Source organism: Lethenteron reissneri, unplaced genomic scaffold, assembly GCF_015708825.2.
Source record: "Lethenteron reissneri isolate LAM-NWPU_2019-01 unplaced genomic scaffold, ASM1570882v1 scaffold_1482, whole genome shotgun sequence".
NCBI classification, from domain to species: Eukaryota; Metazoa; Chordata; class Hyperoartia; order Petromyzontiformes; family Petromyzontidae; genus Lethenteron; species Lethenteron reissneri.
The window spans coordinates 1-61,882 of record NW_026891204.1 but is presented as its reverse complement, the minus strand read 5'-3'; the positions used below and the strand labels follow the sequence as shown (position 1 = coordinate 61,882).

The 61,882-nt window shown below is 55.0% G+C and overlaps 4 protein-coding genes across 6 annotated transcripts; 1 reads left to right on the top strand and 3 right to left on the bottom strand.

Annotated features, from left to right (window-relative positions):
* Positions 1-460: 460 nt before the first annotated feature.
* LOC133362444 (E1A-binding protein p400-like) lies at positions 461-3,870 on the bottom strand (the record flags this gene model as incomplete). The annotated part of the gene is made up of 4 exons (XM_061581392.1): positions 3,707-3,870; positions 2,868-2,987; positions 1,405-1,470; positions 461-601 (listed from the first exon to the last, which is right to left on the bottom strand). Coding segments are annotated over exons 1-4 (462 nt in total), but the record flags the coding sequence as incomplete, so codon positions are not given.
* Positions 3,871-6,728: 2,858 nt separating this feature from the next.
* On the bottom strand, positions 6,729-22,516 carry LOC133362441 (transcription factor SPT20 homolog). Of its 3 annotated transcripts, none has more exons than XM_061581389.1 (5): positions 18,161-22,516; positions 17,180-18,091; positions 10,662-11,640; positions 10,453-10,539; positions 6,729-6,866 (listed from the first exon to the last, which is right to left on the bottom strand). In XM_061581389.1, exons 1-4 carry the CDS (start codon positions 18,449-18,451, stop codon positions 10,460-10,462), a joined length of 2,262 nt encoding a protein of 753 aa, XP_061437373.1. In that variant the 5' UTR covers positions 18,452-22,516; the 3' UTR covers positions 6,729-6,866; positions 10,453-10,459. The 3 variants fall into 3 exon arrangements, with proteins under 3 accessions (XP_061437373.1, XP_061437370.1, XP_061437372.1); XM_061581386.1 differs by having other exon boundaries at positions 17,180-18,458; positions 19,859-22,516; XM_061581388.1 differs by having other exon boundaries at positions 6,742-6,863; positions 17,180-22,516.
* A 10,673-nt stretch (positions 22,517-33,189) lies between these two features.
* LOC133362443 (uncharacterized) lies at positions 33,190-38,103 on the top strand. The gene is made up of 6 exons (XM_061581391.1): positions 33,190-33,212; positions 33,862-33,968; positions 34,920-35,210; positions 36,065-36,259; positions 37,086-37,143; positions 37,997-38,103. The coding sequence occupies exons 1-6, from the start codon at positions 33,190-33,192 to the stop codon at positions 38,058-38,060; spliced, it is 738 nt and encodes a 245-aa protein (XP_061437375.1). The 3' UTR covers positions 38,061-38,103.
* A 6,811-nt stretch (positions 38,104-44,914) lies between these two features.
* LOC133362442 (protein Wnt-5a-like) lies at positions 44,915-59,837 on the bottom strand. Its single transcript, XM_061581390.1, has 7 exons — positions 59,741-59,837; positions 49,232-49,328; positions 48,620-48,852; positions 47,538-47,812; positions 46,609-46,737; positions 46,182-46,449; positions 44,915-45,012 (listed from the first exon to the last, which is right to left on the bottom strand). The coding sequence occupies exons 1-7, from the start codon at positions 59,835-59,837 to the stop codon at positions 44,915-44,917; spliced, it is 1,197 nt and encodes a 398-aa protein (XP_061437374.1).
* Positions 59,838-61,882: the final 2,045 nt, after the last annotated feature.

The window sequence follows — 61,882 nt, the reverse complement described above, 5'->3', positions numbered from 1 at the left end:
TGTCACTGTGTGGTGTGTCACTGTGTGTGTGTGGTCACTGTGTGTGTGTGTCACTGTGTGTGTGTGTGTCACTGTGTGTGTCACTGTGTGTGTGTCACTGTGTGTGTGTGTCACTGTGTGTGTGTGTGTCACTGTGTGTATGTGTGTGTGTCACTGTGTGTGTCACTGTGTGTGTGTGTCCTGTGTGTGTCACTGTGTGTGTCTTACTGTCTGTGTGTGTGTCTCTGTGTGTGTGTGTGTGTCTGTGTGTGTGTGTGTCTGTGTGTGTCACTGTGTGTGTGTGTGTCTGTGTGTCACTGTGTGTGTGTCACTGTGTGTCACTGTGTGTGTGTGTCACTGTGTGTCACTGTGTGTGCATCACTGTGTGTCACTGTGTGTGTCACTGTGTGTGTCACTGTGTGCATCACTGTGTGTGTCACTGTGTGATATAAAGCTGACCCAGGTAACCCCCCCCCCTTACCCGCCACATGTTTCCCCAGAACTGCGTCACGGCGCTGGCTGCGTGTCGAGCGAGTCTCCGCAGCGCCGCACCGCGCCGCGACTCCTCGCGCAGCCTCCTGGCCGCCTCGCGCTGCACGTGGCGAGACACCGACACGCACAGCTGCGTGGGGGGAGACACGGGGAGATGCGGGGAGACACGCGGAGGTGAGAGAGACACGGGGAGACGAGAGAGACACGAGACACGGGGAGGTGAGGGAGACACGGGGGAGACACCGACACGCACAGCTGCGTGGAGAGAGACACGGGGAGGTGAGAGAGACACGGGGGAGACACCGACACGCACAGCTGCGTGGGGAGAGACACGGGGAGGTGAGAGAGACACGGGGAGATGCGGGGAGGTGAGAGAGACACGGGGGAGACACCGACACGCACAGCTGCGTGGGGAGAGACACGGGGAGGTGAGAGAGACACGGGGAGATGCGGGGAGGTGAGAGAGACACGGGGGAGACACCGACACGCACAGCTGCGTGGGGAGAGACACGGGGAGGTGAGAGAGACACGGGGAGATGCGGGGAGGTGAGAGAGACACGGGGGAGACACCGACACGCACAGCTGCGTGGGGAGAGACACGGGGAGGTGAGAGAGACACGGGGACGTGTGTTGTGGTTGTTGTTGTGGTTGTTGTTGTGGTTGTGGTTGTTGTTGTGGTTGTGGTTGTTGTTGTTGTGGTTGTTGTTGTTGTGGTTGTTGTTGTTGTTGTGGTTGTTGTTGTGTTTGTTGTTGTTGTGTTTGTTGTTGTGTTTGTTGTTGTGGTTGTTGTTGTGGTTGTTGTGGTTGTTGTTGTGGTTGTTGTTGTGGTTGTTGTTGTGGTTGTTGTTGTTGTTGTGGTTGTTGTGGTTGTTGTTGTGGTTGTTGTTGTGGTTGTTGTTGTGGTTGTGTTTGTTGTTGTGTTTGTGGCCGCACCGTCTTGGCCGCAGCGATCTTCCATCGTCGCTCCTGGGCAAAGTCCTCAGCCATCCACTCCATCTCCTACACACAGACACACAGACACACAGACACACACAGTGACACACACACAGTGACACACACAGTGACACACACACAGTGACACACACACACACAGTGACACACACACACAGTGACACACACACAGACACACAGATACACACACAGTGACACACACACAGTGACACACACAGTGACACACACACAGTGACACATACAGTGACACACACACACACAGACACACAGTGACACACACAGTGACACACACAGTGACACACACACAGTGACACACATACAGTGACACACACACACACACAGACACACAGTGACACACACAGTGACACACACAGACACACGTACACACAGTGACACACACACACACAGTGACACACACACAGTGACACACACGACACACACACAGTGGCACACACACACACAGACACATACACACACACGTACACACACACACAGTGACACACACACACAATGACACACACACAGTGACACACACACAGTGACACACACACACAGACACACACACAGTGACACATACACACAGTGACACACACACAGTGACACACACGTACACACACACACAGTGACACACACGTACACACACACACACGTACACACAGTGACACACACACACACTCACCTGCAGCAGGCAGTCCCAGTGTGCGCGTGGACGTGGAGGGTCGGCCACACGCACACACACAGTGACACGTACACACACACACAGTCACACGTACACACACACACACAGTGACACACACACACACACTCACCTGCAGCAGGCAGTCCCAGTGTGCGCGTGGACGTGGAGGCTCTGCCACACGCACACACACAGTGACACGTACACACACACACACGTACACACACACACACACAGACACACACACACACACTCACCTGCAGCAGGCAGTCCCAGTGTGCGCGTGGACGTGGAGGCTCGGCCACACGCACACACACAGTGACACGTACACACACACACGTACACACACACACGTACACACAGTGACACACACACACACTCACCTGCAGCAGGCAGTCCCAGTGTGCGCGTGGACGTGGAGGGTCGGCCACACGCACACACACAGTGACACGTACACACACACACACGTACACACACACACGTACACACAGTGACACACACGTACACACACACACACGTACACACAGTGACACACACACACACTCACCTGCAGCAGGCAGTCCCAGTGTGCGCGTGGACGTGGAGGCTCGGCCACACGCACACACACAGTGACACGTACACACACACACACGTACACACAGTGACACACACACACACTCACCTGCAGCAGGCAGTCCCAGTGTGCGCGTGGACGTGGAGGGTCGGCCACACGCACACACAGTGACACGTACACACACACGTACACACAGTGACACACACACACACTCACCTGCAGCAGGCAGTCCCAGTGTGCGCGTGGACGTGGAGGGTCGGCCACGCGGGGCAGACGCTGCGGTGCCCACAACCCGGCCTTGCGCAGGCTCCACACTCGCTCCATCACGCTCGCCTCCTACACACACACACAGTGACACACACAGTGACACACACACACACACAGTGACACACACAGTGACACACACAGTGACACACAGTGACACACACAGTGACACACACACACAGTGACACACACACACACACACAGTGACACACACACACAGTGACACACACACACACACACAGTGACACACACAGTGACACACACACACAGTGACACACACAGTGACACACATAGTGACACACACACACAGTGACACACACAGTGACACACACAGTGACACACACACACAGTGACACACACACACGCACCGCACGCAGACACACACAGACTCACACCACACACACACATGCACACACAGACACGCACACACCACACACACACCACACATACACCGCACACACACACACGCACAGACACACGCACACACGCGCGCACACACGCAGACACACACACAAACCGCACACACACACACGCAGACACCTTAATAGACTGTAGGGTCAAGTGCTGTTAGTAACATTGAGTAGCACCACCTATGTACTCCCCCGTGTCTCCCCCGTGTCTCCCCCGTGTCTCTCCCCCGTGTCTCTCCCCCGTGTCTCCCCCGTGTCTCCCCCGTGTCTCCCCCGTGTCTCTCCCCCGTGTCTCCCCCGTGCCTCCCCCATGTCTCCCCGTGTCTCCCCGTGTCTCTCCGCGTCTCCCCGTGTCTCCCCAGTCCCCGTGTCTCCCCGCACCATCTGTGCCTGTCTTGCAGGGTCATCCTCCATCTTCACGTCTCCCCCGCGTCTCCCCGCGTCTCCCCGTGTCTCCCCGCGTCTCTCCGTGTCTCTCCGCACCATCTGTGCCTGTCTTGCAGGGTCATCCTCCATCTTCACGTCTCCCCCGTGTCTCTCCGTGTCCCCCCCATCTCTCCCCGTGTCTCCCCGCGTCTCCCCGTGTCTCCCAGTGTCTCCCCATCTCTCCCCGTGTCTCCCAGTGTCTCCCAGTGTCTCTCCGTGTCTCCCCATCTCTCCCCGTGTCTCCCAGTGTCCCCCCGTGTCTCTCCGTGTCCCCCCATCTCTCCCCGTGTCTCCGTGTCTCCCCGCGTCTCCCAGTGTCTCCCAGTGTCTCTCCGTGTCTCCCCATCTCTCCCCGTCTCTCCCCGTGTCTCTGTGTCTCCCCGTGTCTCCCAATGTCTCCCCACATCTCCCCGTATCTCCCCGTGTCTCCGTGTCTCCCCGCGTCTCTCCGTGTCTCCCCGCACCATCTGTGCCTGTCTTGCAGGGTCATCCTCCGTCTTCACTTCCTCATCCCCGGACAGCCGAGGAGGCGTTGTCACCGGCGTTGTCACCGTCACCGGCGTTGTCACCGGCGTCGTCACCGGGGTTGTCAACGGGGTTGTCACCGTCAGCGGTCGTGGTGGTGCCGGTAGCAGCGGAGCCGTCAGCTGGGCAGCGTCAGCAGCAGCAGCAGCAGCAGCAGCAGGAGCAGCAGCAGCAGGAGCAGCAGCAGCAGCAGGAGCAGCAGCACCAGGAGCAGCATCAGCAGCAGGAGCAGCAGCAGCAGCAGCTGTAGCAGCAGCAGCAGCAGCTGTAGCAGCAGCAGGAGCAGCAGTAGCAGCAGCTGTAGCAGCAGCAGGAGCAGCAGCAGCAGCAGCTGTAGCAGCAGCTGTAGCAGCAGCAGCAGCAGCTGTAGCAGCAGCAGGAGCAGCAGCAGCAGCAGGAGCAGCAGCAGCTGTAGCAGTAGCAGCAGCAGCAGGAGCAGCAGCAGCAGCTGTAGCAGCAGCAGGAGCAGCAGCAGCAGCTGTAGCAGCAGCAGGAGCAGCAGCAGCAGCAGGAGCAGCAGCAGCTGTAGCAGGAGCAGCAGCAGCAGGAGCAGCAGCAGCAGCAGGAGCAGCAGCAGCTGCAGCAGCAGCAGCAGCAGCAGGAGCAGCAGCAGGAGCAGCAGCAGCAGCAGCTGTAGCAGCAGCAGGAGCAGCAGCAGCAGGAGCAGCAGCAGCAGCAGGAGCAGCAGCAGCAGCAGGAACAGGAGCAGCAGCAGCAGCAGCAGCTGTAGCAGCAGCAGGAGCAGCAGCAGCAGGAACAGCAGCAGCAGCAGCAGGAGCAGCAGCAGCAGCAGGAACAGGAGCAGCAGCAGCAGCAGCTGTAGCAGCAGCAGGAGCAGCAGCAGCAGGAGCAGCAGCAGCTGTAGCAGCAGCAGCAGCAGGAGCAGCAGCAGCAGGAGCAGCAGCAGCAGCTGTAGCAGCAGCAGGAGCAGCAGCAGCAGCAGCAGCAGCAGCAGCAGGAGCAGCAGCAGCTGTAGCAGCAGCGTGGAGGAGGAGGAGGAGCGCTCGGGACGCCACGGCCGCCGCTGCAGGAAGTGCGGGTGGGGGCGGTGGGGTCGGAGGTCGTGGGAGACGGGGGGGGAGTGGTGGGGGGGGCGGTAGTGGGGGAGGAGAGGGGGGGGTCATGGGTTATGGCATCGTAGTGATCATCGTCCTGACCACAGCCTTCATCACCATCATCACCATCACCACCGTCACCACCGTCACCGTCACCACCGTCACCACCGTCACCACCATCATCGTCACCACCACCACCGTCACCACCACCACCACCGTCACCACCACCACCGTCACCACCGTCACCACCGTCACCACCACCACCGTCACCACCACCACCGTCACCACCACCACCGTCACCACCACCACCGTCACCACCGTCACCACCGTCACCACCACCACCGTCACCACCACCACCGTCACCACCACCACCGTCACCACCGTCACCACCGTCACCACCGTCACCACCACCACCGTCACCACCACCACCGTCATCGTCACCACCACCACCGTCATCGTCACCACCGTCACCACCACCACCACCACCACCACCGTCACCACCACCACCGTCATCGTCACCACCGTCACCACCACCACCACCGTCATCGTCACCACCACCACCGTCATCGTCACCACCGTCACCACCACCACCACCACCACCACCGTCACCACCGTCACCACCGTCACCACCACCACCACCACCACCACCGTCACCACCGTCACCACCGTCACCACCGTCACCACCGTCACCACCGTCACCACCACCACCGTCACCACCACCACCGTCACCACCACCACCGTCACCACCGTCACCACCGTCACCACCGTCACCACCGTCATCGTCACCACCGTCACCACCGTCACCACCACCACCGTCACCACCACCACCGTCACCACCACTCACGTTGGCCGCTGCCACCACCAGCGGCAGGCGATGCGGTCGTCACGGCGACCGCCGACGCCGTTGCCATGGGAGACGGCAGCTGGGGCGACGCCGATGACGTCACCGACGACGACGCCATCGCCACTGCTGATGACAGCGACGCTGATGATGATGGTGGTGGTGGTGCTGATGATGGTGGTGGTGGTGGTGCTGATGGTGGTGGTGCTGCTGATGATGGTGCTGGTAGTGTTGCTGATGATGGTGGTGCTGCTGATGCTGGTGGTGCTGATGATGCTGGTGCTGATGGTGGTGGTGCTGATGATGATGGTGGTGGTGCTGCTGCTGCTGATGCTGATGGTGGTGCTGATGATGCTGATGCTGATGGTGGTGCTGATGATGCTGATGGTGGTGCTGCTGCTGCTGCTGCTGATGGTGGTGGTGCTGCTGCTGATGCTGGTGGTGCTGATGATGCTGGTGCTGATGGTGGTGGTGCTGATGATGATGGTGGTGGTGCTGCTGCTGATGCTGGTGCTGATGATGCTGATGATGATGGTGGTGCTGATGATGCTGATGATGATGGTGGTGCTGCTGCTGCTGCTGATGATGGTGGTGGTGCTGCTGCTGATGATGGTGGCGCTGATGATGGTGCTGATGAGGAGGGAGCAGTTGTGGGAGCGGTGCATGGGCAGATCCTCAGCACGGCACCCTCCTGCTACGGGGGAAGGGGGGGGGCAGAGGTCACTCACCGATGACCCACACAGAGGTCACATCCGGCCATCACGGTTGGTTACGTACGGACCCAGAGACACCCAGAGACACCCAGAGACACCCATAGAGACACCCAGAGACACCCAGACCCAGAGACCCACAGAGACACCCAGACCCATAGAGACCCATAGAGACCCACAGAGACACCCAGAGACACCCATAGAGACACCCAGAGACACCCAGACCCATAGAGACCCATAGAGACCCATAGAGACCCATAGAGACCCACAGAGACACCCAGACCCATAGAGACCCACAGAAACACTCAGACCCATAGAGACCCACAGAGACACCCAGACCCATAGAGACCCACAGAGACACCCACAGAGACCCACAGAGACACCCAGACCCATAGAGACCCACAGAGACACCCACAGAGACCCACAAAGACACCCAGACCCATAGAGACCCATAGAGACACCCAGACCCATAGAGACACCCACAGAGACACCCAGACCCATAGAGACCCATAGAGACCCATAGAGACCCACAGAGACACCCAGACCCATAGAGACCCATAGAGACCCACAGAGACACCCAGACCCATAGAGACCCATAGAGACCCACAAAGACACCCAGACCCAGAGAGACCCACAGAGACACCCATCCCATAGAGACCCACAGAGTCCCACAGACCCATAGAGACCCACAGAGACACCCAGACCCATAGAGACCCATAGAGACCCATAGAGACACCCAGACCCATAGAGACACATAGAGACCCATAGAGACACCCACAGACACCCAGACCCACAGAGACCCACAGACCCAGAGACCCATAGAGACCCATAGAGACACCCACAGACACCCAGACCCACAGAGACCCACAGACCCAGAGACCTACAGAGACACCCACAGAGACCCACAGAGACACCCAGACCCATAGAGACCCACAGAGACCCATAGAGACACCCAGACCCATAGAGACCCACAGAGACACCCAGACCCATAGAGACCCATAGAGACACCCACAGACACCCAGACCCACAGACCCATAGAGACCCATAGAGACACCCAGACCCATAGAGACCCATAGAGACACCCAGACCCATAGAGACCCATAGAGACACCCAGACCCATAGAGACCCATAGAGACACCCAGACCCATAGAGACCCATAGAGACACCCAGACCCATAGAGACCCATAGAGAAACCCAGACCCATAGAGACCCACAGAGACACCCAGACCCATAGAGCCCATAGAGACCCAGACCCATAGAGACCCATAGAGACACCCAGATCCAGAGATCCACAGACACCCAGATAGCCACAGAAACCCACAGAGACCCACAGACCCACAGAGACCCACAAAAACCCAGACCCACAGAAACCCACAAGACACCCAGACCCACAGAAACCCACAGACACCCAGACCCACACAGACACCCAGACCCACAGAGACCCACAGACACCCAGACCCACAGAGACCCACAGACACCCAGACCCATAGAGACCCACAGACACCCAGATCCACAGAGACCCACAGACACCCAGACCCACAGAAACCACTCACTCACCACTCACTCACCCTCACCACTCACTCACTCACCACTCACTCACTCACTCACCACTCACTCACCACTCACTCACCACTCACTCACTCACCACTCACCACTCACTCACCACTCACCACCTTCACCTGTCGGGGGAGGTCACCACTCACTCACCACTCACTCACCACTCACTCACTCACCACTCACTCACTCACCACTCACTCACTCACCACTCACCACCTTCAACTGTTGGGGGAGGTCACCACTCACTCACCACTCACTCACTCACCACTCACTCACCACTCACTCACTCACCACTCACCCACCACTCACCACCTTCACCTGTTGGGGGAGGTCACCACTCACTCACCACTTACTCACTCACCACTCACTCACTCACCACTCACTCACCACTCACTCACTCACCACTCACTCACTCACCACTCACTCACCACTCACTCACCACTCACCAACCACTCACCACCTTCACCTGTCGGGGGAGGTCACCACTCACTCACCACTCACTCACTCACTCACCACTCACCCACCACTCACTCACCACTCACTCACCACTCACTCACCACTCACCAACCACTCACCACCTTCACCTGTCGGGGGAGGTCACCACTCACTCACCACTCACTCACTCACCACTCACCCACCACTCACTCACTACTCACCCACCACTCACTCACCACTCACTCACTCACTCACCACTCACTCACTCACCACTCACTCACTCACCACTCACTCACTCACGACTCACCACCTTCACCTGTCGGGGGAAGTCACCACTCACTCACCACTCACTCACCACTCACCCACCACTCACTCACTCACCACTCACTCACCACCACCACTCACTCACCACTCACTCACTCACTCACCACTCACTCACCACTCACTCACTCAACACTCACTCACCACTCACTCACCACTCACTCACTCACCACTCACTCACCCACCACTCACCACTCACCCACCACTCACTCACTCACTCACCACTCACCCACCACTCACTCACTCACCACTCACTCACCACTCACTCACTCACCACTCACGACTCACCCACCACTCACTCACCACTCACTCACTCACTCACCACTCACTCACTCACCACTTACTCACCACTCACTCACTCACCACTCACTCACCACTCACTCACCACTCACTCACGACTCACCACCTTCACCTGTCGGGGGAGGTCACCACTCACTCACCACTCACTCACTCACCACTCACTCACTCACTCACCCACTCACCACTCTCCCACAACTCACTCACTCACCACTCACTCACCCACTCACCACTCACCCACCACTCACCACCTTCACCTGTCGGGGGAGGTCACCACTCACTCACTCACTCACCACTCACTCACTCACTCACCACTCACTCACCCTCACCACTCACTCACCACTCACTCACCACTCACTCACTCACTCACCCACTCACTCTCCCACAACTCACTCACTCACCACTCACTCACCCTCACCACTCACTCCCCCCCAGAGGTCGCAACCGGGTACCCGATACCCGTACCCTACCCGATACCCGTACCCTACCCGATACCCGTACCCTACCTGATACCCGTACCCTACCCGATACCCGGCTATCCGTACCCGGCCGGGTACGGGTACGGGTACCTGTTTGCGACCCTGGTGCGGCCGGGTACGGGTAAGGAATCAAAACCCGTTTGCGACCTCTGCCTCCCCCCTCACACACCATCACCACTCACCCACCCCCCCACTCACCCTCACCACTCACCCCCCCCCTCACCACTCACCCACCCCACTCACCCTCACTCACCCCCCCTCACTCACCCCCCACTCACCCTCACAACACTCACCCATCTCCCCCCCTCACCACCACTCGCTCACCGCTCTCACCCACCCCCCCATCACCACCCACCCCCCACTCACCTTCACCACTCGCTCACCGCTAGCTCACCACACTCACCCATCCCCCCACCACCGCTCACCCCCCACTCACCTTCACCACACTCACCCCCCCTCCCCCCTCCCTCACCGCTCTCACCTCGTCGTTAATCACGCGGCACCTCGACTCGTCCACCAGGACTCCACCACCACCACCACCTCCACCCTGCTGCTGCTGCTGTTGCTTCTCCACCACCACCACCACCGCACCACCACCACCACCACCACCACCACCACCGCCACCACCGCCACCACCGCCACCACCGCCACCACCGCCACCACCGCCGCCACCGCCGCCACCGCCGCCACCACCGCCACCGCCACCACCACCGCCACCGCTCTCCAACTCGTTCTGCTGCAGCGTGGCGACGGCCGAGTGTCCGGGCCTCCGACAGAAGGCCGGGAAGTCCACCATGTTGCCGCCCCCCTTGAGGAAGAGCGCCTCCCGCAGCAGGCGGCGGTGTCGTCCTCCAAGTCCTTCTAGCTGCGCACGCCGCACCTCCGCCACGCTGCAGCGCAGACGCAGCTGCTGCAGCAGCAGCAGGGCACCACCACCACCGCCACCACCACCGCCGCCACCACCACCACCACCACCACCGCCGACATGCTGCGGCAGCAGCTGCCCCCGAGTCAGGCTGCTGAGCTGCGGAGAGACGCCAGCGATACTAACGCCGCTGCCGGGGCGAGCGCCGCCAGCGCCGGGCCCCAAGTGGCGCACCGTCCCTCCGGGGAGAGCCGCGGGCAAACGGCGCTCACGCGGCGCTCCCGGCAAACTCCCGGTAGTGGCTAGCGACGCCCCACCGGGAGAAGCGCTTCCCGCGGTGATCCCAGCGGTGCTTCCGACGCTTCCGATGCTTCCCGCGGTGATCCCAGCGGCGCTTCCGATGCTTCCAGCGGCGCTTCCGATGCTTCCAGCGGCGCTGCCGAGAACCGGAGCCGGCGCTTCTTGCTGCAGCGTGACGGTGCTTGGCAATACAAACTGTTGCTGCTGCTGTTGCTGTTGCTGCTGCTCCTGCTGCTGCTGTTGCTGCTGCTGCTGCTGCAGCTGCTGCTGCTGTTGCTGCTGCAGCTGCTGTTGCTGCTGCTGCAGCTGCTGCTGCTGCAGCTGCTGCTGAACGCCGGGGCTAACGCCGCTGGTGGTGGTGGTGGTGGTGGCGATGGAAGGGGTCGGGTTGGTGGTGGCTGCTGCTGTTGATCGGGAAGCTGCCAACGTGGTGGTGGTGGTGGTGGTGGCGGCAGCCGTGGCGGATGACAGGACCCTCTGGAGGCTGACCGGAGCAGCGGAGAGCTGTGGGGGTACGGAGCACGGCTGTCATGGTTACTGTCGCCAGCGGCGGGATTGATCACCGTAGCGGCCGCAACACTCTGTGTCATCATCGTCGTCGTCATCGTCGACATCGTCATCGTCGTCATCATCGTCATCGTCATTGTCGTCGTCGTCACCATCATCATCACCATCATCATCACCATCATCACCATCATCACCACCATTACCATCATCATCGTCGTCATCACCATCACCATTCACCAACACCATCGCCATTGTCATCATCATCACCGTCATCATCAACACCATCATCATCACCATCGTCATCACCATCGTCGTCATCACCATCGTCGTCATCACCATCACCATTGTCATCATCATCACCATTGTCATCATCACCATCATCATCACCATCATCATCACCATCGTCGTCATCATCATCACCATCATCACCATCATCATCACCATCATCATCACCATCATCATCACCATCATCATCACCATCATCAACACCATCGCCATTGTCATCATCGTCGACGTCATCATCATCGTCATAACCGTCATCGTCATAACCGTCATCATCACCATCATCATCAACACCATCGTCATCACCATCGTCATCATCACCATCAGCAGCAGCATTGATCACCAAGGTAAAAAGATCACGCCGCTCGACTGATTCGGAGTAAGACCTCTGCTGTCAAACCGGAGCCGACTCTGGGTCCAACACACCATCAAGACAAAGATCCCCCGTGTAGCCTTAACAGACTGTAGGGGCAAGTGCTGTTAGCGAGTAGCACCTATGAAGGCCGGCACGGCACACGAGGGGGTGGGTGGCCAGCACCACGCCCGGCCGCCTTTGTCTCCCCAGTGGCGATGTTTACACACCGCACCAGGTACTCATTTGAGGCCGAGTCGACCTAGGGGAGGCCCGGGACCAGTTCAGATAATCGTCACTGTTGGTGTTGGCCGTGAGCGGGAATCGAACCCGGGTTGCCGGGTTCATAACGCAGCGCGCTAACCGCTGCACCACCGCTCCACAGTCATACACACACAGACACACACCTGTACACACACACACCTGTACACACACAGACACACACCTGTACACACACACACCTGTACACACACAGACACACAGACACACACCTGTACACACACAACAACAACAACAACCGCCATTCGCCACTAAGTGGCGGTGACGTCACCACGATGCTTGTGCCAGGCCAAGTGCACCTTGAGGCCACGTGAAGTGTCGAAAGCCCGCTGGCAGGAGGTCACGGGGCAGACCCAGGTGCCACTGGTCGACTGACCGAGATGACCGAGATGACTGGCTGATGCACCACCTGTGCCCCCTACTGTGCCAACTTGCTGTGCTTTAGCCACCCGGCGCTCCGCTCGTTGTTGTGAGCGTCGCTCCTCCGCCCTCCGTTGTTGTTGGAGGGCGACTGCCTCCAACTGCCCAGTAGCGTCCTTCACGAGCCTCCTCCACTGAGGCCGATCTTGACACCGCTGGTACCAGTCATCGGCAAGTCCACTCAGCTCCACGTCCTCCTGTACCACATCACTCCATCTCTTCTCCAGCCCGTGCCGCGCCCGTCTAGCCCCCTCGATCCGGCCGAACAAAAGCTGTTTAGGCATGCGGTGGCTGGGCATGCGGGCTACATGACCCAGCCAACGCAGCCTTGCCTGCCGGAGGAGCTCACTGATGGGACTTTGCCCAGATCTTTCAAGGATTTGTGAGCTCCTCACACAATCCAGCCTGGTTAAACCCAGGATGGATCGTAGGCAGGCCAGCCTAAATGTTTCCAACCGGCGAAGATGCTCCACCAGGGGGGTCCACGTCTCGCAAGCGTAGAGAAGGGAGGGAATGACCGTGGCCGAGAAGACCTGAAGCTTCGTGCGGAGCGACAGACCAGGTAGCTTCCACACAGCGTTACGCAACCGATGAAAAGATATTGCCGCTCGACTGATTCGGAGTGAGACCTCTGCTGATAGACTGGAGCCGGTCATAAGCACACTGCCCAGGTATGGGAAACTCTCCACTCTCTCCACAACTGCCCCATCACCAATTGGGAGTTGTGGGGGTGGAGTGTCCGATGGTACAAAATACCCAGGCAGGTGCTTGGTTTTGGTGGGGCTGATGGTAAGGCCCCACCTCTTAGTGGCACGCTCCAGTCTCAGCAGCAGCGCCTCCAACTCCTCTTCTGAATGAGCAGCTATTACCAAATCATCGGCATACATAACGTGGTTGACCAATAGGGAGCCATCCCTTGATCGCACCCGGGCGTCGATCAGCCTCCCATTATATCTGTACCAAACGGAAATTCCCCCGGTACAGCTATTGAAGGCTTCACGAACTACGCGGTCAAAATAGATGTTAAATAATGTGGGAGCCAGAGGACATCCCTGTCGCACCCCAAGGTGTACAGGGAAAGGCTCCGACTCCCGGCCACGTAGTTTTACCCGGGCCCGCTCACCATCATGAAGGTCCTTAATGATCGTGAGCAGAGGGTCAGGGACTCCGAAAGCACGAAGAACAACCCAGAGTCCAGTCCTACTGATGGTATCATAGGCCTTGACCAGGTCAATAAAGCAGAGATGTAGGTCTTTTTGGAATTCCCTACACCTCTGCTGTAGCAGACGGACAGAAAATATGGCATCTGTGCAGGACCGCCCTTTCCTGAAACCGCATTGGGGCTCCGCAAGCCCCTCCTCAGCGTGCCTAGCAAGGCGATGTTGAATAATCCTTGCCAGGACCTTACCCGGCACACTGAGGAGTGAGATGCCCCTGTAGTTGTTACAGTCTGTGCGGTCCCCCTTCTTAAAGAGGGGGACCACCAGGGCATCCTTCCAGTCCTGCGGAACCCGTCCAGTGGTCCAGACTGTTGTTATGATGTCATATAGGGCAGTCTGTGCACAAACGCCACCCTCCCTCAGCATTTCGCTTGGGAGATCATCTCTGCCCGGTGCCTTCCCTGGTCTCAGACTCCGGATCGCCCTCAGTACTTCCTCAACAGCTGGAACCTCAGCCAGCCACTCACAGGGGGTGACCTCTTCCAATATTTGAGGCACCGCAGCCTCAGCAGGGTTATCCCCACTTTGTGCCATGATGTTTTCCTGGCTGAGAGAATTTCCCTCCCCCAGGACCTCACAGAAATGCTCAGCAAATCTGCAAACCTGTTCCTGGGGGTCGGAGATTGGATCACCGTTTTTTCCTCTAATGATGGTAATAGGTGTGGCGCTGCAGGTTACTTTTTTGATGGAGTTAAATAGTGATTTGTGATCACGGGCCACTGAGGCAGACTCCATCTCCTCAGCAACCCGCGACCACCACCCATCCTTACAACGCCTTACGGCTCTCCGAACTTCCGAGCGAAGGCTGCGGTAAACCTCCTCATTCTCTGACGTGGGATGCTGTAGGCGATGAGAGTGGGCCTGTCGCTTTTTCTCAATTAACCTGAACACCTCCTCTGTCAGCCAGGGTTTCTGGGGAGGTCTGGACCGCGTACCCAAAGCAGCCATTGCAGCTGCATGAGTCACAGTCCTAAACCTCGCCCATTTACCCTCGACATCAGGTGGAGTGGGGGACGATGCCAACCCCAGCTGCAAGCGATGATGAAATTCTCGCTTGCAACTTTCATCAGCTAACTGAGACCAGGCCACTTTTGGTTGGAATGGGATCCTGGGTGTACACCCACCACCGGAGTGGAAGAAAGGCAGGCGCATCTTACAGATGACTAGTCGATGGTCAGAGGACAGATCAGCTCCACGGTAGGTCCTGGTGTCAAGGACATGGGTTCGCATCCGCTGGTCCGTCACTATGTAGTCCAGCAGATGTTCTTGCTTGGACCCGGCATGTATCCATGATGTTGTGTGGATGCGCCGATGCCGGAAGAGCGTGTTGGTAATTACAAGCCCATGGGCTGCACAAAAATCTAGCAGCCTCCTACCGTTATTATTGAGCTGATCTGGCCCATGCCTTCCAATCACTCCAGACCAGGTGTCAGCATCATGACCAACTCGGGCATTGAAGTCACCCAACAAGATGACTCTGTCCCGAGTGGCCACTTTAGCCAGCACCTGTGACAGGAGGTCATAGAAAGCGTCTGACTCATCGGCTTTGCTTGCATCCCTCCACGGATGTTCGTCTTCGGTGGGGGCATAAGTAACCACGACCACCACTCCTCGCCTCTGGTTGATGGGAAGGCGAGCCCAAAGTATCCTGGGGCTTACAGCTTCCCACACCTCACCGCCACGCTCCCACGCCCCCTTCATTCTTTTGTTCAGAAGAAGAGCCACACCCTGTTGTTTGGCAGTCTCCTGCCCCGAGTAGAGGACTGTCCACCCCTCATGGTGGCAGGAGCCAGAACCGGTCCACCGGACCTCCTGAATGCCACAGAGATCCAGGCGGTACCGGTCCAGCTCCCGACAGAGGAGTGGCAGCCTCTCCTCCGCAGTGAGCGTTCGAACATTCCACGTGGCCATCCGCAATGGTTTTTTGTTGTTTCTGGAGGAGCCCCGAGGGTGAAAATTCAATCTCCTGGCTCCGCCAAATGGGGTTTGGCCAGGAGACGTCATAAAAGCCTGACCCCCCGGGGCCTCCGGCACAAGCTTATTTGTTACAGATTTATGTTTAATTCGTGGTTTAGTGGTAATGAATTGAAGGTGGAGGGGTTACCAGCCCCTCACACCCGTCCAGAGCCCCCGTTTAGCCACTGTGGTGGTCACAGACGCCATGAGGGGAGAGGCCAATGGGCATTGGCCCTCCCCCCACAGCACTGCCCACGACAGTGTTGCCCGTCCGGCACCGCGAGGAGGTAGGAGGTTGTTTTGCCGGACAGGTGTGTGTGTACACACACACACACCTGTACACACACACACCTGTACACACAGACACACACCTGTACACACACAGACACACACCTGTACACACACAGACACACACCTGTACACACACAGACACACACCTGTACACACACACACACCTGTACACACACACATGCACACTCGCACACACTCACGCACACTCACGCACACACACACACTCACGCACACACTCACGCACACTCACACACTCACACGCACACTCACACACTCACACGCACACACTCACACTCACGCGCACACACTCACGCGCACACACTCACACTCACGCGCACACTCACGCGCACACACTCACGCACACTCACACACTCACGCGCACACACTCACGCGCACACACTCACGCACACACACTCACACACTCACGCACACACACTCACGCACGCACACACTCACACGCACACACTCACACGCACACACTCACACTCACGCGCACACACTCACGCGCACACACTCACGCACACTCACTCACACACACGCACTCACACACACTCACGCACACTCACACACACTCACACACGCACGCACACACACACTCACTCACGCACACTCACGCGCACACACACAGGCACACACTCACGCACACACACACACTCTCACACACTCACGCACACACACGCACACACGTAACAGCCCTCCACGTAGCGCCAACGTCCGTGCGACGTTGCAGCCGTACCTGTATGAACGACGTGCAGGGCACCTGTTTGAACCTTTGGTGAACAGCGCACGGTGCGGAGACTTGCTGCTGCTGCTGCTGTTGCTGCTGCTGCGGCTGTAAAAGAACTTGCTGCTGCTGCTGCTGCAACATAAACTGCTGCTGCTGCAGCAGCACCTGCTGTTGCATGAGCTGCTGCTGCTGCTGCTGCTTGTGCTGTACCAACTGCTGCTGCGTGCCCTGTTGCGCCACCTGTTTCAATATCTTCTGCGGAAGCTGCTGCTGCCGCTGCTGCGCTACGTGTTGGAGTACCACCTTCTGCTGCTGCTGAGTCATTACCTGCTGCTGCTGCTGCAGGCTCTGCTTCAACACCGCATGCGGCGACAGCAGCTGCTGCTGTTGCTGCTGCTGCATCAGTTTCTGAAGGGCGGGCTTGGCGAGCTGTTGCTGGAGACCCTGTTGTGGCCCCACAACATACTGCTGCACCGTGAAGCTGGTAGGTTGCTGTGGCCGTTGCTGCAGCAGTTGGGGCTGCTGCTGCGGCTGCTGCTGCTGCAATGGAGACTTGCGGGCTGTCTGCTGCTGCTGTATCTGCTGCTGCAGCTGTTGTTGCTGCAGCTGCTGTTGTTGTTGCTGCTGCTGTTGCAGCTGCTGTTGCAACAGCTGCGCAGGCTGCACGACCGCCTGCTGCGGCTGCTGCTGCTGCTTCTGTTGTTGTGCCCCTGCTTGTGTTAGTTCCTTGCTCATGATGGCTTGCTGCTGCTGCTGTTTCACCAGCTGTTGTAGCTGCTGCTGCTGCCTAGCTTGCGGCTGCAGCAGCAGTTGCTGTGGCTGCTGTATTTGCTTAACCTGCTGCAGCTGCTGCTGTTGCTTTGGCTGCTGTTGCAGCGGTGCCTGCTGCTGTATTTCCTTCCCCTGCTGCTGTTGAACTTGCTGCTGCTGCTGCTGTTGCTGCTGCAGCTGTGCCTGCAGCTGTATTTCCTTCACCTGCTGCTGCTTAACTTCCTGCTGTTGCTGCTGTGCCTGCTGTCCTACTTGCAGCTGCTGCTGTTGCTGCTTGACCTGCAGTTGCTGCTGTTGCTGCTGTTGCTCCTGTAACTGCTGCTGCTGCTGTTGCTCCTGTAACTGCTGCTGCTGCTGTTGCTCCTGTAACTGCTGCTGCTGCTGTTGCTCCTGTAACTGCTGCTGCTGTTGTTGTTGTTGTTCCACCGTTCTCTCCTCCTCCTCCACTTCCTCGTCCCCCTTCTCGTCTGCGGCCGGAGCAACGCTGTCACCCCCTCCTCCCGCGCTCATCGTAGCCCTGCACCTCAGAGTTCAAAGTTGCACGCGTTAGGTACGTAGCCCTGTGAGCCATTCGGCTCTTGAATCGGGTGCAACCGCAACAAACAAAAAACAAAGACTCAACACTACCCATAGACTCAACACTGCGCCATAGACTCAACACTACCCATAGACTCAACACTGCCCCATAGACTCAACACTGCCCATAGACTCAGCACTGCACCATAGACTCAGCACTGCACCATAGACTCAGCACTGCACCATAGACTCAGCACTGCACCATAGACTCAGCACTGCCCATAGACTCAGCACTGCACCATAGACTCAACACTGCACCATAGACTCAACACTGCACCATATACTCAACACTGCACCATAGACTCAACACTGCCCGTAGACTCAACACTACCCGTAGACTCAACACTGCACCATAGACTCAACACTGCACCATAGACTCAACACTGCCCATAGACTCAACACTGCCCATAGACTCAACACTACCCGTAGACTCAACACTGCACCATAGACTCAACACTGCACCATAGACTCAACACTGCACCATAGACTCAACACTGCACCATAGACTCAACACTGCACCATAGACTCAACACTGCACCATAGACTCAACACTGCCCCATAGACTCAACACTACCCATAGACTCAACAATACCCATAGACTCAGCACTACCCATAGACTCAACACTACCCATAGACTCAACACTGCCCATAGACTCAACACTGCCCATAGACTCAACACTGCACCATAGACTCAACACTGCACCATAGACTCAACACTGCACCATAGACTCAACACTGCACCATAGACTCAACACTGCACCATAGACTCAACACTGCCCCATAGACTCAACACTACCCATAGACTCAACAATACCCATAGACTCAACACTACCCATAGACTCAACACTACCCATAGACTCAACACTGCCCCATAGACTCAACACTACCCATATACTCAACACTACCCATAGACTCAACACTGCACCATAGACTCAACAATACCCATAGACTCAACACTACCCATAGACTCAACACTACCCATAGACTCAACAATACCCATAGACTCAACACTACCCATAGACTCAACACTGCACCATAGACTCAACACAGCATCAGACTCAACACTTACCACACTCAAAACACTGCACCACAGACAAACAAACACCAGACTCACGCTGCCCGTAGGACACGCGTCACCAAAGCGACCTTTAACAATTTAACTAAAACCGTTCAAGCACTAAACCCGTTCAAAAAGGAAATCCGTTCAAAAATAAAACTGTTAAGAAATAGAAAACTAAACTCGCCGCACACAACCGAGGCCTTGCCGCCGCAGGCTCCGCTAGGAAACTAGTCGAGGCCGCGCGAGGCCTACCCTCTGCACCGTCGTTTAAAGTCGCTCACCTCTCAGTCGGTCTCGAGCCTCATTAAGCTCGCGTCTAATGCTGGTCCCGCACCTCCGCTTACGTGAAGAACGCGGCGAGGATTGGAATCATCTCTTTATTTAAAAATCCCAAAAAATTTCTCTCCGCCCGTTTAAAATCTTCGGCGGGCTCCAAGCTTGTGGACGGGTGAGCTGATCCTGGCGCTGATTGGTCGGCGGCGGGGCACGTGACGAGGATCCCCCGCGCGGATTGGCTGTGTATTCGCTAGTCTGCTTTAGCCGGCGGTGGTGAGAAGAGGCGTTTGTAAATCGTGGAGCGGATAAGGGACTCCCCCCCTCTCCCCCCCCCACCCCCTCCCCCACTCTCCCTAATGTAAACTTTAATGTTATTGATATAATATTATTAAAGTAATTATTACGATTATAATTATGATAATTAAATGGTGTATATTATTACTATAGTAATATTATAGTAAGATGATTCTAATGATTATCATTTAATGTTATATATTAGTTAAATTCGATACCTTATCATAATGACCATATTACGTTATTAATATTATAATGATAATGATGATTATTTAATGCTATATGTTTGTTTCATTCATGCTAATATAACCCGACAACGCTGCCGACTAATTACACTATGTAACACAATTTTTGTTTGCTGGGTAAAAAGTGTTATTTATAAATTGCTTAAAGCCACAACAGAAAAGCAATATTTATCACCTGAAGATGGCCGCTTTTTTTGGGTCCGAAACGTCGTTTTTATTACCAAGATTTTATTTAACTCACTTCGTCTGTCTTCTTGGTTCTTTCGGTAAAGTCACGTAGAAGGGAAATAATAAAATAAGGAAAAAAAACATAATAAAATAAAATTTTATTATACAATACGTAGAAGGGAAATCATAAAATAAAAAAATAAAAATATTATAAAATACGTAGAAGGGAAATAATAAAATAATAAAAATTTAATATTATAAAATACTATTTTATTATAAAATACGTTAGAAGGGAAATAATAAATAAAAAAATTTAAATATTATAAAATACTATTTTATTATAAAATACGTAGAAGGGAAATAATAAAATAATAAAAATAAAACATCAGAAAATACAATTCTCACGACGTTTCGGCCACAACGCAAGCAGCCGTCCTCAGGTGAAGAACAGGTCTGTCGGAAAGACAGCGTCTGAAACTTCGTGAGAATTATTTTATGATGTTTTATTTTTATTGTTTTATTATTTCCCTTAAAAATAAAACATAATAAAATAATATAATATATTAAGATATTTTATTATTATATTATATTTTTACATTATATTATTTCATGATGTTTTATTTTTATTACTTTATTATTTCCCTTCTACGTAATGGCTTTACCGAAAGAACCAAGAAGATGAATCCCTGCAGTCACAAAAGCTTTAAATCAAAATTCCTCAAAAAAGACATCTTGTAGCTCAAATTTTACACACTTCCCAATATGATATCGACTGCAAACTTGGTATCGCTATCTCATACCGATGACCAGACTATATTCTATCATAAAAAAATTCAAAAACTTATATTTTAAAACTATCTACACGCTCCTTTTTAAATCCTTTATATTAAGTTCGCTTGCGTGCTTGCTTGCGTGCTTGCTTGCTTACGACCGTGCAAATCTTTCGGTCGTTTTTAACCCACATCCCGTGATCCAAGCGAGCTGACATTTTCCACACAGACTTGTTGTGCGTGACAATTAATTTTCGTGAAAAATAATTTCCAAAATTTTACACTGTTTAGGGAAAACAAATTAAATATTTAATTACCAATTGCTTAATACTGGCAGACAATCATCTGACCCATAGGTGGCAGCCATCTCAAGCCAGAGGACGAGAGGACTCTAGCCGCCACGCATATAAAGGATTTATAGTGAAAAACTTTGTTTTTACGGGTTTACTTGTTTAAGATCGACTGGAAGACGGTTTACTTTGACGATGTCTGAATGAAGGAGTCGTCTCGTTGGGCCAAAGCGTGCCACCGCGTGCGCTGCCTCCACGCTGTCGTTCTACGAAAACGCGGTAGTGGCATTCCTGACGAACAACGCGTTAGAGAAACATCGCGCGAGAAGAACTGATCTATGATACAGGGTAAAGGCAGAGTCCGCGATCACACGCGAGATGCGTCCGCAGGCTGGACAAAGACTGAGGGCGCGTGGGTAGCGGATCTAGAAGCATCCAGCAGCATCCCAACGCTTCGTGCGACGCTACGTGGTTCTGTTCACTCGATCTCGTTATATCCACTTTGCATCTGCGTTCTATCCAATTCGCATCCGCTTTATATGTAAGTTCCCCAATACATGAATCTCGTTGTATTGAATTCCCGTCACGAAAACAACACGCGTTACAGCAGAACAGAGTGTAACAACGTTCAACACAATTCTCACCCCCCTCCCTTAAAAAGACCACGTTACCCGAACCGTTGTCCCCAGTACGTCAGTAGAGCAGTCAGCCCACCCACCTGCCCCCCCCCCCCCTCTCTCTCTTGCCCGGGCCTTTGTATTATCGTCCGTGGAACACCTGTACCCCCTCCCTCTCTCTCGCCCTCCCTCGTGCTCTGTGACGGGCTCTTGTTGAATTTTTATTTTTTATATAAAAACTATTCAAGACAATACCGATAACCAGATCTCGGTGGTTCAAATCAATTTCAGCAACGCTTTCAAAGACAGGTGACAAATTCCCAGACCGTTCGGATCGAACCCAGACAGCAAACCCCAGGGTGAGGTCAGTAGCAGACTGAGACCCATCTGGACTCGAAGAAACAATGTTTTGTTTTTTTTCGATTTAAAGCTTTCGTGACTGCAGGGATCCATCTTCTTGGTTCTTTCGGTAAAGTCACGTAGAAAGGAAATAATAAAAATAAAACATAATAAAATAAAATAATATTATTTTATTTTGTTTTATTTTTATTATTTTATTGCTTAAAATAATATTATTTTATTTTATTATGTATTATTTTATTGCTTAAAATAATACTATTCTATTTTATTATGTTTTATTTTTATTATTTTATTGCTTCCCTTCTACGTGACTTTACCGAAAGAACCAAAAAAATGTTGTTTTGGGCCAGGCTCAAAATGTACCAGTCGTCCATGCGACCAAGTGTCACATGAGGGCAATGGCAGTGACACAGAGAACCCGCGTGTGGGTGAGGAGCAGGGAGCGTGCCTGTGCCTGTAGGACGCACTCGCATTACTGGCGTCTATAGTTCATCTACTGCATGACACAGAATCATAATTGTTTATTTACCCTTCTATCTGGCAACAAAACTGACACCATTTTACAAGGAGTCATGTTTGCATAGACCACAATACCTGCAGTCGTAATACAAACAAAACACACAACTCTGATCATGTTGTGCACTGTCCTTGAAAACGCCACCGCACCCCCCGTCAAGAGCTTACGTAGTGACGTCACCACGTATCAACTTGAGCTCTTAACGGAGTGACGTCACCAAACACACTCCCTACGCATTTTCTTGGTTCTTTCGGTAAAGTCACGGAGAATGGAAATGAAAAAATAATAAATATAAAACATAATGTTATTATTTTATTATGTGATATTTGTATTTATTTATGGGATTAATAAAATAATAATATTTTAACATAATACAATTATGTTTTATTTTTGTTATTTTAGTAATAAATAATAACAAATTTACATAATACAATTATGTTTTTTTTTATTTCCATTCTACGCGACTTTACCGAAAGAACCAAGATGAATCCCTGCAGTCACGAAAGTTTTAAATCGAAATCCCCCCCCCCCCCCGCATTCTCAAGAGATTCCGTAGTGACGTCACTTCATCACCCCGTCACCCCCCCCCTCAAGCCAATGAGCGAGTCACGTGACGTCACTTCATCACCCGTCACCCCCCCCTCAAGCCAATGAGCGAGTCGCGTGACGTCACTTCATCACCCGTCACCCCCCCCCCTCAAGCCAATGAGCGAGCCGCGTGACGTCACTTCATCACCCCGTCACCCCCCCCTCAAGCCAATGAGCGAGTCACGTGACGTCACTTCATCACCCGTCACCCCCCCCCCTCAAGCCAATGAGCGAGTCACGTGACGTCACTTCATCACCCGTCACCCCCCCCCCTTCAAGCCAATGAGCGAGCCGCGTGACGTCACTTCATCACCCGTCCACCCCCCCCCCCTCAAGCCAATGAGCGAGTCCACGTGACGTCACTTCATCACCGTCACCCCCCCCTCAAGCCAATGAGCGAGCCGCGTGACGTCACTTCATCACCCCGTCACCACCCCCCCCTCAAGCCAATGAGCGAGTCACGTGACGTCACTTCATCACCCGTCACCCCCCCCCCTCAAGCCAATGAGCGAGCCGCGTGACGTCACTTCATCACCCGTCACCCCCCCCCTCAAGCCAATGAGCGAGCCGCGTGACGTCACTTCATCACCCGTCACCCCCCCCCCCCTCAAGCCAATGAGCGAGCCGCGTGACGTCACTTCATCACCGTCACCCCCCCCCTCAAGCCAATGAGCGAGCCGCGTGACGTCACTTCATCACCCGTCACCCCCCCCCTCAAGCCAATGAGCGAGTCACGTGACGTCACTTCATCACCGTCACCCCCCCTCAAGCCAATGAGCGAGCCGCGTGACGTCACTTCATCACCCGTCACCCCCCCCCTCAAGCCAATGAGCGAGCCGCGTGACGTCACTTCATCACCCCGTCACCCCCCCCCCTCAAGCCAATGAGCGAGCCGCGTGACGTCACTTCATCACCCCGTCACCCCCCCCCCTCAAGCCAATGAGCGAGCCGCGTGACGTCACTTCATCACCCGTCACCCCCCCCCCTCAAGCCAATGAGCGAGCCGCGTGACGTCACTTCATCACCCGTCACCCCCCCCCCTCAAGCCAATGAGCGAGCCGCGTGACGTCACTTCATCACCCGTCACCCCCCCCCCCTCAAGCCAATGAGCGAGCCGCGTGACGTCACTTCATCACCCGTCACCCCCCCCCCCTCAAGCCAATGAGCGAGCCGCGTGACGTCACTTCATCACCCGTCACCCCCCCCCCCTCAAGCCAATGAGCGAGTCCGCTTGACGTCACTTCATCACCCGTCACCCCCCCCCCCTCAAGCCAATGAGCGAGCCGCGTGACGTCACTTCATCACCCGTCACCCCCCCCCCCTCAAGCCAATGAGCGAGCCGCGTGACGTCACTTCATCACCCCGTCACCCCCCCCCCCTCAAGCCAATGAGCGAGCCGCGTGACGTCACTTCATCACCCCGTCACCCCCCCCCCTCAAGCCAATGAGCGAGCCGCGTGACGTCACTTCATCACCCGTCACCCCCCCCCCCTCAAGCCAATGAGCGAGCCGCGTGACGTCACTTCATCACCCCGTCACCCCCCCCCCCCCTCAAGCCAATGAGCGAGCCGCGTGACGTCACTTCATCACCCCGTCACCCCCCCCCCCTCAGCCAATGAGCGAGCCGCGTGACGTCACTTCATCACCCGTCACCCCCCCCCCCCTCAAGCCAATGAGCGAGCCGCGTGACGTCACTTCCATCACCCGTCACCCCCCCCCTCAAGCCAATGAGCGAGCCGCGTGACGTCACTTCATCACCCGTCACCCCCCCCCCCCCCCCCCCCTCAAGCCAATGAGCGAGCCGCGTGACGTCACTTCATCACCCGTCACCCCCCCCCCCCTCAAGCCAATGAGCGAGCCGCGTGACGTCACTTCATCACCCGTCACCCCCCCCCCCCTCAAGCCAATGAGCGAGCCGCGTGACGTCACTTCATCACCCGTCACCCCCCCCCCCTCAAGCCAATGAGCGAGCCGCGTGACGTCACTTCATCACCCGTCACCCCCCCCCCCCTCAAGCCAATGAGCGAGCCGCGTGACGTCACTTCATCACCCGTCACCCCCCCCCCCCCTCAAGCCAATGAGCGAGCCGCGTGACGTCACTTCATCACCCGTCACCCCCCCCCCCTCAAGCCAATGAGCGAGCCGCGTGACGTCACTTCATCACCCGTCACCCCCCCCCCCTCAAGCCAATGAGCGAGCCGCGTGACGTCACTTCATCACCCGTCACCCCCCCCCCCCTCAAGCCAATGAGCGAGCCGCGTGACGTCACTTCATCACCCGTCACCCCCCCCCCCCTCAAGCCAATGAGCGAGCCGCGTGACGTCACTTCATCACCCGTCACCCCCCCCCCCCTCAAGCCAATGAGCGAGCCGCGTGACGTCACTTCATCACCCGTCACCCCCCCCCCCCTCAAGCCAATGAGCGAGCCGCGTGACGTCACTTCATCACCCGTCACCCCCCCCCCCCTCAAGCCAATGAGCGAGCCGCGTGACGTCACTTCATCACCCGTCACCCCCCCCCCCCTCAAGCCAATGAGCGAGCCGCGTGACGTCACTTCATCACCCGTCACCCCCCCCCCCCCTCAAGCCAATGAGCGAGCCGCGTGACGTCACTTCATCACCCGTCACCCCCCCCCCCTCAAGCCAATGAGCGAGCCGCGTGACGTCACTTCATCACCCGTCACCCCCCCCCCCTCAAGCCAATGAGCGAGCCGCGTGACGTCACTTCATCACCCGTCACCCCCCCCCCCTCAAGCCAATGAGCGAGCCGCGTGACGTCACTTCATCACCCGTCACCCCCCCCCTCAAGCCAATGAGCGAGCCGCGTGACGTCACTTCATCACCCCGTCACCCCCCCCCCCTCAAGCCAATGAGCGAGCCGCGTGACGTCACTTCATCACCCCGTCACCCCCCCCCCCCTCAAGCCAATGAGCGAGCCGCGTGACGTCACTTCATCACCCGTCACCCCCCCCCCCTCAAGCCAATGAGCGAGCCGCGTGACGTCACTTCATCACCCGTCACCCCCCCCCCCTCAAGCCAATGAGCGAGCCGCGTGACGTCACTTCATCACCCGTCACCCCCCCCCCCTCAAGCCAATGAGCGAGCCGCGTGACGTCACTTCATCACCCGTCACCCCCCCCCCCCTCAAGCCAATGAGCGAGCCGCGTGACGTCACTTCATCACCCGTCACCCCCCCCCCCTCAAGCCAATGAGCGAGCCGCGTGACGTCACTTCATCACCCGTCACCCCCCCCCCCCCTCAAGCCAATGAGCGAGCCGCGTGACGTCACTTCATCACCCGTCACCCCCCCCCCCCCTCAAGCCAATGAGCGAGCCGCGTGACGTCACTTCATCACCCGTCACCCCCCCCCCCTCAAGCAATGAGCGAGCCGCGTGACGTCACTTCATCACCCGTTCACCCCCCCCCCCTCAAGCCAATGAGCGAGCCGCGTGACGTCACTTCATCACCCGTCACCCCCCCCCCCCTCAAGCCAATGAGCGAGCCGCGTGACGTCACTCATCACCCGTCACCCCCCCCCCTCAAGCCAATGAGCGAGCCGCGTGACGTCACTTCATCACCCGTCACCCCCCCCCCCCTCAAGCCAATGAGCGAGCCGCGTGACGTCACTTCATCACCCGTCACCCCCCCCCCCTCAAGCCAATGAGCGAGCCGCGTGACGTCACTTCATCACCCGTCACCCCCCCCCCTCAAGCCAATGAGCGAGCCGCGTGACGTCACTTCATCACCCGTCACCCCCCCCCCCTCAAGCCAATGAGCGAGCCGCGTGACGTCACTTCATCACCCGTCACCCCCCCCCCCCTCAAGCCAATGAGCGAGCCGCGTGACGTCACTTCATCACCCGTCACCCCCCCCCCCTCAAGCCAATGAGCGAGCCGCGTGACGTCACTTCATCACCCGTCAACCCCCCCCCCCCTCAAGCCAATGAGCGAGCCGCGTGACGTCACTTCATCACCCGTCACCCCCCCCCCCTCAAGCCAATGAGCGAGCCGCGTGACGTCACTTCAATCACCCGTCACCCCCCCCCCCTCAAGCCAATGAGCGAGCCGCGTGACGTCACTTCATCACCCGTCACCCCCCCCCCCCTCAAGCCAATGAGCGAGCCACGTGACGTCACTTCATCACCACGTCACCCCCCCCCCTCAAGCCAATGAGCGAGCCGCGTGACGTCACTTCATCACCGTCACCCCCCCTCAAGCCAATGAGCGAGTCACGTGACGTCACTTCATCACCCGTCACCCCCCCCTCAAGCCAATGAGCGAGCCGCGTGACGTCACTTCATCACACCGTCACCCCCCCCCCCTCAAGCCAATGAGCGAGCCGCGTGACGTCACTTCATCACCCGTCACCCCCCCCCCTCAAGCCAATGAGCGAGCCGCGTGACGTCACTTCATCACCCGTCACCCCCCCCCCTCAAGCCAATGAGCGAGCCGCGTGACGTCACTTCATCACCCGTCACCCCCCCCCTCAAGCCAATGAGCGAGCCACGTGACGTCACTTCATCACCCGTCACCCCCCCCTTCAAGCCAATGAGCGAGCCGCGTGACGTCACTTCATCACCCGTCACCCCCCCCCCTCAAGCCAATGAGCGAGCCACGTGACGTCACTTCATCACCCGTCACCCCCCCCCCTCAAGCCAATGAGCGAGCCACGTGACGTCACTTCATCACCCGTCACCCCCCCCCTCAAGCCAATGAGCGAGTCACGTGACGTCACTTCATCACCCGTCACCCCCCCCCCCCCCTCAAGCCAATGAGCGAGTCACGTGACGTCACTTCATCACCCCGTCACCCCCCCCCTCAAGCCAATGAGCGAGTCACGTGACGTCACTTCATCACCCGTCCCCCCCCCCCTCAAGCCAATGAGCGAGTCACGTGACGTCACTTCATCACCCCGTCACCCCCCCCCCCCTCAAGCCAATGAGCGAGCCGCGTGACGTCACTTCATCACCCGTCACCCCCCCCCCTCAAGCCAATGAGCGAGTCACGTGACGTCACTTCATCACCCGTCACCCCCCCCCCCCCCTCAAGCCAATGAGCGAGTCACGTGACGTCACTTCATCACCCGTCACCCCCTCCCCCTTCAAGCCAATGAGCGAGCCGCGTGACGTCACTTCATCACCCGTCACCCCCCTCCCCCCTCAAGCCAATGAGCGAGCCGCGTGACGTCACTTCATCACCCGTCACCCCCCCCCCTCAAGCCAATGAGCGAGCCGCGTGACGTCACTTCATCACCCGTCACCCCCCCCCCTCAAGCCAATGAGCGAGCCGCGTGACGTCACTTCATCACCCGTCACCCCCCCCCTCAAGCCAATGAGCGAGCCACGTGACGTCACTTCATCACCCGTCACCCCCCCCCTCAAGCCAATGAGCGAGCCACGTGACGTCACTTCATCACCCGTCACCCCCCCCTCAAGCCAATGAGCGAGTCACGTGACGTCACTTCATCACCCGTCACCCCCCCCCCCCCTCAAGCCAATGAGCGAGTCACGTGACGTCACTTCATCACCCCGTCACCCCCCCCCCTCAAGCCAATGAGCGAGTCACGTGACGTCACTTCATCACCCGTCACCCCCCCCCCTCAAGCCAATGAGCGAGTCACGTGACGTCACTTCATCACCCGTCACCCCCCCCCTCAAGCCAATGAGCGAGTCACGTGACGTCACTTCATCACCCGTCCCCCCCCCCCCCTCAAGCCAATGAGCGAGTCACGTGACGTCACTTCATCACCCGTCACCCCCCCCCTCAAGCCAATGAGCGAGTCACGTGACGTCACTTCATCACCCGTCACCCCCCCCCCCTCAAGCCAATGAGCGAGCCACGTGACGTCACTTCATCACCCCGTCACCCCCCCCCCTCAAGCCAATGAGCGAGCCGCGTGACGTCACTTCATCACCCGTCACCCCCCCCCCCCTCAAGCCAATGAGCGAGCCACGTGACGTCACTTCATCACCCGTCACCCCCCCCCCCCTCAAGCCAATGAGCGAGCCACGTGACGTCACTTCATCACCCCGTCACCCCCCCCCTCAAGCCAATGAGCGAGTCACGTGACGTCACTTCATCACCCGTCACCCCCCCCCTCAAGCCAATGAGCGAGCCGCGTGACGTCACTTCATCACCCGTCACCCCCCCCCTCAAGCCAATGAGCGAGTCACGTGACGTCACTTCATCACCCGTCACCCCCCCCCTCAAGCCAATGAGCGAGCCGCGTGACGTCACTTCATCACCCGTCACCCCCCCCCTCAAGCCAATGAGCGAGCCGCGTGACGTCACTTCATCACCCGTCACCCCCCCCCTCAAGCCAATGAGCGAGCCACGTGACGTCACTTCATCACCCGTCACCCCCCCCCTCAAGCCAATGAGCGAGTCACGTGACGTCACTTCATCACCCGTCCCCCCCCCCCCTCAAGCCAATGAGCGAGTCACGTGACGTCACTTCATCACCGTCACCCCCCCTCAAGCCAATGAGCGAGCCGCGTGACGTCACTTCATCACCCCGTCACCCCCCCCTCAAGCCAATGAGCGAGTCACGTGACGTCACTTCATCACCCGTCACCCCCCCCCCCCTCAAGCCAATGAGCGAGCCGCGTGACGTCACTTCATCACCCGTCACCCCCCCCCCCCTCAAGCCAATGAGCGAGTCACGTGACGTCACTTCATCACCCGTCACCCCCCCCCCCCTCAAGCCAATGAGCGAGCCGCGTGACGTCACTTCATCACCCCGTCACCCCCCCCCCCTCAAGCCAATGAGCGAGCCGCGTGACGTCACTTCATCACCCGTCACCCCCCCCCCTCAAGCCAATGAGCGAGCCGCGTGACGTCACTTCATCACCCCGTCACCCCCCCCCTCAAGCCAATGAGCGAGTCACGTGACGTCACTTCATCACCCGTCACCCCCCCCCCTCAAGCCAATGAGCGAGTCACGTGACGTCACTTCATCACCCGTCACCCCCCCCCTCAAGCCAATGAGCGAGCCGCGTGACGTCACTTCATCCCCGTCACCCCCCCTCAAGCCAATGAGCGAGCCGCGTGACGTCACTTCATCACCCGTCACCCCCCCCCTCAAGCCAATGAGCGAGCCGCGTGACGTCATTTCATCACCCGTCACCCCCCCCCTCAAGCCAATGAGCGAGCCGCGTGACGTCACTTCATCACCCGTCACCCCCCCCCTCAAGCCAATGAGCGAGCCGCGTGACGTCACTTCATCACCCCGTCACCCCCCCCCCCTCAAGCCAATGAGCGAGTCACGTGACGTCACTTCATCACCCCGTCACCCCCCCCCTCAAGCCAATGAGCGAGCCGCGTGACGTCACTTCATCACCCGTCACCCCCCCCCCCTCAAGCCAATGAGCGAGTCACGTGACGTCACTTCATCACCGTCACCCCCCCTCAAGCCAATGAGCGAGCCGCGTGACGTCATTTCATCACCCGTCACCCCCCCCCCTCAAGCCAATGAGCGAGCCGCGTGACGTCACTTCATCACCCGTCACCCCCCCCCCTCAAGCCAATGAGCGAGCCGCGTGACGTCACTTCATCACCCCGTCACCCCCCCCCCCCTCAAGCCAATGAGCGAGTCACGTGACGTCACTTCATCACCCCGTCACCCCCCCCCTCAAGCCAATGAGCGAGCCGCGTGACGTCACTTCATCACCCGTCACCCCCCCCCTCAAGCCAATGAGCGAGCCGCGTGACGTCACTTCATCACCCGTCACCCCCCCCCCTCAAGCCAATGAGCGAGTCACGTGACGTCACTTCATCACCCGTCACCCCCCCCCCCCCTCAAGCCAATGAGCGAGCCGCGTGACGTCACTTCATCACCCGTCACCCCCCCCCTCAAGCCAATGAGCGAGCCGCGTGACGTCACTTCATCACCCGTCACCCCCCCCCCCTCAAGCCAATGAGCGAGCCGCGTGACGTCACTTCATCACCCGTCACCCCCCCCCTCAAGCCAATGAGCGAGTCACGTGACGTCACTTCATCACCCGTCACCCCCCCCCCTCAAGCCAATGAGCGAGTCACGTGACGTCACTTCATCACCCGTCACCCCCCCCCCCTCAAGCCAATGAGCGAGCCGCGTGACGTCACTTCATCACCCGTCACCCCCCCCTCAAGCCAATGAGCGAGCCGCGTGACGTCACTTCATCACCCGTCACCCCCCCCCTCAAGCCAATGAGCGAGCCGCGTGACGTCACTTCATCACCCGTCACCCCCCCCTCAAGCCAATGAGCGAGCCGCGTGACGTCACTTCATCACCCGTCACCCCCCCCCTCAAGCCAATGAGCGAGTCACGTGACGTCACTTCATCACCCGTCACCCCCCCCCCCTCAAGCCAATGAGCGAGCCACGTGACGTCACTTCATCACCCGTCACCCCCCCCCTCAAGCCAATGAGCGAGTCACGTGACGTCACTTCATCACCCGTCACCCCCCCCTCAAGCCAATGAGCGAGTCACGTGACGTCACTTCATCACCCGTCACCCCCCCCCCCCTCAAGCCAATGAGCGAGCCGCGTGACGTCACTTCATCACCCCGTCACCCCCCCCCTCAAGCCAATGAGCGAGTCACGTGACGTCACTTCATCACCCGTCACCCCCCCCCTCAAGCCAATGAGCGAGCCGCGTGACGTCACTTCATCACCCCGTCACCCCCCCCCCTCAAGCCAATGAGCGAGCCGCGTGACGTCACTTCATCACCCGTCACCCCCCCCCCTCAAGCCAATGAGCGAGCCGCGTGACGTCACTTCATCACCCGTCACCCCCCCCCTCAAGCCAATGAGCGAGTCACGTGACAGCGATAAAGAGCGAGGCGGGGCGATGGGCGCACAGCGGGAGGGAGGAGAGTTGGATGATGAAGAAGAAGATGACGACAATGAAGATGACGACGACGATGCTGATGATGATGACGTTGATGACGATGATGATGGTGGTGGTGGTGGTGGCGTTGTTTATGTTGTTGCCTGGCGGCCTCTGCTTACTCGGTCTCGCCGCCTGTGCAGAGAACGGCGCAACGGGTCCAGCAGCAGCAGGAGCAGGAGGCGAGTGATGTTGGAGTCTAACCACTCACCCTCACCACTCACCCTCACCACTCGCCCTCACCACTCACGCTCCCACTCACCCTGGTGGGGAGGGTGGGGAGGGTGGGATGGGTGGGTGGGGAGGGTGGGTGGGGAGGGGCTGGGTGGGGAGGGGCTGATCACCCCGTGGTGCCCTTATAAAACTCAACGTTTCACCTACTCACGCCGGCTTGTGCCCGCCCTCACAGTCGGGCATATTTGCGGAATACACCACGTAACCGTTGACCCTGCAGGCCATTGACCGAGCAACCCGACGTTCCTACCAGCTCCCTCCGCAGGACAATGTGTTCCCTGGTGGGCAGTGTGGAGCCTGTTGTTCCTACCTGTAATATTCCGATCGACTCGTGTGGGGGGGGGTGGGGGGTGGGGGTGGGGATTCATTGTAATTGTTACAGGACCAATGATTGTGGAGCGCTTTGTCCTGTTGCTTGTTAATTTTGTGTGTGTAGCTACCCGGGGCACGCTTTATTTACCCGACTGCTAGAGAGAGATGTGGATGTCAGGGCGGTGCACTACCCTGCCGCTGAATGTATTTGTGCTGTTCGTACTATTATTTCACAGCTAACTGGAAGGTTTTCATGATGATGGCATTTTGCTTGTAATTTCATTCATCTTTCAAGAAGCTTTTTTCACCACTTATTTATTAACGTCCCTAAACAGAGGGTTGTTGTTGTTGTTGTTTTCACCACGCCTACGGTGGTTTAAATGTTTTTGTTTTCACATCGTTGGAATTGTAAGGCTCCCGCTTTTGCTTTTTGTTAGGACCCAGCGCGGTCGTGGGAGTCCAATCTTCGTGCTAATTGAACGTTCACAGTCACTAATTGAAGGCGTCTCCTTAACAAAACAAGTTGAGCCCCCCCCCCACACAACTGCAGCAAGAGTCATTGACTAACTTGTATTTTTCACCCCCTGGATTATTCTCATCGTTTTCATGTTGCAGTGGTTTCTGACTTTTCGCCCAATTACCACGACTCATGGTGACCCCCCCCCCCCCGCCCGTCACCTCCACAATCCCAACCCGACCCACAGCCCCCTCCGCACCCCCACAAAACATCGTGTGCGTGGCCCTCAGCTCCAGCAGCCTGCTGGTCAGCTGGGAGCCGCCACCCGCACACGACGGCGGCAGCAGCAGCAGCATCACGGGGTACACGGTCGCATACAGGGAGCTGCCCAGCCAAGGCGCAGACGCAGCAGACGACCAACAAGGGGACGAACTAGCTGACGAACTATGGGACGCACCAGCTGACGCACTAGCTGACGCACTATGGGACGTACTATCTGACGCACTAGCTGACGAACCAGCTGACGCACTAGCTGACGAACCAGCTGACGCACTTGCTGATGAACCAGCTGACACACTAGCTGACGAACCAGCTGACGCACTTGCTGACGAACCAGCTGACGCACTAGCTGACGAACCAGCTGACGCACTTGCTGATGAACCAGCTGACACACTAGCTGACGAACCAGCTGACGCACTTGCTGATGAACCAGCTGACACACTAGCTGACGCACTTGCTGACGAACCAGCTGACACACCAGCTGACGCACTAGGGGACGCACTAGCGGACGAACCAGCTGACAAACTAGCTGACGCACTATGGGACGCACTAGCTGACGCACTAGCTGACAAACCAGCTGACACACTAGCTGACGCACTCGTGGACACACTAGCTGATGCACTAGGGGACGCACTAGCTGACAAACCAGTTGACGCACTATGGGACGCACCAGCCGACGCACTAGCTGACAAACTAGCTGACGCACTATGGGACGCACTAGCTGACGCACTAGCTGACAAACCAGCTGACACACTAGCTGACGCACTCGTGGACACACTAGCTGACGCACTAGGGGACGCACTAGCTGACAAACCAGTTGACGCACTATGGGACGCACCAGCCGACGCACTAGCTGACAAACTAGCTGACGCACTATGGGACGCACTAGCTGACGCACTAGCTGACAAACCAGCTGACACACTAGCTGACGCACTCGTGGACACACTAGCTGACGCACTAGGGGACGCACTAGCTGACAAACCAGCTGACGCACTATGGGACGCACCAGCCGACGCACTAGCTGACAAACCAGCTGACGCACTATGGGACGCACCAGCTGACGCACCAGCTGACGCACTAGCTGACAAACCAGCCGACGCACCAGCCGACGCACCAGCCGACGCACCAGCTCACGCACCAGCTGACGCACCAGGGGACGAAGCGAACGTCACGGGCGGGCGGCCGAGCGGGGGAAGGGGTGGCTGGTGCCGGACGCCGCGGCAGCCCGCGGACGTGAGGAGCGTGACGCTGAGCGGGCTGCTGCCCGAGGGGGCCCTGTACGAGGTGACGGTGCGGGCCCACACGGCGGTTGGCCCGGGGCTCTCGTCACTGCCCGTCCAGGCGCGCGCACACCACCACGGTACGTCAAGGGGGGGGGGGGGCGCCGCTGTGTTCCACGCCGTGGCCGTGCCGGCCGGACCGACACCCTGACGTGGCTCTTGAGTGTTTCCCCTCCTGGTGGTGGTGCCTCTGCAGCTACTGCTGACGGCTGTGTCTGGCCAGAGGCCTCCTCCTCCTCCTCTCTCGGCTGTCTGCGCTGCGGCTCTCGCGCGCCAGTTCTCCGCGGCGCTGCTCCACGCCGCTGCGCTGAGCCGCTTTGCGGGTTCCGTTTGTGTGTCTGTGTCTGTCTGTGTGGTTGTCTGTCTGTGTGGTTGTCTGTGTGTGTGTGTGGTTGTCTGTGTGTGTGTCTGTGTGTGTGTGTGTGGTTGTCTGTGTGTGTGTCTGTGTGTCTGTGTGTGTGTGGTTGTCTGTGTGTGTGTGTGGTTGTCTGTGTGTGTGTGTGGTTGTCTGTGTGTGGTTGTCTGTGTGGTGTGTGTGTGTGTGTGGTTGTCTGTGTGTGTGGTTGTCTGTGTGTGTGGTTGTCTGTGTGTGTGTGGTTGTCTGTGTGTGTGTGGTTGTCTGTGTGTGTGTGGTTGTCTGTGTGTGTGTGGTTGTCTGTGTGTGTGTGGTTGTCTGTGTGTGTGTGTATGTGGTTGTGTGTGGTTGTATGTGGTTGTGTGTGGTTGTATGTGGTTGTGTGTGGTTGTCTGTGTGTGGTTGTCTGTCTGTGTGTGTGTGTGTGTGGTTGTCTGTGTGTGTGTGTGTGTACCGTTCCGGCCTTCATAGGTGCTCGCTAACAGCACTTGCCCCTACAGTCTGTTAAGGCTATATGGGGGATCTTTGTAACGGGGAGTGGTGGTGTCGCGGTTTCCCCGTGTCTCCCCAATCCCGTAGCTGCTACCACGCTGCCCACCTCTCGTGGCTCCTCCCCACACTCGTCCGTGATGTCTACGGGAGACGAGCCGACGTTCCGCGCCAGCGGCATCAGCGCCTCCTCCATCGGCTTGCTGTGCGTGGTGGTGGTGATTGCGCTGCCTTCCGTGGTGGGGTGCCTCGTGTGGGGCCGACAGAGCGCCTCCAAGCGTCCCGGTGAGTGGCGGTGGCATTGCGGTGCCTACGCAACGTTGACTCCCTCGCCCGGTCCGCGGGAGGTCAAGGGTTCTATCCCGACCCTTGCGCTGCCCGCTGCTGTTTGCGTCTCTCTCCCCGTGGATTTCTCTCGGGGCCCTGCGGTCCCCCCCACCCCCCCTCCACGTTCGGAATCGACGTCTCCACGCGTTCAGAGTCATTTGGTTGCTGCTGCTGATGCTGTTGCTGCTGATGCTGCTATACATTTGCCACCCAACGACAATGACGACAATAAGCCACCGAGTGAAGCTGTCACTTGTGATAGCCGGTGAAGCTTCTACAAAACAAGTTGTGACACAGCCACTTAGTCAGGCTTAGTGTCACGTAGACAGAACGTGCCAACGACTTACTAGTTGATAGTGTATATAGTAGTGTAGTGTATACTAGTGTGTTGTGTAGTGTATACTAGTGTAGTGTGTAGTGTATATAGTAGTGTAGTGTATATAGTAGAGTAGTGTGTAGTGTATATAGTAGTGTAGTGTATACTAGTGTAGTGTGTAGTGTATACTAGTGTAGTGTATGTAGTAGTGTAGTGTATATAGTAGTGTAGTGTATGTAGTGTGTAGTGTATATAGTAGTGTAGTGTGTAGTGTTGGAGAGTAAACCCACCACAACATTCGTCAATTCGAGTACCTGGTGACACTTCACCGGCAATTACAACGACGATGACAACAACCACAACCGGCATCATCATCAATGCTGCTGCTGGTTGTTGTTGTTGCATTTCGGGAAGCGTCGCAGAGTTCTGTGCGTCTGTGAGGTTTTTCTCGGCGTGGTCTTTCCCCAGCGGACGGGCGAGGAGGGAACGCCCAGAGCGTGGTCCCCAAGAGCGATGCCGAGTGCAGGTAGCCAACACAACTACCACCAACACCAATACCACCGCCACCAATACCAACACCACCACCAATACCAACACCACCAACACTTACACCACCACCAACACCACCGCCACTAACACCACCACCACCAATACCAACACCGCCACCAACACTACCACCACCGCCACCAACACCGCCACCAACACCGCCACCGCCACCAACACCAATACCGCCACCACCACCAATACCGCCACCAACACCGCCACCGCCACCAACACCACCAACACCACCTACACCTACGCCGCCACCACCACAGCCACCAACACCGCCAACAACGCCGCCGCTACCAACACCGCCACCTCCACCACCACCACGGTGGAGCAGAAACAATCAGAATTTTAGGACCTTGCCCCCCCCCCCCCCCCCCCGGTTGACGGTTGACACCGCCGGATGAAAGCCGCTCCCCAAATCACCGCCGCCACACCACGTGGGGCGTGGCGGCGACGCCATCCGTCTGGCTCCTGCACCATCACTCCGCGGTGGCTCGGAGATGTTGACTACCTCGCCTGGCACGCAGGAGGTCGTGGGTTCGACCCCTGACGATGCCTGCCGCTTGATATTTGGAGTTTGCGGCGCCTTCAGAAGCGGCTCCTGTCGATGCGCTTCGTGCGTTCAGTTTGTCAACCTTCACCCGAACCTCCGAATTAGAAACGGTTTGTCTACGAGCGGTGCGGAATAACGAGTTCAACGTACGCGCACGCTCGTGCACTGGGTGCGTGCGTATCGCACTCGCGCGAGGTACGTGCGTCTCACCATCGCCTACTTTCTCCGCTCCCTCCAATGGCTACGGGCGCGGTGTGCTGGCCGGGGGTCGCCACAGCGGCGGCGTGGAGATGACGAAGCTGCAGCACGTGGTGGTGGTGGTGGTGGAGGAGGAGACGTGAGGGGAGGAGGCGATGGTGGTGTAATAAAAGACGGCGTCATTTACTGCTGGTCTCCGCTTGTCTTTTATTCAGGTTCTTCTCCGCACCCCACTGGTCTCCTCCGCGGACCAGCGTCGTCTCCTCCCGCGCGCCCCACACGCACTCCCTCCTCAACTCCGCCACTCGTCCTCACACCCTGCTGGTCCTGACAAGGGACCAGTGTCTCCTCTCGCGCGCCCCGCACGCGCTCTCCCGTCAGTCGCTCCGCTCCTCCCCGCTCCGCACACCGCTGGCCGACGGTGTGCCGAAGCCCCGTCAGCCACGTGGCTGATGGGGCGGCGGCCACCCCACGTGGTCCCGCTTCTTCACTCCATCGACTGGCCCCGATCTCTCCCGGGCTCCCCTCTATAACCTCTCTCCCACGTGACCCCGACTCCTCCGCTTCCTGATCGTTACATCCGGCCTTCCCATCCTGCCCTGCTGGCTCCACCCCCGTTCACCTCGCTTCCCATTGGAGCTGCCGAGGTGACGGCGGCCCCTCCCACACGCCCCCCGTACCGGGCTCCGCCCCCAACACCCCGGGCCGCGTGATTGGGCCAGAGTCCAGCAGCAACCCCATTGACGCCGCATTACACATGTAACGTCAACTTTTGAAAGTTCACATTTATCACGAATATCACATTCTTGTTTATCTGTCTGCTTGAGAATGTCTTCAAAGTGTTTCGGTCGGAAATATTCCTCCCAGGCCAAGCCCCAGGGACGTCGTCTCCCAGCAAACACGCAGAGACAATACAACTCACGTCACCCCAAGCTTAGTGAGCACGCAACATCAGGGAAGAACAGCACCAACAACAGAGATCTGAGCTGGTCCTGGGCATCCCCTTCACCAACCCGCACTGACCAGCGTGGTGAAGTATGGTCACAACAACCTCCACGACCGACATGGCGAGGCGAGGCCATCACCGTGCAACGTGTCGACAACGGGCTGTGGGGAATGCTGAAAGTAATGCAGTTGCTGCTGCAGTAAGGTGGTGTTTCTGCCGTACTTCCCCCCAGCATGTATACAAACACATTCCTCCTGCGGAGGGAGCTGGTAGGAACGTCGGGTTGTTCGGACAATGGCCAGGGTCAACGGCCAGGGCGTGGTGTATTCCGCAAATATGCCGACTGTGAGGGCGGGCACAAGCCGGCGTGAGTAGGTGAAACGTTGAGTTTTATAAGGGCACCACGGGGTGACCAGCCCCTCCCCACCCAGCCCCACCCCACCCAGCCCCTCCCCTCCCTGCACGACGGACGGAAACAATAATCCCCTGTGGGCTGGTGTAACCAGTGGGTTCCTACCAGTACAAATACTATGACCCTGGCGCTGCGTCTCTCTCCACGCCTCTGCCCAATGGCGGCGCTTTTGCTCAAACTTCCAAAATCCCTTTGGGTGTTAAGCCTTATTCTTCATTTAATAATAATAATAGTACAATTTGTAACGCGCGCAAATTTGCAGACGTAGTGGCCGCACCTCCTTCAAGTTGCCAAGTCGTGTCTTCAATTGTTTTTGCCTCGTGTCTTTTCCCCCCAACATCTCGTCCTCGCTAAACCTCACGGCAGCTCATTCATATTCCATCAGCCATTGTCCCCTTGACACGAGTTTGACATCGAACGAGAAGCGGGGCTGTGTGCAGTGAACCCTACACTTGTCTCCGTCTGTACGACGATGTGATCTTTCACCGTGACGACGACCTTTGTAAATGTCATCGCAACAAATGGATTTTATAAGATAACATGTACCCATGTTTATTGTGAAATGAGTCGACACAATAAAAAAACATGGAAACACGATGATAATATGTTTGTTTAGGGATTGACTTGAATTGTTTTCTGACTATCAAATGTGTTACCTCTTTAATCTGGAGCTTGTATCACTCTCCATTGAGCTGTAGCAGGGATGAAACAAATAATACATCTTCCCTGCCCATCCTCAGCCTGCCGTGTCGATTACAGGAGCACAGCTGTCGGATTGTTTACATTGTTGCGATTTTATTCATAAATAAATAAAAAATTAACCCGTAAAAACAAAGTTTTTCACTATAAATCCTTTATATGCGTGGCATCGGGGCGGCTAGAGTCATCTCGTCCTCTGGCTTGAGATGGCTGCCACCTATGGGTCAGATGATTGTCTGGCAGCATTAAACAATTGGTAATTAAATATGTATTTTCCCCTAAACAGTGTAAAATTTTGCAGTCTCGAAGTCATCTTCTGCACGTGTCACTACTCTCACCTGTCTCCATGCTGCACGCACTTCTTCTGCCTCACGAGCTTCTCATCGTTCAACAGAAAGTGTGACAACGCGTACGATACTGAAGATAAAAACTCACATTGTGGAAGGTCAAATCCAGACGTGACTGAGCCAATGTCTATGGCAGCTGTGTCTCGCGATGAATCACTTCCAGTAGCTGATCGAGCTGCCCTGACTTGTGCACACAAAGGACTGCTCTTGTCAAGGACTCTCATCACTTAATTTGGAGCTTTCGTGACTGCAGGAATTATTCTTTGGTTCTTTCGGTAAAGTGACGTATAAAGATAAAATAATAAATTTAATTAAATACTAGCATACGACGTTTCGATTGCAACACAAGCAATCATCATCAGGTATACATTAAATAGAAACACAAATCTAGTATACTTAGAAATGTAATGGAATACAACAGAGAGTCGGATAACATAACAGTCAACACCCTACCTGGTTGATTACGTTCTTCCTGAGAATGCTAAATTTGAGAGAGAGATTATGGTTCTGGTTCTGTGTTTGATCTCTCTCTCAAATTTGGCATTCTCAGGAAGAACGTAATCAACCAGATAGGGTGTTGACTGTTATGTTATCCGCCTCTCTGTTGTATTACATTACATTTCTAAGTATAATAGATTTGTGTTTCTATTTAATGTATACCTGATGATGATTGCTTGTGTTGCATTCGAAACGTCGTATGCTGGTATTTAATTTATTATTTTATCTTCATACGTGACTTTACCGAAAGAACCAAAGAGTACTCTCATGACGTGTAATGCCTGCGAGCTCATAGACATTGTGACAGCAGCAGAAGGTCGCTGTTCCTCTCGTGTCCTTGGGCAGCGATGTCGCAATGCCGGGATACGTTGCTGGCGAGCGTCTATTGCGCACACGGTGACACAGGCACCAGGTACCCAAAGCCAACGTGGACTTCTTCACATTTGAAGTCCCAAACAGCACGGAACACTCATTCATATGAGGCTGAGATGACCTTGAGAAGGAGCATGCCAGATACCAGAAGCCAAGAACGGCATCTGTTTTTTAATCCTTTATATTAAGTTCGCTTGCTTGCTTGCTGGCGTGCTTGCTTGCTTACGACCGTGCAAATCTTTCGGTCATTTTTTAACCCACTTCCCGTGATCCAATCGAGCTGACATTTTGCACACAGACTCGTTGTGCGTGACAATTAATTTTCGTGAAACAAATTTTCCCAAATTTTACACTGTTTAGGGATTTTTTTTAAATATTTAATGATCAATTGCTTAATAGTGGCAGACAATCATCTGACCCATAGGTGGTAGCCATCTCAAGCCAGAGTACGAGAGGACTCTAGCCGCCACGCATATAAAGGATTTATAGTGAAAAACTTTGTTTTCACGGGTTAATTTTTGCAAGGTTTGAATTACAATACTCTGTCCAACACACACTCGTACACCCTTACACTCGCTCACCCACATTAGCATTACACATTTTCAAAAGAACCCCTGTGCGGCCTATGCTGACTGTGCTGACTGTTGGGGCAATGCGATTTGCTGGTAGTCGTGAAGGCTGCAATGGTGGTGGGGTGGCCAGCACCACGTCTGTCTCCCCAACGCTGAAGCTGACGTCACACGCCGGCTACTTACTCACTTAAGGCTCAAAGCCAAGGGCATGCCCAGGAACGGTTCCTATATTTGCAACCGAGTTAGAAGTGGCTGCTGGACATTTGTATTCAGATCACCACGTTTGTAGCGCATTTCACTAACCAGCACGCCACATGTCTGCCCGCCCCACATACACAGAGGCACACTATCAGTATGCAACCGAGGAGGCAAAAGATGAGCCGGGCCAACTTGTATTGGCACACAGCGGGGTTAATCGAAAGAGCATCATCATCACGGTGCCTAGGAGATGTTAACTACCTCGCCTGGTATACAAGAGGTCGTGGGTTCGATCCCGACTAACGCCTGCTGCTGTATATTTGAAATCTGCGTGTCTCTCTCTCATCATCATCACGGTGGCTAGATGTTGACTACCTCGCCTGGTATACAGGAGGTCGTGGGTTCTATCCAGACCCTGATGCCTGCTGCTGTATATTTGGAGTTTGCGTGTCTCTCTCACCATCATCATCACGGTGGCTAGGAGATGTTGACTACCTCGCCTGGTATACAGGAGGTCGTGGGTTCGATCCCGATCCTAACGCCTGCTGCTGTATATTTGCAGCCTGCGTGTCTCTCTCCCCGTGGCCACGTGGATTTCTCTCCGGGTTTTCCCTCCACATTTAGAATCACAAGGCCCTCAAGAGTGTGTGCATGCTTTAATTTCACCGGTGGGGTAAAATGTGGGTGGTGGTGGTCAACATTTCCGACTGGATATCTGTGATGAAGAGCTTCACAGCTCATCGGATTCCTCCAAGATACATCATCACCGAGTCTGTGTAGTCCCACCTCTCCTAAAACAAAGTATCGGCCAGCGTGGAAGAGTAGGCCAAGTTACATCCCACGGAGGCTCTCTCTCCAGAGCTCCCTCGAGAAAACCTTCCGTCACAGCGGTGACGCGAGCACTTGCAGGACTGCACCTTTACCCATCGGCATTAGCCGCTTGAAGTCTGCTCCTGTGACCGGGTTACACGTCAACATCGCTACGAGTGTATTTGGGTGAAGTTATTTTTACAACGGCCGAACGTACACACGCGCAATGCGCATGCATCGTGTGCATGCGTGATCAACATACGTTGTGTGTCGATATAACCCAGTCAATGACAGACACCCGCTGTCATTCACGACGACATTCACTCCCCACCCCCCTTCTGGTCTGCACAACTGATTGCCGAGTTTGTGTTTCGCAATCAGAAGAGGCGTTTGGTTCGTTACTGGAGAAATCTGCCGAGCCACGCGGCTTATTTGTGTTAATTTTAACAGATTTCCGGCAAGTTGCAACAAAGAAAGTGACACAAACAACAACTTCTGCTCTGTGTGTTGCACTTCTTTCACACCGTACGTAGCCCAGCCGCGCTGATCCACTCGCTGTTCACTACTCACGATGTTTGTCGTTTGCCTTTGCTGCTGTTAAGTTATTTGAGCGGCGCCTCAACGCTGAAGGTCACAGGCAGTCTCAGTCCAGGGCCGTTCAAATAAGTGACTTTCATGTTCTTGGTTCTTTCGGTAAAGTCACGTAGAAGGGGAATAATAAAATAATGTAAATATAAAACAAAATTTCTCACGTTTCGACTGCAACACAAGAAATCATCATCAGGTGTGAAATCCACAGCAAGAAAATTTGAAAAAAAAATTCTGTGGATTTCACACCTGATGATGATTGCTTGTGTTGCAGTCGAAACGTGAGAATTTTTATTGTTTTATATTTTTATTATTTTATTACTTCCCTTCTACGTGACTTTACCGAAAGAACCAAGAATACGAATCCCTGCAGTCACGAAAGCTTTAAAATCGAAATTTAAGTGACTTTCATTTGACCGACGTCGCACGTACAAACACTGGGCTCGCAACGTGACGCCAATCATTGACTCAGAAGGTCAAACAATCCAGAAGTCACCGGTCCGTCACCCGCCGTCGCTACGGCAGCTGAACCAATGGACACGTTTCTCAAACGCACCCAGCCACCACCCGGTCCAGTCGGTGGGGTAGAGTGTGGGCTACCCCCACTCTGGTGTGTTCTCCCACGGCGTCTGTAGACGTCAGCGTGGAAGAGTAGGCCAAGTAGCCCATCGAGGAGCTCTGTCCAGAGCTCCTCAGAGTGGGAAGGCCGTTCTGCCAACAAGAGCCTGAGTAGGGGAATTGCAGGGACCGCGCCTTTATCTTCTTTTATCAGCTGATGCTTTGAAGTGAATTGTCAGTGGCGGATCTACAATTCCTTACTGGCTGTCGTGTGTGGCGTAGTGTGTGTGGCGTGGCGTGTGTGTGGTATGTGTGTGTGTGTATCTGTGGTGTGTGTGGGTACTTTAAACGTACACCCTGTGGTTCGTGAGCCAAATCCTTAGCAAGTTTCATCCAGACACACAGATAAAGAGACAAAAATGACTTTTATAGGTGAGACACTGCATACAAGTGCAGTGCGAAGTCGTGTGAAGTAGTGGATTCAGTGTGACGCGGCTCGCAGGGAAGGGTGCGACGGACCTCGCTGTGAATCCCAACAAGCGCCGAGTGAACGTTGCCTAGATTTGGCAAACGCGGCGTTAACGAGAACAAAGGAATAAACGGAACAACGGCACTTGGTCGCTAAGCGCATTCAAGTGGCGACGTCACAAAACAACGGCGCTTCCACATCGTGAAGATGAAGCGCATGCAGAGTGTGTTGTAGGGTAGTGCATAGTGCAGTGTAGCATCGCACGCGAGTGAAGTGTGTATAGTAGAACGCAGCTCGTAGTGAGGGGTACACGCTGGATGTCGATGCCATAAACAGCTTTATATTATTATATTATATTATTATATTATTTTATTATGTTTTATTTTTATTATTTTATTACTTCCCTTCTACGTGACTTTACAGAAAGAACCAAGAAGATGAATCCCTGCAGTCACGAAAGCTTAAAATCGAAAAGCTTTGTGGGGGTCGCGATTTCAGTCGAGGCCCCCCCTAGACTGGGGCTGGAGGCTACTTGCAAGCGAATTGATCGACGGTCCACGGGCAAAGCTTGCACTTGACGTTCTCCTTGAGCTGTTCCTTGCACCCGCACTGCATCTCCACCGTGACTGGGGAGGGAACAGCAGAGGGGAGAGAGCTAATGAGATCATCGCAATTGTGCAACCGCCATTAACGTCGAGGTGAACAACATCTACGCGCACTTCTCCTCCCGACGTTGTCAAACGACCAGAGGTCGCAACCGGGTACCCGATACCCGGCTACCCGTACCCGGCCGTACCCGGCCGGGTACGGGTAGCCGTTTGCGATCCTGGTGCGGCCGGGTACGGGTAGACCGTGAGTCACTGGTGAGTCACCGTTTGTCACTCATTTCCCAACGTCTTGTCTCTTCTCACAATTCAAGTTCCTAGAATCAACCCACCCGCGCCTGCAACATGGCTTCGTCCCAGAGGTCGCAAGCGGGTACCCGAAACCCGTACCCTACCCGTACCCGGCCGGGTACGGGTAGGGTACGGGTACGGCCGGGTACCCGCTAGCGACCCTGGTGCGGCCGGATACGGGTACGAGGGGTAAGGAATCAAAACCCGTTTGCGACCTCTGCGAATGACCCGCGGGGAAGCGGCTGTCGCAGAGCCACTGCCGACGATATCCCTTCGAGCAACCTAAGGATCACGGAAAGCAGTTCTACAGAAATGCATTTTCGGTGTGATTGCGTGGTGTACGGTACTGTATAGTAGTGAAGACTAGTGCGTAGTGGTATAGGGACGGTGTGAATAGAGAGAGACGGTGGTGTGTGGCCAGGTGGTCATTACAGTAGTGTAGAGTCGTGGTGTAGAGTAGTGTATAGGATGTGATGTATAGTGTAGTGTGTAGTGTAGTGTATAGTTTGTACGTTGAACTTCTTGACACCGTACATAGCCAACCATGCGCTCAGGTGGTGCGGGCAGGGGAAAGACAAACTAAATACTAAAAGCAGTTCTAAAGAAAACAGTGTTCAATCTAGACTAATATCGCGCTTTATATTATCGGAAGAGCATTCCAGACGGCCGCAGACGCTCATCCGAGAGCGCTGCGCGCAATGATGCAGTGACCAGCGTCTGTCCGATGGCAGAGCTAGAAAGCCGCCGCTGCTGCTACCAAGATGACCGGGAGTTTGTGGAACGATTGACGCTCCTGGACGAGATCATGTTTACACGCTTTCATTGAACTCACTCCGTCTGTTGTCGTATCCTCAAATCTTGTAACTCAATTTCAACCGGGGGTGGGGGGGGGGGCCCACCTTGGGAGATGTCGTATCCTCTGTCGCAGCATGTGACGGTGCATTCCTCGGCTGCCTCGGTGTCGTTGCAGCGCTGCCTCCCCACCGCTCCGCTGGTGCTGCCACGGACGCAGTACTCCGGGCTGGCGCTCACGTGGACCAGGTCATACTCCGAGGGCGCCGTCAACCACTCGTTCACCGGCTCCAGACGCCAGCGGGCGGCGCCGCCACTTCCACCGCTCCTGTTGTCCCTCACCAGCCGCATGGCGGAACTTCTGTCGTACTTTCCCTGCAGCCATCATTGACATTATCGTCATCATCATCAGGGGGGGGGAGGATCCGCCATGTTTTCTTTTGAAGTGGTGGTGGTTGAGTGAATGCTGTTAGGGACCCCTCCCCCCGTTTGTAACCCGACTGTGGATTAATCCTCCGGGTGCAGTCTCATCACCGGCAGCCGTGAGCTCACGTTCAGAAAGTCGCCAACGTCGCGAAAGTCTTCGCGCAGCGGCAGGCAGACTCTGTCGCATTCACCGGTTCTGTTGTCGCAACCGCAGTAGTACAACAGTTCTTCCATCACCTGCAGCACCACCACCACGGTCATTGTTACTACCACAATCAGTTACCACCAACACCATCATCATTTGTCACTACCAACCGCCATTCGCCACTAAGTGGCGGTGACGTCACGAGGGAGATTGTGCCAGGCCGTGTGCACGTTGAGGCCACGTGAAGTGTCCAACGCCCGCTGGCAGGAGGTCACGGGGCAGACCCAGGTGCCACGGGTCGACTGACTGAGATGACTGGCTGATGCACCACCTGTGCCCCCTACTATGCCAACATGCTGTGCTTTAGCCACCCGGCGCTCCGCTCGTTGTTGTGAGCGTCGCTCCTCCACCCTCCTGTTGTTGTTGGAGGGCGACTGCCTCCAACTGCCCAGTAGCGTCCTTCACGAGCCTCCTCCACAGAGGCCGATCTTGACACCGCTGGTACCAGTCATCGGCAAGTCCACTCAGCTCCACGTCCTCCTGTACCACATCACTGCATCCCTTCTCCAGCCTGTGCCGCACCCAAGGGTAGTGGCGCAAAGCCAGGCTGCTACTCACAGGAGCAGCAGCGCAACGGCTAATGACGAACCATGAGCGTGCTGACTTGGGGGGTTAGATCGGTAAAGTCACGTAGATAGAAAAATAATAAATCACATTTCAACCTGCAACACAAGCAATCGGGTGGCTACAGCAGTAGAACTGCTGAACAAGACAACCCCTAGACAACGATGCCGATCCAAGTATATAAATGTGCAGCATTTCATAAACTGATACTTTTTTCCATAAAAAAACATTTCATACGACAATACCTACAACCCACCCGCCCACTCACCACGCGACCAACTTCGTAGTTGTGCAAATCCATCTGCACGAGTTTCGCCAAAGACTTGCGTTGTCCCCCTCGCCTCCAGCGGTCGTGGACACTCGCGTCCACAAACACCTTGGCGAAATGGGCTCCGTACTCGATGTTACCTCTGGGGTGCAGCAAGGGGTCATAGGTCCAGGTGCAGCTGTCGCGGATCACCTGCGGGGTGTAGCAGGCGCGCGCCACCGCGTGCACCACTCCCGCGGCGGCGAGGGCGGAGAAGAAGGCGGTCTCGCGAGAGCCTGGGCCCCCCCCCCCCACAAAACAATTTCATCATTTGTCTATAATGGAGGTTGTTGTTTTTCTATCTAGCGTAGGTCGCCGAAATAGAAACGTCACGTCGTTAAAACAGCCGCCGCGTCCGACCGGCAAGGCTTCGGCACGTAGACAGAACGTGGCGAATTCTTGACTAGTGCAATGACAGGGCTCATGGAACCTGCTGGAAGGTTCTAGAAGGGGGCGTGTCTGGGCTAGAGGTAGAAGGTGGGTCAGTGGGGAAGCTCATGGAACCTGCTGGAAGGTTCTAGAAGGGGGCGTGTCTGGGCTAGAGGTAGAAGGTGGGTCAGTGGGGAAGCTCATGGAACCTGCTGGAAGGTTCTAGAAGGGGGCGTGTCTGGGCTAGAGGTAGAAGGTGGGTCAGTGGGGAAGCTCATGGAACCTGCTGGAAGGTTCTAGAAGGGGGCGTGTCTGGGCTAGAGGTAGAAGGTGGGTCAGTGGGGAAGCTCATGGAACCTGCTGGAAGGTTCTAGAAGGGGGCGTGTCTGGGCTAGAGGTAGAAGGTGGGTCAGTGGGGAAGCTCATGGAACCTGCTGGAAGGTTCTAGAAGGGGGCGTGGCCTAGCTACGCTCGCCGTGTTCCGGCCGCATGTCCGATCCTCTGCACGGCTCCCATCGTCGTCATCGCTGCATTAGTCAGCCAGCTGTGCAGTTAGAAGCCGACGATGGGGCCGTGTAGAAAGGTCGTCCGTGTGTAGCTGAACTTCGAGGGGAAACCCGCTTTGCCGGGAGAGGCTCGACACTGGCTCTGACCCGGGGAGACGATCTCCTTACCCGACCGAGGAATAGGGACGAGCCCATTCTCCGTGGTCCAGTTCGACCGCTTGGCCTGGAACTGGTGCCGATACTCGGCAATCGCCAGCTGGACACCCTCGGCCACGAGCTTCATGAAGTGCGGCTGCTTCTGGCATATTTGGCGCTGTGTGGGGGACAGCCCCGGCGACGTGCTGCACAACAGCAGCGGATGCGTGGAGGGGTCGACCCGGGGTGTCCACAATGCCAGCGACCTGCAGAGGGAAGGGGGTGGAGGGGGGTCACGGTGGCCAGGGGATGTTGACTACCTCGCCTGGTATGCAGTAGGTAGTAGGTTTGATCCCAACCCTGACGCCTGCTGCTGCTGTACATTTGGAGTCTGTGTGTCTCTATCATCATCACTGTGGCTAGATATATTTTTTATGACAACATTTATACATTTACGCGATGTAACCCCCCCAAAAAAACTCCTGTGGATGATATTGGTCACGAGAGCCCTGCCCGCTACTCGGTGTTAAACAAAACACAAACAGCCGTATGGGGGGGGGGGGGGGTGTGCAAGATATTAGACACTTGTGCGCCCATCGCAGAAGAAGAGTGAAGAGGAAATCAGCGGCGGCGTCTCGCGGTTACCACCAAGAGTCGCTGGCGACTGCCCCCAGCTGTGCCGTGGCGCAGAGTCCCAGCAGCAGCGGGGAGAAGCCCATCGGAGTTCTCATGGCCAGCGACACTGTGCAGAAGAGAAGCAGAGCGGTGGTGACGATGTTCACACCCTCGCATGGTCTGCATATTTTGAGTTTTCATGTCTCACTCATCATCATCATCACGGTGGCTGGGAGATGTTAACTTCCTCGCCTGGTACACGGGATCGAACCCACGACCGCTTGTGTACCGGGCGAGGGAGTAAACATCTCACCACCGTGGTCGTGATGAACTCCAACTGCTGATGTCTGTAGCCGACCGACCTTATAACCACGACGTGCATTGAATGTGTGGTGGCATCGTTTGGCGCCATGCCATATTCTTGGCCTGCAGTACCGGTCCCGTGTCAACAGGGGGCGCAAGGGCCGAACGAGATTTCCTCGTCTTCTTGGTTCTTTCGGTAAAGTCACGTAGAAGGGAAGTAATAAAATAATAAAAATAAAACATAATAAAATAATTCTCACGACGTTTCGGCCACAACGCAAGCAGCCGTCCTCAGGTGAAGAACAGGTCTGTCGAGAAGACAGAGTCTGAATGACAACCCCAGGCTTGGAGCGTCTTTTTAAGCTGGGTTGGAGGGGGGGGAAGAGCGCCTTGACAAAAGAATTTGCATTTCAAGAGAAATTTAGCATATTTATGGGAAGTGTAGGAGGTGGGCTGGGGGTTTTCAAAGTCATATTATACCCATGCATTATGCAGGATTAGCAGCATCAAAGGGAGGGGGTAGGGGGTAGCATTAACAAAGGGAGGGAATGTTAATAGTATGTAGAAGCAGGAGACCCGCAACGGAGCAAATATTGCATTCCCTGTGGAGCACACAAGATACAGTCAATGCCAGTGAGTGGACTGCGGTCTGAAAGTCACCGTAAACGTGAACAATCAGTTAAGATCCGAAATGGTTTATTACGTCCTTCCAATGATTGCCGAGCCAGAATCCATCTTCTCGGTTGAAATTGTCTCTGTGTTTGTATATGTGGATCGCCTCATGAACGAATCTCTCATGATAGCCAGATGGCTTGCAGAGAACCTCTGTCTTGGAGAAGTCAATGTCATGTGAGCCCACTGAATTGTAACAGTGATCTGCCACGGCTGAGGAGTTTGTCCTACCGTGTTTCAGGTCTGCTTTATGTTCACGGATGCGGTCCGAGACATGTCGTTTGGTTTCTCCAATGTAACTGCTACCACAGAGGCAACTTAGTTTGTAGACGCCAGGGAACTGTATGTCTGGAACCACATCTTTTACAGACGGGACCAGATCACGAATTTTATGTACTGTGTTGAATCGGACCTGGATCTTATGTTTAATCAGGATTTTGGAGATCTTTTTTGTGACCCCAGCAATGTAGGGTAGGGTGATAGTTTTGATAGGCTCCTCAACAGGATCCTTCTTGATGGTTGGAGTGATGGCCTTGCGGATTGTGTAGTCGGAGTAACCATTAGCCTTAAGAGCTTGGCGTACGTGTTTGAGTTCACTGGCAATGTGTTCCTGGTCGGAGATGCGTTGGGCTCTATGGTATAGAGTCTTGATGAGGGAGTTTTTTCTGGGATGGATGGTGGTGGGAATCCGGTTTTAGGTAAGCATCCGTGTGGGTGGCTTTCCTGTAGACAGAATGGCTCATTGAACCATCAGGTCTCCTTTTAATTTAGACATCCAAAAAGGGTAGCTTGCCTCCTTTTTCGACTTCCATGGTGAATCTGATGGCTGGGTGTATGGAATTGATGTGGTCGAGGAATTGGTCTAGAGCAGGCCGGCCATGTGGCCAGATGACAAAAGTGTCATCTACGTACCTCTTCCACAAGGTCGGGCATAGAGTGGCAGTCTGGATGGCGTCAGTCTCAAATTTCTCCATGAAAACGTTGGCTACAACCGGAGATAGGGGGGAGCCCATTGGGGTACCCTCAGTTTGTTTGTAGAAAGTTCCATTCCAGGTGAAGTATGTATTGATTAAGCAGTGTCTCACCAGGGGGGGGGGGGGGTACCCCAGCATTCAGTCCTTGATGAATCAAGTCTTCAATGATTGCGATGGTGTCAGGTACAGGAACTTTGGTGAATAAGGAAACCACATCAACTGACAAGCAGGTCGTCTGGGGACAGGGCAATCCCCTTGATTGTCGATACCAGGTCAGTAGAGTTTAGTACCCAGAAGGTGGTTTTTCCAGTGAAAGGCCGTAGGATTTCAGACAAAAAACGAGCCCTTCTACGCGACTTTACCGAAAGAACCAAGAAGATGAAGTCCCTGCAGTCACGAAAGCTTGAGAGATTTCCTCGATTAAGTAGATAATTCAGTGTGTAACAAAAACATGTTTTATTGTTGTCCCTGTGTAGTAAGTGTTATACCTAATAGCTAGTGCCTCAAAAGTAGAGAAAGTGGGCTCTTAATACTCCACACAAACGTTGCTTGTGTGACCCAGGACACAAAAGCGAAGTGAATAATCCACTCCATTAATAACAGTGTCACAACAACATTGTCCCTTAGTAGTACAGTTTTATTATCTAATAGCTTATGTCTCAAAAGTAGAGAAAGTGGCTATTGTTAATCTCAACAAATTCTAAATTTGAAGCTTTCGTGACTGCAAGGATTCATACTCGGAGGTTTTTTTCAGTAAAGTCACGTAGGTAGAAATAAATAAACTAAAATAAATTAAAAATAAATTTAAATAAAATCTCCTCACAAACGTTGCTTTTGTGACCCAGGACATTGATAAATTTAACTATTTTAAATAAAAAAACGTGGCGTGCATTTGTGTCATCCCTTCACGTAAAGTCCTGCTCACAAACGCAAAGTTTGTGTGGAATAATACTATCCATTAAACATACTTTGTAGCCATAACCAATTTAGCAACACACAACACTTTACTACGCAGGGTCAGACCTCGTGTTAGGTAGTCACCCGGCAGCGGTGTTCTCGTTGTTGTTGTTGAACTAATAAATATAATCTAGATATGCAAGGAGACCCATGCATTGTATAGGTAAACCCACTAAAAGAAACTCCTTAAAAAAAAAAAAGTTAATACAAATTTATTTTTTATTTTAAAAAATTGTAACATTTTTTAAAAGAAGTCGAGCGGACAACGTGGAAGTAAACGACGTTTCGACCACGAGCCTTGTGCGCGCCACACACACAGAGAGAGAGAGAGGAACGAATGAAGTTGAATAATTAAACAACAAGTTTGAGTTGCGCGACACGCGCTCGGCGCTCACCGCGTGTTCAGAAGCTTCGTGGGCGACGCGATTCCAGAGCTCATGGGCCGCGGTGTTCTCGATTCCCGGCGGGAAAATAGATATTTAATTAACAAGACGTCCACGCTTTTAAAGAGACGCTTAAGTGATTGACGCCGATTTTTATTGATTGCTTTATCAATTAGGTGTTTTTTATTTAGAGTGATGCACGCACACGACGCAGGTGAGCCTGAGGCACGTGGCGCCTGGTTGGTGTGCGGGCAGTACGTTGTCACAGTGAGCACACAGTCTCGTGGATTGGACAACAGGAAGTAGACTAAACATGTTGTTACAAGATGTTGACCACGACAACAGAGGCATATCACGTGAAGTGAAAGCGTTGAAAAATATAAAGGGGCAGAAATTACTCCATCAAGAAAACTAAATTTTAATTAAAACCCAGTACACATGCAACGTTGAGACAATGTGGTTAACATAGGTGTACACACACAGTGTGGTTAACATACAGTGAGGGAAAAAAGTATTTGATCCCCTGCTGATTTTGTACGTTCGCCCACTGACAAAGAAATGATCAGTCTATAATATTAAAGGTAGGTTTATTTGAACAGTGAGAGACAGAATAACAACAAAAATCTAGGGAAAAATGTTATAAATTGATTTGCATTTTAATGAGGGAAATAAGTATTTGACCCCCTCTCAATCAGAAAGATTTCTGGCTCCCAGGTGTCTTTTATACAGGTAACGAGCTGAGATTAGGAGCACACTCTTAAATGGAGTGCTCCTAATCTCAGCTTGTTAGCTATATAAAAGACACCTGTTCACAGAAGCAATCAATCAGATTCCAAACGCTCCACCATGGCCAAGAGCAAAGAGCTCTCCAAGGATTTAAAGCTTTCGTGACGGCAGGGATTCATCTTCTTGGTTCTTTCGGTAAAGTCACGTAGAAGGGAAGTAATAAAATAAAAAAACATAATAAAATAATTCTCACGACGTGTCGGCTATAACGCAAGCAGCCGTCTTCAGGTGAAGAATGAGACACTGCCAAGCGAGGAGCTTATATATAAGCTGGGTAGGAGGTGGAAGAGGAGCGCCTTAACAAAAGAATGTGCATATCAAGAGGAATTTAGCATATTCATGGGAAATGTGTAGGAGGTGGGCGGGGGGGTTTCAAAGTCATATTATGCCCATGCATTATGCAGGATCAGCAGCACCAAGGGAGGGTGCAGGGAGTAGCATTAACAAAGGAAAGGAATGTTAATAGTATGTAGCTGCAGTTACTGAACAACCACGTAGAAAACTAAAGTATAAACTACATAAAAAAACTGAAGTATAAACTGCATAGCATCATCAGTATATTTACTATACTCTACAATAAGCTGAGTTTACTAACAGCAAGTAATACATTACAATTCTACGTCGTAAAAATTATATAATATGCTTCCATCTAAACTTTATTCTCTTACATCACACGAGCATACACCGTACTATATACTGCCATAGATAAACCCAACATTAAATTATATACTGTATTGCTATAAACCACCCTATACCTTTAATATAACACTATGTATTATTCTACCCACCCTAATATGTATCACACTGCTATATGCTGCTATATGTTTACTATACAATTACGATACTATATGTTACTTTGTACATTGTATTAAGCATATAACTGTTATTAATGTAATGCGGGCGTAAATGGGCGGGGCGGATATGACGATCCGAGAGGGAGGAGTCAGGGTCACGTGGGGGAGAAGTTATAGCAGGGAGACAGGAAGCCATCTGGGTCAGTCGGGGGAGTGAAGGGTGGTGAACGCGTTGGGTGGTCGCCGTGCCTCAGCCTGGTGGCTGAGGGGCTCATGACGGCGCCAGCCAGCGGGGTGGAAGAGAGTTGGGGATAGAGCTGAGGTTGGAGATGGCGAGATAGCCACAGAGGCCACGGAGGGCTGAGGTTGGGGAGTGGCGAGATCGCCACACACGGTAAGACTCGGCACCGCCGGCCAGCGGTGACCGAGCACGGAGGAACAGGGAGCAGCGGTGGAGCTGCTGTGAGAGCAGCCAGAGGGCTGCACCAAGAGCCTGCAGGGAGCTGCAGGAGCGCGGAAGGCTACGGGAGCGAAGGCAGCTGTGGAGCTGCCAGGCAGAGAGTCTCAGGAGGAGTGCCGTGAGGGAAGGAGAACGCGAACCCAAATAAAGGACACGGAGACAGAACCAGGGTCGAGTCCTTTATTACACTGGTGTCAGAAGTGAAACGGCATCTCAAAACAACTGAGAGAAGAAAAAAAAAGAATATTCCTGCGCCATCATCTGCTACATCATCAGACGACGACGACCTTCCTCAGACGGTGGACCTGCCTGCGATGGAAGAGGAGATCCGTGCTGGAACGAGTACGGGTCCGGGTGAGCAAGGTGTCGCCGCGTTGATGGACCTGTCTGTGCCGGAGGACGCCAACTTACGATGGAGACAGATGGCGGCGCAGATGGAGACCTTGAAAATCGTGCTGGCGTAACTGTGTGAGTTCACCACGCCGAGGACGGCGTCGGGGAGGCCCGGTGGTGATCCGCAGGCCTCCGCCTTTCCTGCGCTGCCAGCGCCATCTGCCACGTGGCACGAAGACGCCATCTTGGGCGTGGCAGGGGAGAAAAGGCGGGAGGCCGCCATCTTGTCTTCACCGCGGCGGGGAGACGTCGCCATTCAACATCGCGGCGGTGACGCAGCTTTGCGCTGCCATCTGGAGGTGCCTCGGGGAGAGCAGCCTGCAGTGAGCTGCTGCGCGAGGACGAGCTGCGAGGAGAGGACGACGATGCTGCGGCTGCTGGGGCGGGAGCTTCCCGTCCTGGCTCGGGTGCGTGACAACGGAGCAGTCAAGTCGCCGAACGAGTTCTGCGAGGCGTCTCAAGTTGCCACCCTGCCGTCCTCTTCTTGCTGCAGCCCCGGGCGAGTCGTAACGATATGCACCCGGCCTTAACACACACCTCACCCATCTTTCGAGGGCCGGGGGGCGATTGTGTTTTTTTCTCTCATGACTCGATTGTGCGGAGCGCGGTTCGGACTGTGTGTATGTGTGTGTAATAACGATGAACGCGCTATCTGCTTGTTGCTTGGTGTCAATATAAGTGTGTGCGTGTGTTGAGAATGGACAGAGAGTCTGCTGTGTTTGCTGAGTGTCAAATTGTGTGTGTGCGCTGCGGCGTGGAGTTGTTATCTTGATGGCGAAGTTAATTATTAACTCGGGAGCGTCGGGTATCTTGCGCTGTATTATCTCGTGGGTTACCTTGTGCGATGGGCTTAATTGAAAAAAAATATATTTTTTTTTTGGTGTATTGTGCTGCGAGGTGCTATGTGCGATGTGGTTGTTGCAAGAGAGAGAATGTTTGTGTTGTTGCTGCAAAGTTACGACAGGATTAATGGTGTGTTGGTTGCCTGCAGATCTGCTTGCTATTGTGCTTAAATGTACGCGTGTGATCGCGATATGCTGACTGTATGTGCTGTTACACCGTTCTGTACGGTTATGGGGTGCAATGCATTGGTTGACTATTGGGGTTTGGGATTGTTATTAATTGTGCGTACCTGTTTGGAAATTGGTAACAAATTCGAGGGGAACCCAAAAATTTGGTTGTATGGTTGTTGTGCACACGAGATTGCGTGTATATTATAAAGGGGGACCCTAAAATGTGGTTGTATGGGTGTTGTGCACACGAGATTGCGTGTATATTATAGAGGGGGACCAAAAAATGTGGTTGTATGGGTGTTGTGCACACGAGATTGCGTGTATATTATAAGGGTAATTGAGCTTTTTGAAAATGAGGGTGCGCGATGACGCCGTTGTGGGTGGCTCAGATGTTAATGCTAATGGGATCGTAAATGGGCGCCAAGTGGCGTCGCGTACTCGGTTTATCGCATGCAGCCACGAGTTGCTTTGCGAGTTGGGTTGTGTAACCAATGTGGTTGGTAAAATATTGGTTAAAAATTCCCCGATATGACTGCTGCACGCAGCAAGCTGGGGCTGTGCGTCTATCGTTGTTGGGGTTGTTACAATAAGACGGGGGATGCATTTTGTGACCCCCAGCAAAGGGAAGCTGGGGTGCACGAATGGAGAAAACTGGCCACGTATTCGCACGTTGGGCCGCCATTTTGCGCGCACGCGGGGTATGGCGACGATGCGCTTTGCGGAAAGGGCCGCCATTTTGAGTGCGCGCGAGTTATTGCGCGAACGCGCTGGGCGAAGGGGGCCGCCATTTTGAGCGCGCGGGAAAAACCGCGGTGGGGCAAATATTCCATCTGTTATGCCTGCCATTGTTGATTGGGTGATGCACGAGTTGTGGTCACATTGGCCTATGGCTGATGGCTGACCTGACAGCCCGGAGGCGAAACCTCCGTGGTATGTCTTAAACTAATGGGCCATGTGCTCATATGACTCGGGGAGTCATGGTTCAGTTGTGCGGTGGCAGACTGAACCTGGTGTGCCGGGGGCTCACGGGATCTGGGTTAGGGTGTTATTGTCTCTATAAGAGAACATTGCCCCGTGGGGGGAGTCGATGGGGTCTGGCATTGCCGGGGGATGAACCTTCCCTGGGCTATAAAGCATCAGACTATACGAGGCTGGTGTGTGTCCATCTCTGATGGGATAGTAAGGGAGGAGCATGGCCGAGTTGCTGCTCATCCCCGAAATTGCACTAGCCGAGAGTATGGTCAGTGGTTGTTGCTGTGGGTTGACGACCACGGTGGGGGTTAGGGCGAGTTAAACGTTACCGCTGGGGAGCGTGGCTCTCTCCACGCGAGGGTGTGCGACTGGGGGCTTTGCTGAGAGTGACCGTGGGTACATGCTGTGTACGTGCGATGTCTGTGCTGGTCCTTAAGGGAGGATTGCTGGTGGGCAAGAGCAGGAAATTTTGTTGTTGTTGTTGTTGTCACATGTAAATAATATTGTTGTTAAAATGTAAATACTGGGGCATCCATCGCGTCTATTTTGGGTATTTATGGGGGTTTTCTTAAGCGGGCCGGATTTACATCATCTCCACTACCCTGGGGCCGGGTGGCTGTCGTGTACGACATGTGGATGTGCGTTGTTGTGCTGTGCCTCAGGGGATTGGATTCTCCTTCTCGTCACAGATCTTCAGTGCCTGCCACACTGGGTGTTACCTGGTGTGCTAACTGGAAGAGGACTTGAAGGAGTGATTGAGCGCCCGTTCGTCATTCCTGCTCTACCACTTTCTCTTTGACGTTGGACTTGAGCCGAGCGGATGGAACTGCAACATGGACACGCACTAAAACATCACATTCCTGGGTTGTGCGCGTCGGCCGTTCTTGCGTGTCAGTTGCCGTTGTTGTGCATTGTGCCATTCTTATTCTTGTTGTTGTTGCGCGGAGGACAGGCCGGTGTTCTGTTCCAGTTCCTGATACCTCCCCTTTCGTTACTTGTGTTGTTGTTCTTATAATCTCCGTTGTGTCTGGGGGACTCCTGATTGTGATGCCTTCGCCCGCATTATTTTGTTCTGTTTCAGCCGAGGACGGCTGGAATTTTCTCTACGGGGGAGGGTAGTGTAATGCGGGCGTAAATGGGCGGGGCGGATATGACGATCCGAGAGGGAGGAGTCAGGGTCACGTGGGGGAGAAGTTATAGCGGGGAGACAGGAAGCCATCTGGGTCAGTCGGGGGAGTGAAGGGTGGTGAACACGTTGGGTGGTCGCCGTGCCTCAGCCTGGTGGCTGAGGGGCTCATGACGGCGCCAGCCAGCGGGGTGGAAGAGAGTTGGGGATAGAGCTGAGATTGGAGATGGCGAGATCGCCACAGAGGCCACGGAGGGCTGAGGTTGGGGAGTGGCGAGATCGCCACACACGGTAAGACTCGGCACCGCCGGCCAGCGGTGACCGAGCACGGAGGAACAGGGAGCAGCGGTGGAGCTGCTGTGAGAGCAGCCAGAGGGCTGCACCAAGAGCCTGCAGCGGAGCTGCAGGAGCGCGGAAGGCTACGGGAGCGAAGGCAGCTGTGGAGCTGCCAGGCAGAGAGTCTCAGGAGGAGTGCCGTGAGGGAAAGAGAACGTGAACCCAAATAAAGGACACGGAGACAGAACCAGGGTCGAGTCCTTTATTACACATGTAAGCTGGGCTTAGTTATGACAACAACAAAGTTGTTTGTTGTTAAAACTACAGGAATATATTTTTTCTTAAAATAATAAATTTATACTGAAACACTGCACACAAATTGTACAGACGGTCATTTTGGTGTCACCTCCTCTGATGGTGTCACCCTGTGCGGTTCGCACCCCCCTAGTGACACCACTGCACTACACTACTATGCACTACCCTTTACACTAACCCATACACAACTCCTGTTGCGGGTGTGATCTTACTGATCCTAAACGGGCTACGATTTGCTAATGCGTCGTAGTCATTGGGAGCGTAATGGGGCGGAAGCTTTACAAATGACAAACATTTGAGAGTGATGTCAAAGTCTTTATTAACACCGGAGGAATCCGAAGAGCTGTAAAGCTCTTGGTGTGTCACAGATGTCCAGTAGGGGGCATGGTGTCAGAACGTTACGACAAAAACAACACAAGACACAAACACGATAGGACTTCAACAGTATAGGAAATGTTGATGGTCACTCATCCAGCTGTGGATTGACCAGTGAGGCCTAGTGGAGGCTGTTCAGTCAGGCCTAGTAAAGCCTGTCCAGTTAGGCTTAGTAAAGCCTGTTTAAGCAGGCCCAGTGAAAAAGCCTCTGCAGTCAGGCCGTGCCACGTTCACGCCGTGGGGGGCCTTGCGTGCTGCCCCCCCCCCAGCGCCCCCACCCCCCCGGAGCCCCCCCTCCCCACCCCTACCCACCGCGCCCACCCCGGCCTAGAGGCTTGACTCCTCGATGGGGGCGACGACGAGTGACGGGGGTGTCGCGTTGGAGAGAAGGACGATGGGGTCGGAGCGGAGGGGCCTGGTAGTGGTGGTGGTGGGTGGAGAGGCGGTGATGATAGTGGTGGTGGTGGTTGGAGGGGCAGTGATGATAGTGGTGGTGGTGGGTGGAGAGGCGGTGATGATAGCGGTGGTGGTGGGTGCAGGGGCGGTGATGATAGCGGTGGGTGGAGGGGCTGTGACGATAGCGGTGGTGGGTGGAGGGGCGGTGACGGTGGTGGTGGTGGGTGGAGGGGCGGTGGTGGTGGTGGTGGGTGGAGTGGCGGTGACGGTGGCGGTGACGGTGGTGGTGGGTGGAGGGGCGGCTGTGGTGCCACCGCTGCCACCACCACCACCACCGCTGCCACCAGGCAGCCCCGGGTCGGTCCGCAGCTGCGCCAGACGCTCCTCCACGCAGTGCGCCGAGAGGCGAGCCTCCGCATCCTGGTCCCAGCACTCCTCCATGGTGACACACAGCTGGGACAGTCCCTGGGAGTCACGCACCAACATCGTCACCACCACCGCCACCACCACCAAGACACCACCACCACCACCAAGCCACCACCGCCACCACCGCCACCGCCGCCACCACCGCCGCCACCACCGCCGCCACCACCGCCACCACCGCCACCACCGCCACCACCACCACCACCGCCGCCACCACCGCCACCACCACCACCAGCAAGCCACCACGAGGTCAATCTGCTGCTGGATGAGTGACCATCAGCCGAGGTTAAAACGCAACTTCAATACAGCGGCAGACATCGTCAGGGTCGGGATGGAACCCACGTCCTCCCGTAGACCAGGTGAGGTAGTCAACATCTGCGCCCTAGTAACATTGACCAGGAGGGATGACAGAGGAGGGAAGGAGGAGGGGAGGGAAAGAGTGAGCCAGTGAGTGAGTGAGTGAGCGAGTGAGTGAGTGGGTGAGAGGGTAAGTGAGTGATTGGGTGAGTGAGTTAGCCAGTGAGTGAGTGAGCGAGTGAGTGAGGGAGAGGGTGAGTTAGTGGGTGAGAGAGTGAGTGATTGAGTGGGCGAGTGAGTGAGCCAGTGAGTGAATGAGCCAGTGAGTGAGCGAGCGAGTGAGTGAGCGAGTAAGTGAGTGAGCGAGTGAGTGAGTGGGTGAGCGAGCGAGTGAGTGAGGGAGAGAGTGAGTTAGTGAGTCTATGAGAGTGAGTGAGCGAGTTAGTGAGTGACTGACTGACTGAGTGAGTGAGCGAGTGAGCGAGTTAGTGAGTGAGTGACTGACTGACTGAGTGAGTGAGTGAGCGAGTGAGCGAGTTCGTGAGTGAGCGAGTAAGTGACTGAGTGAGTGGGTGGGTGATTGAGGGAGTGACTGAGTAACTGACTGAGTGAGCGAGTGAGTAGTGAGTGAGTGAGCGAGCGAGCGAGTGAGAAAGAGAGTGGGAGAGTGAGAGAGAGTTAGTGAGTGGGTGAGTGTGTGAGAGGGCGAGTTAGTGAGAGAGTTAGTGAGTGAGTGAGTGAGCGAGTGAGTGAGCGAGTTTGTGAGTGAGGGAGTGAGTGAGTGTGTTACTGACTGAGTGAGTGAGTGAGAGAAAAAGTGAGTGAGTGACTGAATGAGTAAGTGCGTGAGTGGGAGAGTGAGTGAGCCAGTGAGTGCGTCAGTGAGTGAGTCAGTGAGTGAGTGAGACAGTGAGTGAGTCAGTGAGTGAGTGGGTGAGGGAGTGAGCGAGTTAATGAGTGAGTTACTGAGTAAGTGACTGAGTGAGTGGGTGGGGTGTGAGCGAGTGAGTGAGGTGAGCGAGCGAGTGACTGAGTGAATGAGAGAGCGCTAGTGAGTGAGTGACTGAGTGAGTGGGTGAGCGAGCGAGCGACGTGAGCGAGTTGGTGAGTGAGCGAGCGAGTGAGTGAGAAAAAGAGAGTGGGAGAGTGAGTGAGAGAGTTAGAGAGAGAGAGTTAGTGGGTGAGTGTGTGGAGAGGGCGAGTTAGTGAGAGGTTAGGTGACTAACTGAGTGAGTGAGCGAGAGAGAGAGTGACTGTGATGAGTGAGCGAGTTAGTGAGTGAGAGAGTTAGTGAGTGAGAGAGTTAGTGAGTGAGTGAGTGAGTCACTAATGAGTGAGTCATGAGTGAGTGAGCGAGCAAGAGAGAGTGAGCGAGTTAGTGAGTGAGCGACTGAGTGAGTGAGAAAGAGAGAGTGAGTGAGAGAGGTGAGTGAGTGAGTGAGTTAGTGAGTGAGTGGGTGAGGGAGTGAGCGAGTGAGTTAGTGAGTGAGTGAGCGAGCGAGAGCGAGTGATTGAGTGAATGAGAGCACTATTGAGTGAGTGAGTGGCTGAGTGAGTAAGTGAGCGAGTGAGCGAGTGAGCGAGTTAGTGAGTGTGCGACTGAGTGAGTGAGAAAGAGAGAGTGAGTGAGTGACTGAGTGAGTGAGTCTGTGAGAGTGAGCGAGTTAGTGAGTGAGTGAGTGAGTGACTGACTGAGTGAGTGAGTGACTGATTGACTGAGTGACTGAGTGAGTGACTGAGTGAGTGACTGAGTGAGTGTGTAAGTG

Bases quoted from the DNA above. Each gene is read 5' to 3' on its own strand.
- LOC133362441 (XM_061581386.1), bottom strand. From the start codon at position 18,451: ATGAGCGCGGGAGGAGGGGGTGACAGCGTTGCTCCGGCCGCAGACGAG. The intron at 11,641-17,179 runs GTACGGCTGCAA...GTACCCCCACAG, and splicing joins CCTGCACGTCGTTCATACAG to CTCTCCGCTGCTCCGGTCAG. The intron at 10,540-10,661 runs GTGGCGGCGGTG...GTGGTGGTGGAG, and splicing joins TGGTGGTGGCGGTGGCGGTG to AAGCAACAGCAGCAGCAGCA.
- LOC133362443 (XM_061581391.1), top strand. From the start codon at position 33,190: ATGATTGTGGAGCGCTTTGTCCT. The intron at 33,213-33,861 runs GTTGCTTGTTAA...CGTGGCCCTCAG, and splicing joins ATTGTGGAGCGCTTTGTCCT to CTCCAGCAGCCTGCTGGTCA. The intron at 36,260-37,085 runs GTGAGTGGCGGT...GTCTTTCCCCAG, and splicing joins GAGCGCCTCCAAGCGTCCCG to CGGACGGGCGAGGAGGGAAC.
- LOC133362442 (XM_061581390.1), bottom strand. From the start codon at position 59,837: ATGGAGGAGTGCTGGGACCAGGATGCGGAGGCTCGCCTCTCGGCGCAC. The intron at 47,813-48,619 runs GTAAGGAGATCG...GGGGGGGCCCAG, and splicing joins CGTCCCTATTCCTCGGTCGG to GCTCTCGCGAGACCGCCTTC. The intron at 46,450-46,608 runs GTGATGAGACTG...TGATGGCTGCAG, and splicing joins ACGTGAGCTCACGGCTGCCG to GGAAAGTACGACAGAAGTTC.